General features: G+C 40.3%; 3 protein-coding genes and 1 long non-coding RNA gene across 10 annotated transcripts; 2 read left to right on the top strand and 2 right to left on the bottom strand.

Moving 5' to 3' along the window:
• The first annotated feature begins 1,155 nt into the window (after window positions 1-1,155).
• On the top strand, window positions 1,156-1,946 carry LOC118213832. Its single transcript, XR_004762522.1, has 2 exons — window positions 1,156-1,201; window positions 1,819-1,946. It is a non-coding gene; the product is annotated as an uncharacterized LOC118213832 (long non-coding RNA).
• A 14,366-nt stretch (window positions 1,947-16,312) lies between these two features.
• On the bottom strand, window positions 16,313-41,950 carry LOC118213829. 2 transcript variants are annotated; one of them, XM_035393022.1, is made up of 8 exons: window positions 41,570-41,950; window positions 23,102-23,146; window positions 21,773-22,009; window positions 21,452-21,496; window positions 20,450-20,524; window positions 20,322-20,348; window positions 18,686-18,731; window positions 16,313-17,304 (listed from the first exon to the last, which is right to left on the bottom strand). In XM_035393022.1, exons 1-8 carry the CDS (start codon window positions 41,643-41,645, stop codon window positions 17,211-17,213), a joined length of 645 nt encoding a protein of 214 aa, XP_035248913.1. In that variant the 5' UTR covers window positions 41,646-41,950; the 3' UTR covers window positions 16,313-17,210. The 2 variants fall into 2 exon arrangements, with proteins under 2 accessions (XP_035248913.1, XP_035248914.1); XM_035393023.1 differs by having other exon boundaries at window positions 18,686-18,728; window positions 41,570-41,949.
• On the top strand, window positions 24,821-37,337 carry LOC118213828. Of its 4 annotated transcripts, XM_035393020.1 has the most exons (5): window positions 24,821-25,313; window positions 25,935-26,640; window positions 31,888-34,970; window positions 36,302-36,438; window positions 36,741-37,337. In XM_035393020.1, the coding sequence occupies exons 3-4, from the start codon at window positions 34,148-34,150 to the stop codon at window positions 36,406-36,408; spliced, it is 930 nt and encodes a 309-aa protein (XP_035248911.1). In that variant the 5' UTR covers window positions 24,821-25,313; window positions 25,935-26,640; window positions 31,888-34,147; the 3' UTR covers window positions 36,409-36,438; window positions 36,741-37,337. The 4 variants fall into 4 exon arrangements, 3 of the variants coding, with proteins under 3 accessions (XP_035248911.1, XP_035248910.1, XP_035248909.1); XR_004762521.1 differs by having other exon boundaries at window positions 31,888-36,438; XM_035393019.1 differs by having other exon boundaries at window positions 36,302-37,337.
• Window positions 41,951-45,962: 4,012 nt separating the features above from the next.
• LOC118214576 (TRAF family member-associated NF-kappa-B activator-like) lies at window positions 45,963-54,848 on the bottom strand. Of its 3 annotated transcripts, XM_035394655.1 has the most exons (9): window positions 54,678-54,848; window positions 53,298-53,436; window positions 52,996-53,110; window positions 52,536-52,642; window positions 50,944-51,011; window positions 50,697-50,815; window positions 48,871-48,995; window positions 48,586-48,834; window positions 45,963-46,928 (listed from the first exon to the last, which is right to left on the bottom strand). In XM_035394655.1, exons 2-9 carry the CDS (start codon window positions 53,391-53,393, stop codon window positions 46,758-46,760), a joined length of 1,050 nt encoding a protein of 349 aa, XP_035250546.1. In that variant the 5' UTR covers window positions 53,394-53,436; window positions 54,678-54,848; the 3' UTR covers window positions 45,963-46,757. The 3 variants fall into 3 exon arrangements, with proteins under 3 accessions (XP_035250546.1, XP_035250544.1, XP_035250545.1); XM_035394653.1 differs by having other exon boundaries at window positions 48,586-48,995; window positions 54,678-54,847; XM_035394654.1 differs by lacking the exon at window positions 54,678-54,848 and adding an exon at window positions 54,266-54,671 and having other exon boundaries at window positions 48,586-48,995.
• Window positions 54,849-70,201: the final 15,353 nt, after the last annotated feature.

The raw sequence follows: 70,201 nt of genomic DNA, 5'->3' as shown, positions 1-70,201 counted from the left end.
TTCTGCAAGAGTAACGTCGGTCGGGAACGAGGGGTTACATACATTAGAATAAAAAATTAATATAATAAAGTAGCCGGCTGGACTTAAATGAGTAGTCGGCTGTTTGGCCGGCAGCCGGCGCTTATGGAAAGCTCTGCTAACCTAGAGTTAACGTTAGGTAACAGGCTAGTTTTGCTAGCGACTGAAATAAACACAAACACCAACAAGAAACTCTTATTCTTCCTATGTGTACAAGTTAAGGTAATCCACATATATTTCATTAAATCTCAAACATGTTATTTGGTGAAATGAATAGACTTTTGACTATATACAATACAGACCTGCCAACCTGCACGCATTTTGTGTACCAACCATGCAATTCTTGGTCAAAATAGGCAGGTAAGAAATGCCAGCTGAAACTACGCAAACAATATATATATATTATTGTAATTTAATTACGGAAAACAACCAATTAATACAAAACAATACCGTACATGTATTCGGTATTTAAACTACATCCCTCGGATTGAACCAGATGCTACGACCTTGCGCTTGTGGTTCTGTAACCCCTCCCCGATCCACTCAACATCCACTGATACGCAGCGGTACTTTATTATCCACTGTGCGTAACGCTGCATTGCTGAGGTAAAATGGGAAGTGGGGAGTAATAATCAAGCACAAAAATGTGACCGTAATATTAACATATAAATCTGTAAAACATATTCGGTAACTTTACGAGATGATGCATTTCAAGGGGTGTATCCTAATGAGATAAATTTGCGTAAATAGTTAGCCGTAGTAGTAGCTCGCATGCGATTTAATCTCGTATGAGTAACTGATTGAATAATTTAGCTGCAGTAACTCCAACGCTACGTAGACTCCCTGTTCAAACTTTGAATCGCGCACGCTCTTTTGGAGCAAAGTGACCATTGCAAACGTGTTTGACTATAGACTGCTAACGTAGCAAATAATTTCTATTATTGCAGCCAGTCACCCGACCAGCCTTGCAGTGAGAAAATAATCATGACGTCAGATGACGAGGATACTAACAAGGAGAGAGAGAGCAGCAGACCTACTAAAAAGAAGCGAGTCCATGCCTCCCAGAAGTTCCTCGCAAAATATCAGGAGCAATGGCCGTAGCTCCGCCCCTCAAAACTTCCGCACCATGCATTTTGAACATTGTGCAATTATGATTTTGACATTAGCCACCAAGGAGCTTCAGGTAATAATTTGGCTAAACCTCTAGATACAAAAGCCTACATTTCTAGATAATTTTTCAATTGAATACTATTTTTTTTCATTAGGCCTATATGATGTGTGCCTATATAAGCTGATTCAATTATTTAATTGTTAAATAAAAATGGAAATATGAACAGAAACTTGGTTTTATTCATAATTGATAGTGTTTTACATCACAACATAAGCTTCTTTTTTTTTACATTACAACATAAGTTTCTGTAAATACTTGAAAATGAAAACATGTTACAATATACAAAATAAATTATTTCCATTTTTATTAAATAAGTGAATGCAATTCACTTGTGGTTATCAGTTTGTATAAGCACACATATCATATAATGAAATATTAATCATGAAAAAACTGTTTTAAGCAGGTGTACTCAAACTTTTGACTTGAAAGTATATCATAATATAGCCCAGTGCAGTGCAAGCAATATTTTAGAATCAGGTCAAATTATACAATTTTGCCTGATCACAGTCAAAACTAGAATTATGAAGAAAGGCTTGTGTGTGCGTGCAAAGTGAAGTGGTGCGAAAGCATGTGAACTAAGCATTACACTGACTATTGTTGTACTCAAAATATTTTCCTATGGTTGGCAGGTCTGCAGATTCATTCATCATCTCAGGGCCCCCCTGGCAGCTCCCTAGGGCCCCCTTTTGGGCCCCGCCCCCCCGTTGAGAACCACTGCTCTAAAGGTTCAGCCTGAAACCACGCCACCTATAAATTTTTTTTAAAAAAGGAATATTTCCATGGACACCGGGGGCCTTGGGGGAAAAAAGGTTGAGAACCACTGCTTTAGAGAAACTATAAATGACAGTTTCTGAATAATCTGTTGTCAGTATTGTTTGCATTGTAAAATAGTGGCAGTAAAGCTGATCACAGGTGTTCGGAAGTCGCCATTTTGAAATGTTCCTCTCTCCACTGTGTGCCCTGTTATTTACCCACCCATGTGAAAAAATACCCTTGAAGTATACTACAGCATATTTCAGCTTACCTGCTGTATGAAGTTCATATAATCATACTTCAGGTACGCTGAAGTATGCTGTTTTTTTTCCAAATGGGCATGCATTTATAGATGACCTACTTTTTGCACTTGTCTTCGACTCCTAGCACATTCACTCAGAGGCATAAATTCATAAACGGTTTTGTGTGTGTTGTGTGTGTTTTCAGCACTTACTCTGTGTTGAATTATCTCCTATCACCTCCTTTTCATGAAGCTTCCTTCATCAGGTTTAAAATTAGTCGCCCCTTCAGTGTTCAATACCACATCCTCTCTCAGTTCATCTCTGAGCTCCCGCGGCGACGATCGCTAAAGAGCATGCTCGCTGGGTGGTGAAATGGAGACAGATTTTATTCAGCTGTTAAATATAAAGTTTTCTGTGATTCTCTGTTTGTCAGCTGAACAGAGATATCAGTACCCTTATGCACTCCAAGTTAGTAAACACTCCAAGTCATATTAAAAAATATATTGTCATAAAATCATCAATCAACCAACGGCAAACCAAAAAGTGAAATTAAGAAAACATCAAGGAAGGAAAGCAACAGTTGGTACAAGAGTATCGTCAAAAACCACTTATAACACAAAAGGGGCAGCTATTTTTTTAACTAGTGATAGTTTACCTTATATTTTTATTCAGAGAATAAGTTATCTGTTACTGAGAACAGGTTTGAATATAGTGAGGTTTATTTAAGGATAATAACATTCATGCGGTCACCAGTGCTCTTGGAGACAGAATATGTGTTGCCAGCTTTCTTTCACAAATATGGTAAGGATAATGGTCGAAAACAACGTGAAAACACTAAAAATAACTTAAAATTTCCTTTGAATAATTTAAAACCCCCCAACCACCACCACCCTCCGGAACCCCGACAGCACGTAAGCCCTCTGAAAACCTAGGGAAAACCCTGAAGAGGCTAGCACATGTTTCCTACTATAATTTCCCTTTGATGAACATGTCATTACTCATTATGTGATGTTCTGTGTACGGACCCACACGCAGACCAGGGAAATCCAAAAAACGTTGTCTTTAATCAGTCCGAGGTTCGAAGCCAGGTAGTCAGAGAGAGGACGGTGCCGAATCGAGTTTCCAAAAGAATAGTGAAAAGACAGGCAAAAAATCAAAAACCAGGAGATCAGAATGGCGAAGGTACAAAGGGACAGGCAAAAGAGAAGTCAAGGCAAAGCGAAGGTCAAACCAGAAGCAAACAAAACCAAAAGGGGCAGGCAAACTCGAAGTCGGGCAAAGGGGTGTCGCAGGAATCTCGATAGACAAAGGCTTACTAATAATCGGCACAATGAATACGATCAACGTTCTGACTCTGAGCTGGTGGAAAAGACTGTGTGCTCGAATTTGTGTAATTCTAGTGAGATTCAATTTGGAACATTAATGATACACATAAGTCACATGTTACGTAAATATACATAAGTGGAGGTTTGATACTGCATTCGCTAAAATTGGGAGTCACCTCTCAGATACGTTAGGTCTTCTGCCTGACTGACTGTCTTCTGCCTGGTTGTCTGTCTTGTCTGCCTCCCTGAAAGATTGCTGTACGTACAAAAATCAGTGTTTTTAAGGGCTGAGAGTCTGTGGTCATTGTGGTTATTTCAGTGGGAAACCCAGAAAAGTGCCAAACTCTCGGTGCTGTATAGGTATTGGGCATGCCGCCCCGGCAAGGCGTAACTTGGTGGGATGGCATACCTGCCAGCCCATTGGTTTACCATGATGCTTCACATTTAGGTACCCAGTGCGCATGCTCTGGTGCCAAAAGCCCCACAGTCAAACATGGCAGCCTCCATCAACTGGCCTCAGAGCCCCAAGAGCAGCACCCATAGGAATCCATGGAACCGGCACATCGTTGTGTGACCCCCTGTCATAATCTGTGATTTAAGCTGACGTTTACAACTTGGAGGTTTTTATCCACACACAATTCTGTCTTTAATGGCATTCGATCCACTGAATTCTGCCCCTTTCCAAACAAAATAATTATCTTGTTAACAGCAAGCTAACACTGCTCTCCATGTCATCTGGACGGCGGGGCGGCATGCCCCATACCTATACAGCACCGAGAGTTTGGTACTTTTCAGGGTTCCCTAAAGAAATGGCCACAGTGACCACAGAATCTCTTAAAAACAGCAATTTCTCTACCTTCTGACCCCATTTCAACAGACAGAATTCATGAACAACTTCACACATCCACACAATAAAGCCCCAAAACTTAAGGAATTTTGTATTTTTTCCTTCCTCTTCTTCTTATTTTTCCTGCCTGATTACATCATCAGAAATGCTCCAGGCCCACGAAGAATATATCTCCCCATTGGACATTTAGGTGCATCAGCCAATACAAATATTGCATACATGTGCAAAATGGACACAGAAGTGCACTTGTTTAAGAGAGCAAAAATTTGCTACTCCCGTGTCTTCTTCATTAGTAGCTCACCAGGTGGCACGTCTGCCTGCCACACTAATGGATGAGTGGCAGGCCCGGTTCAAATCCCCCCTCAGACTCAAGCAAGCCTCTCACTCATTACACTGCCTTGCTGGGTAACTAAAAATAAAACATTTAAACTATTGCTTTTGCATCTGCACAATCTTTGTGGGAAACAAATTTATATTTCTGAAATGCAAATAAGTTATACCCTCACTTTAGACAGTTCTGCTATCAACATTTTCACGTTAGCTAGCTTCCTAGCGAGGCGACAGACCGATTGTATAACATTACTACAGACGGCTCTGAAATTAAGCACCAAAATCAGCCTTGCACTTTGGTCCGGTAGGTAACGGTACCGGTCTTGCAGAAACTAGCGCAAGATAATGACTTCTTCACTCATTTTATCTACACCACTGTAGCTACCCTACAACGTCACATTTATAAATTAATGTTTGCTAGCCCTCTATATCCTCTACAGACATAAAATAATTAGTAGCTCTGCTGTGCACAATAGCCCATTAAAAACACTTACATTTAAAAATATGACATAAACTTTCATTTATTTGTCATTCATGGTAAAGGAAAAATTATTGAATCCATGCCTACTTTATGTGTTTCTTTCAGCTAGAATATGTGTTTGCATGCATTTATGTGTATGTATGTCTCTCATGGCCTACATTTATACGAATGACTATTATCACTAACTCAATAACAAACAAATAACAAACAGTACAGAAAGAAATTATATCTGCATAAAACATGTTTTCAACATACAAAAATGCAGTTACACACACATACAGTACAAAACACTGTCTTTAAGTCATTAATTAAAATCTAGGCCTTCCATTAAAAGTATTGATATCAAAATTGCAGCAAGTTACGAGAAACAATATTGGCTATCTTAGCTCGCACAAATGAAACAAGCTGTATTCCAAAGCAACAGGATTCCTGTTAATGAATATTATATCCTAATTCAATCATTCATCTATCCTTTCTAATTGAGCAACATTTTGACTGCCCTTGTTTACAGTGTAGAAGGGTGCCATCGCAGTGTGTTGTTCAGTGAATCACTTCTCATTACATTCGGGCAACGCCCCCTTTTTGAAGGCTGTGCTCAAATCTTGTTATAGGACCCACATAGAGAGTACAAAATTGCATCAACTGTCAGTTGAGACCTTGTGACCTGGTTACAGTCTAGGTGGCAGTGTAGAATAATCTGGTCTTCTAACCTCAAGGTCACAGTTTCGATTCCTGGTTGTGGCACTGCCATTGTACCCTTGAGCAAGGTACTCCAGCTGTATAAATGGATACAATGTAAAAGACTGTTTGTAACTTTAGCTGTACAATTTTAGCTGTACAATTACAAAGTGAAGCTACTCCTGGGAGAGTGTTACGTTTGGCAAGATACTAAAACACGCCATTAGCCAATCTCTGTATAACTTAACCCTCCTGTTATGTTGCGGGTCAAATTGACCCTTTTTAAAGTTTGAAAATCTAGGAAAAATACTTAAAATTATTTTTTCAGTATGAAACTTCTTCTACTGGCCTTAATTAGTGTAATCAACATTTTAAATGAAAATGGTTCATTTCATGTATTTGCAAACCCCCCCTGTATGGGGATTGACCCGGGAACATTTTTGCTGTACCTAAAAAATGAACAGAACAGGAGGGTTAAAATAGTCAATACAAATCAATAAGGTATAAAAAAAAAAAAATCAGAGGATGAGTACTATTAATACACACTATTCTGCGAATCAAGGAATTTACATTACTGAATATTATCGAATAATATATAAAATGTAAGCTGCAAGTATTAACACACATAAGGATAACTATGTTTTGTACTGTCCAAAAACATTTTATTTCCAAATCAAACAAATAGTCATTATAAAACATACATTTATGAACAGTCTCGTAAGAAGAAAAAAATCAGTTTGGATACCTAAAGCTTATTATATCACATTTCTGAAAAAGATTTACATTTGGATCACTGAACAGTTGTAGGAATACACACACAGAACTTCAGAATTTCTAAACCTTGCGTATAATTGCACGGGTGCATGATATGTCAAGGGTGTATGTTAAGTATTAATCAAACCGAAACAACTGTACAAAAATAGTGTTTTGCACAAGAACATAAGGTGTATTAACTGAAAAACATGTTTTAATTTACTAAATTATGTCAATCCACACAGAGCATAGAACACAACTGGTTCAAATTAAAATAAATTTATTTAATTTTGTGACTTAGGAGCTGAAAACAGTCTAAAGTTTTTATTAAGAATCTAATGATCAGCATCATGTGGTCTCATACATCTGAATACAATAATCCTTAAAAGCAGTGATCATTTTGATTGGTTTCTAGTACTTTCAATGAATAAAGTATGTCCTTCATGCACTTTACCTTGTACATGAACTGGAAAGAAAATTTAAACCTACATAAAATAAAGACTGACCAATCATTACAGAGTAATCATTTCATGTCTGTGTCAATCACAAGTCACGAATGACCTTATTCATGCCATATCTCAATCTACAAGATATGCATTGCACTCTAAATCACACATGTGCATTGTACTGATGAAAATTTCAAGAACTCAGCAGTAGCAACACGTGTTTTAAAATTTACAGATTAAGGACGTAGTAAAGCAGCAAAACACAATGTCAGGCTTCATGTAGAAACTGTGCATGTTCTCTCTGTACTGGCCGATGAACAGGATGCAGATCATTATTACAAAATACACCCACAATTCAAGACACAGTGTAGGCCTTTAATTTAAAACAGATTCAAGTGTTTTACAGAGACAAAGAGTGAAAACGTTTAATATAATGGATGCGGTGTGTATTAATGATGTCTGTGTTTATGTAAAGTAGCAACATATAATGCAATTATATGACCCAAATAAACAAAATATTTTAATTTGAAAATGAATAATTCTATTTGTTGTTAGTGCCATACTGTAGCACATCAAAGCACCCAAAATATATGAATCTGTCAGTTTACAAAAAGCTCATAACCTGTATGCTAGAGTATAATAATACGTACTAACAAAGGCTTTAGATACATTACACACCTGTTTTTATTTCATCTTGGTAAGACATTCTATTTGCTTGTTTTTTTGGGGGGTATAATTCATGCCAGGCAAGACTGAAAGACAGTTTGGAGGTACTACAGGCACGCCTGCTCCTCTAATTCAGCCACTTGCAGATGTATGTTCTCACTAACTCTCAAAGCCCGGGTTGCCCAACCCTGTTCCTGGAGATCTATTCCTGTAGGTTTTCACTTCAACCCTAAAAAAGCAGACCTCATTCAACAGCTAGAGATATCCTTGAGCTGCTAATTAGTACAATCAGGTGTGCCAAATTAGGGTTTTAATGAACAGGATGGTAGAATTCCAGGAACAGGGTTATGCAGCTCTGCTCTAAGCCTTGGAGGCGTTCAGGACAACGGACAACGGACAGTGGCAGCCTCGCCTGCTTACATGCACTGCTGATGTGTCGTTTGCCTGGGGTTTTGTAATTTTCAGTAGTTAGGGTTTCCAAATACACACAATGTTACACTAGCAGCACACAGAAAACACATGGCAACCCAAACTGGGTATTGGCAAGACCTTCATATAGGAGTTCAGTTTTGCAGTCATCTACTTTGCTTAACGATGTGTGTCATAGTAATTCAGCACTGGCAGATAAAATTTGTAGGACACTAGGAAATAGTGGACATATATGTTGTTTGCTTGCCTGTGTTTTCATGTGCCAATGTTTAGTTTGTTATTATTGATGTATTTTGCGCTTTTAACATGCTTTTATCTTCTAGCCCACCTCCCCTTCCCTTTAGTGGCTTTTGTTGCTTGCCAGGCCGCCATTGTAAATAAGAATTTGTTCTTAATGACTTGCCTGGTGAAATAAATGTGAAATAAATAAAAAAATGAACATCCACTTATGGCTGAAATACAAGATGTCGCAAGTTCTATATGTGACTGTTGGCGAACCTAGAGGTTGCATAGGTAAGATATGAAAAGAACCTGGACTAAGAGCTATGCTGCTCCTTGTGGACTCCGGATGTTGTAGTGGAAGAATCTACAGGAACAAGCCATTGATGCGACAGTAAACTGACATGAAATGTTCTGAATGGAAAAGGGGTTATGATCAGTCACAGCACTGCTCTAAGAGAATAACTCAACAACATCTGGTCACTTTTTCATGGTTTGTAACAGAATCTTCATACAGCCTCCTGCTTATTTGCAATGCACCGCAAAGTGTTTGCTAGACAGGTAAAAGTTTATAGTTAGCATATCCAGTGAGGTAGCTATAGTGGCTATTGTAGGATTCATGCCAGGTGGGGGAAGGCCTCAGGCTGTTTTTGTTGCTTTATTGTTCCTTTGTTGGATGAGGTCGAAGCACTCAGAGTGGCTGTTGCTCTGTCAGTTAGCTTTTGGCTAGCTTTGCTGCAGTTTAGGCCAGCTTCAGTAAAACTTGTGCTTTCAGGGGTTTAGCACACAGTTGCGTTAAGTTTGACGTGATTTTTCTGTCAAAACGAGCGCGGATTCAGCTGAACCATAACTAAACTGAGGTTAAACCAGATATACTGTCAAGTGACCTTAAAGGCATACTGCACAGGATTTTCTGGCCTGTGTTTACTATCGAAGAAGCCTCCTCCTCAGTCTTCAACCTCCTCACCCCCAAGTACCCGGCCTAGTCACTGACATGCAAATTCATTAGACACTACCGGTAACTTTCTCCCATCAGTTACTCAGACTGACATTACCAACATTGTCCAGTCGGGACCACAAACATGTACAAAATAATTTGATATCCAGACATTCTGTAATGTTCCTCACAGGTCCAACTGAAAACAAGCCAACTCCGCGTCACTTTTCATCCCCTTGGCTAACGTCAGTGGATGCCACAGAGCAAAAGCAATTCCAAGGTTAACGCTGTATTGAACAAGCCCTGTCTTTTTGCTTTGCTGTACATTACATTACATTCATTTGGCAGAAGCTTTTATCCAAAGCGACGTACAAAAAAGTGCATTTCATGATCGTAGACAGCTGCTGAACACGGGTTCAGTAAGGTACAATTACTTATTTTGTACAGCTATTTCTAGCCGAGAACAATGAACACTATTCTGGTCTAACATCTGCAAAGCCAACTAGGCAGAAGAATAAGCTACAGTATTAGGACAAATACAAATTACCAAGAAGTGCAGGGATGGGGCAACATGTAACAAGTGACAGGAAAAAGGGTTTTTTAAAAAAAAATTTTAATTTTTTTATTATACAGCGTGGTGGTGGTTAGTCTAGGTATAGTCTGAAGAGATGAGTCTTCAGGCCACGGCGGAAGATGGATAGTGAGGGGGAGGTTCGGAGAGGGACGGGGAGTTCGTTCCACCACTGGGGAGCTAGGGTGGAGAAGCTCTATAATCCCTTTGGGCGGGTGGGAGGGGTTACAAGGCGCCCTGCTGCCGCAGAGCGGAGTGGTCGAGCAGGCACATAGAATTGAGTCATGTCCTGCAAGTAGATGGGGGCTGTCCTGTTGGCAGCCTTGTAGGCAAGGGTCAGGGCTTTGAACCGGATCCTGGCAGCGACCGGTAGCCAGTGAAGTGATCGCAGCAGAGGAGTGATGTGGGAGAATTTGGGGAGGTTGTAGATGAGTCGGGCAGCGGCATTCGGAATCATCTGTAGTGGCTGTATGGCACAAGCTGGCAGGCTTGCAAGGAGAGAGAGAGTTGCAGTAATCAAGGCGAAAGGTCACCGTAGCCTGGACGAGCAGCTGGGTGGAGTGCGTCGTCAGGTATGGTCGAATCCTTCTGATGTTGTACAGAAGGAATCTGCAGGACCGTGATGTTGCCTTGATGTGCTCCTTGAAGTCCAGTTGGTCATCCAGGATCATCCCCAAGCTCTTGGCAGAGTGAGAGGCAGTCACTGTGGTGCCATCAACCGTGATTGAGAGTTCACGAAGCAAGGAGGTCTTGCACGGGAAGAAGAGCAGCTCAGTTTTGTTGAGGTTGAGCTTCAGATGGTGGCTGGCCATCCAGGTGGAGATGTCAGCCAGGCAGGAAGAGATCTTTTCATTGACCTGTGTGGCCGAGGGGGGGAAAGAAAAGAAGAGTTGTGTGTCATCTGCATAACAATGATAGGAAAAGCCATGTGAATTAATGTGAATTAATGACTGAACCAAGAGATCTGGTGTATCTAGGCCATTGTAATGGCAGCTAGCAACAAACCGAAAATCTAATCCCAAATCACAGGCTCTGTAGCTACACCCACCCCTCCCCACACAGAAAAGAGTATCTCATAAAAAACACGTTTTCAACGTACAAAAATGCCAAGTTACTCAAAAGTATTGATATCAAAATGACGCCAAGTTACGGTACTACAAACAATATAGGCTATCTTGCCTTACCGAAATGATATAAGATGTATTTCAAAGCAATGCTACCCAATATTTCCTAAATTCTTTCTAGTCACTTGGCCCTGTGTGTATAAGCATGCACTATATGGACAGGCCAAACATATGTGTGGATGGCTCTCTCACAGTCAAGATTGATTGAATAGGCGTGTATATGTACAATTTGTATTGGTATGTATGTATTTCGCTGCCCAGCCTTTCTGTTGCGTGAATGATAGTATGTTTCTTGGTATAAGTGTGTGTTCGTAAATGTGAATGTAACATGGAGCGAGGGAAATGTCCCCATGGGGATAAAGAAGTTCTCTATGTATGTATGTTCAATATGTATTTCACATGCAGTATTTATTGTACGTAACAAATATACAATAACTTGCACATGTACTCAAATTCAGTTCAGAAGCAAGTACAAACATGTTTTCTGGAGAAATATGCTTCCTGTAGTCACTCAGCAGCAGTTTTGTCCATTAATTTCAATGTGTTCCATGAGGCAATTCGAAATATTTGACTCTTTCATCTGACACAAAGTTTGCATGAGTATGCAAGTTTTTGATTGGGTGGTGAACTGGTGTAACTTTTTAATAAAAGGAATACATTTGCCGTGATGAAATGCATATGGGTGGCCGTGAGTTTTGGTAAAGAAAATATAAAAGCGTAAGAAAACGTTAGTGTAAAAGAGGGAATTATCTGCCTGAGGACGAGGCGGGATTCAATCCTTCAACCGGAGGTTTACCAGTCTGTGACTTTGTTAGTGCAGCACCATGACATAGCTATGCAATGCGTGAAATAGCATTAGCAAACCTGTCCGTGGTTTTAAAGAACACAGGCCAGTAAACACAGAAGAGCTCCATATGGCTTTGCAATATTGTAGCCGGTTAATAACTGAACGTGCAGACGGTAAGTCATAATTCAGTGTATACGTTCGGTGAACGGCGGGTAGATATGGTGCAAAAGCAATAATTGAGAAGTAGTAGACAATTATTAGTGAGGGTAAAAGCAGGTTAAAGAAACACGTTCCTAGCTGGGCTTGAACCTCGGACCCTGTGTTCCCAAGACTGTAACCTTACCCACTAGGCCACAGGTGGACTAGCTGTTTGTACTGAAAATGTTTCAGAGTAAAAAGGTATGGGTATTTTGCGTGTGTATGTGAGTTTTTCATTGGGTCGTGTAGGTGAAGATTTGGCGGGTGTCGGTAAAATGTCCAATGGGGAGACATGTTATTAGTGGGATAGGCGGCAGGAAAAATAAGAATGAGAAGAAGAAGAAGAAGAAGGAGAAAACGCAAAATCCCCTTAGTTTGGGGCTTTATTGTGTGGACATGTGAAGTTGTTTATGAAATCTGTCTGTTGAAATGGGGTCAGAATGTACAGAATTTAATGTTTTTAAGGGCTGAGTGTCTGTGGCTGTTGTGGTTATTTCTGTGGGGAACCCTGAAAAGTGCCAAACTCTCGGTGCTGTATAGGTATGGGGCATGCCCCCGCCAAGGCGTAACTTGGTGGGATGGCATACCTGCCATCCCAATCACACCAAGAAGTCCCGAACAAATTAGAAATACAGGTAAAGGTGCACAAATTTGGTGAAAGTGCTTAGACAGAGATTTCCAGTGCATCACAGATTAGCATTGTTACTTTATAATATTTTCAAGGTAAAAATCCTTTATAGTATGCCTTTAAGGTCCGCCCAACAGGGGCGATTTAAAAGAAGCGTAATAATGGCCCAGTTCAATTTTCTCATGTCTCTCTGCAAATGGTGAAATTGAAATTTGGTATCATTTTGCCAGTTCCTTCCTATATAAACTAATATTTAACCCTTTGCTAACAGAAGTCAGGAAATTGAACTGAAATTTACCAACAGGCCTACACACGTCATCATTTAATTTTTGATTCTCACAAATATTAAGCCTATTTATGATAGCCAACTTTAAATACAAATTATTGTATCCACAAAGAACTGTGATTTGTAAGTCCTGTAGGCATACTTTTGATATTTTTCTTGTGATTAACATATCCTATGAAAAGACCTACAATGAATTTATCCTACCAATAAGTAGGCCTATCGTCCATTCAGCTAATGCCAGATATAGCTAATATTTCGGTAGTCAAAGAACTCTATTGTTCTCCAAAAAGCAATCAAAACAACTCATGCGGTTGCTTTGGTCAGCATAGGGGCCTACTTCATCATCATGTTGAACCTGGCCTTTGTAGTTTCTACTGAAACAACTTCATGAAGTTTTCAGCGATTTCTTTTTTGATATGTGGACAGTAGTTCAGTTTTGGCAGACATAGTGAAAATATTTCTCCAACAAAATAAATAATTTGCTCTGCTTCGCAATAAACTTGGTAAAAACTACACTGGCCATGTTTTTTGTGATAATAGGTTGTGTTTCCTGAAAATAAAAATGTCGGAGCTACATGTAATAATTTTAGCACACAATTTGAGAGTCGAACACAAGTAGCTATCGTAGGTTTTGGTCTTTTCATAGGATGCTGATAATAAGAAAATACAAAATTTTGACGGCCTTATCCTTTAAAAAATGATAAATGCAGATTTATTTATTTAATTTATTTATTTAAATATTATATATATATTTATTCATTCATGCCAGGTTTAGCCAGATCGCTAATTTACATCAGATATGACACAATTTAAATGTACTTCCACAATACTGCATTTGGTTCACACTTGTATTTGAGTAGTCTGAATAACGCCATACATAGTTTAAGACATTAACGTTTTGAAATATAAAAATGATCAGAGCAGTAGACATCCCCCTTCAATTCAGTCCAGTCCTTTATTGCTACATCCACCTTACGGTACTTGGGAATGTGTTTCAATTTGCTTGCATATAAAAATACAAAACATACATGTTCCTGTAAACAAATTTCCCAAACAAAAAATGATTAATATCTTCCACAGTCCATACAAATCGGCTATAAAAAATGAAACATTGTAACACATGGTCATTAGTGCACTGAAAGCTTGCAGCTTGCTCTGTTGGCACAATCGAACATACGACAGAGCTCTTTGGCACAGTGAGGGGAGGGGAGAGCTGGCTTCACAATGACTAGCACCATTTCGCTTAGTGTAGCTTTTATTTTATCTCAAATCGCCAAACAATAAAAAAGCACAAAAAATACATTATCTAAAACAGGTCCAAAACACTGTGACCAACTTTTTAAAGGGTAAGCACCACATCACTGCATCCCCCAAAGATATTAGACCTGATTTTATTTCGCCCAGGGGCTCTCATTCAATTAAGCTGCAATTGTTGTTAGTATGGCTCCAAATATAACAAATTGATTACTTCTGACAGAAACGCCTGACATCACACCGCTTCTGTGATGACGTGACAGGTGGAAGAAAAACAGCTCTGCTATTATAACTTTAGCTTGAAAAGATGACAGAATAGACAGCACTGAAATATTTGATTCTGAATCAAAAGACATCATCAGATGACTCTCAGTCTGATGAGTCTATAGACGACATGGTAAATGGACTGCATTTATATAGCGCTTTTATCCAAAGCACTTTACAATTGATGCCTCTCATTCACACACACATTCACACACCAACGGTGAAAGGCTGCCATGCAAGGTACCAATCAGCTCATTGGGAGCAAGATATAAGATATAAGATATACTTTTATTGAACCCCGTGGGGTAATTTGTCCTCTGCATTTGACCCATCCTAGTTACTTATGAGCAGTAGGCAGCCACAGTGCAGCGCCCGGGGACCAACTCCAGTTCTGAGGCCAGTGCCTTGGTCAAGGGTACCTGCAGGAGCGCACCTAACGTGCATGTCTTTGAGTATGGGAGGAAACCGGAGTACCCGGAGTAAACCCACGCGAACACGGGGAGAACATGCAAACTCCGCACAGAGACGATCCGGTCGGACCCAAAACCTCCTTCTTGCGAGGCGACAGTGCCAACCACTATGCCACCGTGCCCGCCAAATTAGAGGTTAGGTGTCTTGCTCAGGAACACTTCGACACGCCCAGGGCGGGGGGATCGAACAACCCTCCGACTGCCAGACAACCGCTCTTACCTCCTGAGCTATGTCACCCCCATAAACGCTGATCCTGAGCCAGTGGTGATCGGTGTTGGAGGATTCTTCCCAAACCCAACAACCAGATCACTTTATGGGAATTTCGCTTTTTAGCTATCTTGCTCAGATTAATACGAGAAGTACTGCATTATACTGTATAATACTGATGCCAATTGTGTGCGTCCCTGTCCGTCCAGTACAAGGATATTAAACAATATGGGCAGCATACTAACAATGTTAGGTCTATCAATGGCTTCAGATTGACGGCACTAGCTAATTAGCTTATACATTAGGATATACTCTAATCCACCTGAATCCACCATAAATGTATTTGGCAGACGCTTTTATCCAAAGCGACGTACAAAAGTGCATACCACGCTACTGAAATAATTTTCTAATGTGCATCAAGTTGTAGCAATATAGGCTAATACTTCAATGAAAAAAGGGGCTAGCTATAGCTAATTTGGCAGTATCTCATTTCCTCACTCTATCACGTTACAAAATATGACGTAGGCTAAGTGATTATTCCGAAGATTGTTGAAAAAGGGAGGCGGGGCAAAAAGAGGTGTATTTCATTGTTTCTAATAAAATCTGGTGCGTAGGTCTTCCCTTCAAATTTAACAGCCACTTAAAAGAAGAAAAGAAGAAGAAGCCCAAAGTGGCTTATTATAAGAGAACTTGGAAACATTGGAGGGAGGGGGTCAGGCCGCCTGCAATACAGCTTACAGAAATAAACAACTAACGTAGACTCATGGTGTTCCGAACACAACACAGGAGGCGGCCGCTTTCATGCAAAAGTTGATGTCGCTTCAATGGCAGTTTTTTTCCTGATGAATGATTGTGATTGATTTTTGGCTCTCAGAGACACTAAAACACTTTGATGAGAATTAGATTAGAATAATTACTGAGAAAAGGATAAAGCAACTCCACTACTTCCCTGTGTTCGGAATACCATTTCATCTCCCACCGCAAACTCAGAATAGCATGAGTCTACGTTAAATACAAACAAGATAGCTGCGAGCGCAACAGCTGCGAGCATGCATCCATGTGTGCATGCATCCACGCAGACGCCCTCACACAAACACGTGACCTCTTCTTTGGCTCATCATGACCAACCTTTCCACAAAATCTTGTGCAAATCTGTGAATCCATTCGCCTTTTTGTGATAGGCCACACCCATCACCACGCCCCCTCTTGGTCAATCGGCCTGAAAGTTACTCAGCTCTACCTTTGGTCATGACCAACGTCCATGCCAAATTTCAGCCTCCTGGGGCGAAAACTGTGGCCGCTACGGGTTGGGACACTTTCGTGGACCAAGCGACCGACCGACAGAGCGCTATTGAGCTGCGGTCGCAGCTAAAAATCTTTTTGGGTGGGGGGAAATCGATTTGGGTGGGTGGCCCAAATAAAGTCAAAGGAAGGCACTGTTAGGCATCATTGACACAGTATTCAGTTCACAGCATTACAATTCACATTCATAAAGTGTGTTTGTGCACAAAACCGACCTGTAAGACGGGAAATAGACAGAAACAATTGCGGCAGTTCAGCAGGTCACTCTCAGCATAATTTAAAGGTGCAGTACGCAGGTTTGCAGAAACAAGAAAGAGAGAGCTAGATTTAGGGAAAAAAAACCTTCTATCTCCCCTCAGCTCATAGGCTAGGCCAGAGAGTTGTGTTAAGTCAAACTAGGAGGCATGACAACAAGCTACAACATCAAGATCATGACACAAGCATAATATAAGTGCTGGATAGAGGTAGATGCAACATGACAGTGACACAGGAGGTACATGTGCAATGTGCCATAGGAACGAAGCAGAAGTACAAGTGCTAAGAATGATCCTAGGTTGTTAGTGCCCTGCAGAGTGGTGACAGTTAGCCCAGGTACTGTCTGAACAGATGTATCTTCAGACCACAGCAGAAGACGGACAGTGACTGACAGGTTCGTACAGGGGTGTTGCCGAGAATAATTCCTCCGAAAAGATCAAGTATTCAGATGAGCTGGCCACTAAAAGTACTTAGAATTAGTACTTAAAATCAGGGAGGTCTTCGTTAGTTATTTCAAGTAATAAGTGTACTGGCTAACCGCAAAATATGTGAACTACGGTAGGAACGTTCAACTGTGTTCATCGTCTCTATTAAGAAGATCCATCTCCACGTTATTGTCAGGGGGACGCTCCCCATCCTGTCCTTCCCGACGCCTCTTATGCCTGAGGAGGTAGAGCCAAAATTATATTTCCTGTTGACTGTCAACAAGAGGTCACCTTAATGTGTAAACCTCTTCACACATTGAAATAAAATACTCCAATTGTGCTGGTCTGTGTGAAGGATGAGTAGTTCTGTTCCAGGCTTTCTCTTCCACCATTTACCCTGCTTTAATTAGCCGTTACACCAGGGGTGCACATCTCTGGTCCTGGAGGGTCGGTCAGTGTGCTGATTTTTGTTCAAACCAATTCCCTTAGTTTTAGTTCTTGGATCACTGGATAAACTGCTATACTTGAGCACAATAAAATCTTTAGGATGCACTTGCACTCTGTGACTGTAGCTGGTGCTTATACAAGATATCCATCCATCCACTATCTATACCCACTTAACCTGGTCAGGGTTACGGGGGGTGCTGGAGTCTATCCCAGCATGCACTGGGCGAGAGGCAGGAATACACCCTGGACAGACAGCCAATCTATCGCAGGGCACACACACCATTCACTCAACATTCACTCACACTCATACCTATGGGCAATTTAGAGTCTCCAATTAGCCTACCTGCATGTCTTTGGACTGTGGGAGGACACCGGAGTGCCCGGAGGAAACCCACACGGACACGAGGAGAACATGCAAACTCCCCACAGAAAAGCACCAGGCCAGATTCGAACCCGGGACCTTCTTGCGACAGTGCTACCCACTGCACCACTGTACCGTCCCAGATCAAGATATGAGTGAGCTAACCAAATAATTAAGAGCAGAAGTTGGTAAGAAATCTTGAAACAGATCAGCCCTTGTTGTGCACCCCTGCTTTAAACCAATGCAGTTTTGCTTGCAGAGGAAACAGCAGCCTGTCTCAGTTTTCAGCTGTGCGCAAGCTTATCAGAACATGCAGTCATGTCATTACATGCAAGCAGATTTCCCTCCTTGCCCACCCTGGATTCATGCACAGCATTGGTTACACACCATCAATACAATACAATAAGATCTTATATAGCACTCTTCATGCGTACATCCCAGGGCGCTTTACAAAAATAATAATAATAATAATAATAATAATAAATAAATAACCTAAGAAGTCAAAACTAAGAGGAATAGGCAAATGAGAACAAGTAAGTCTTAAGATACGTTTTAAAAGAACCAATTGTAGCTGCACCTCTGATATGGCTTGGGATTGAATTCCAGAGGCATGGTGCACCTAATCTACACACACAAGTTACCTGTAAATATCCACTATATTTAATTGCCCCATTTTTCCCCAGGCATTGTAGATTCTGCAGGTTCTGTGCCGCCCCCCCCCCAAACAAACAATTTATGTCTGTTTCCATTTTGTGTGCATCTATGAATTCTGCATGGCCTATGAAAATTTTCTTTTTGGAAACAACTTACCGTCTTCGATAAATAACGATGGCAATGACACCAATGACAGCAACTACTGTATGAGGAGAAGAACAATCAATTAATGGACACCTTGGACTGCACACTGATAGCACTGTACACTGCCTGGCCAAAAAAAAGTCACACACTCTAATATTTCGTTGGACCGTCTTTAGCTTTGATTACGGCGCACATTCGTCGTGGCATTGTTTCAACAATCTTATGCAACGTCACAACATTTATTTCCATCCAGAATTGCATTAGCTTGTATTGACGACGGGAGAGTCGAACCACTCCGTAAAGTCTTCTCCAGCACATCCGAAAGACTTCCAATGGGGTTAAGGTCAGGACTCTCTGGTGGCCAATTCATGTGTGAAAATGATTCCTCATGCTCCCAGAACCACTCTTTCACTATTTGAGTTTGATGAAACTTGGCATTGTCGTCCTGGAATATGCCCGTGCCGTCGGGGAAGAAAAAATTCATTGATGGGATAAACTGGTCATTCAGTACATTCAGGTACTCAGCTGACTTCATTTTATTGCCGCATAACGTTGCTGAGCCTAGACCTGACCAATTGAAGCAACCCCAGACTGCCTCCAGAGGCTTGTACAGTGGGCACTGTCCAAAAAACTGTCCAATCCAAACGGTGACTATTCTTTTGGCCAGGCAGTGTATATTCTCTCAGGCCACTGATCTGCTGAGTGAATATGCAGGCACTGTACAGCGCTATTACATTACTGTTTCTTAGCAGATGCTCTTATTAGGGGTGCACCGAAAAGGAATTTTTATGGCCGATTCCAGTGGCCGATTTTTTAAAGCCAAATCAGCCGATTCCGATAGGTGAAAGTTTTTTTTTTTTTAACTTTTTTTTTTCAACAGGTAAGCTAACAAAGAAAAGATTGTTCATGGTTTATTATAATAATGAAGCATTAGGCCAATTGTTACTGTTGTCATAGCACACGATGAAGGAGCTCTGATTCAGCGTGGCTGAATCTTTTCAGCTGCTTCCAGAAGAGTGCGTTTTGACGCTTCACACCGTGATCTGCGCCAGCACGTGATGACGGCAGTCGCGGCAGAAGAGTCGATTTCTCTAGTAAGCTTGTTGAAAGCTGCAGGTATCGCATGCTCATGTTTCTTACATCATAAAACCGGAATACAGATCGGCCAAATTTAAAAAACCCAGCCGGACGATCGTGTGTTCCAGCCGGTTCCGATCCACAGCCGATCAATCGGTGCATCCCCAGCTCTTACGCAGAGTGACTAACAGAAGTGGAGAGCATCAGTAAGACAGAAGTGTGACATCACCTACTGTAAAAGGCTACAGATATTGAGGTGCCAACATTACAGAGTTCAATATCAGTGAGTCAGTGAGTATGGGACTAAGCACTGAAACATAAGCACTGTATATTAGTACAATAACAAACGTGGAAATGCGGGTATGGTACTATTAGCCAATAAGCACTAGCCTCCAATCTCTTTGGTACAATCAACATGTACTGTAATGTAAACCCATGGTTATGATTCTTATTATTTATTGATAAGTGCACAAAGGCATGTTCCCTTTGCCCATTTGTCCTTCACAGCCTGCTAGAGATATGGAGGTTGCAAGTTTGAATGCTGGATATGCAGTAGCAGTAGGAAACTTACCTGAACCACACACAGTTATAGCAATTTCTGGAAGGAAAAAAAACAGAAGAATGGATTAAATCTTTGAGTTCTAAAGAAGATCAGCAGGCAGTTTTTTGCTAGTGCCTATTCCTTTTCTCAGAACTCACTCCAGGGTGGCCAGGCGGATGCAGGCGTGGTCGTGGAGTTGGTGGTAGCATTAATCTGGTTCAAGTCCGGTGCTCCTGTGCAGCCAAGAGGGTAAAAAGCAAATGTTCCATGGCTTTACATTCTGATAGAGGCTACTCAGAACAAGCCTTCCCATTGCAGCAGCATCACCACACAAGCACACACAAACGTACACAGTGAGCTACAGAATGTTTGAGACAAAGATGTATTTTTTGTGTATTGTTTGATCACAAATTTTAGATTTGTATTCAGACAATACACAAGGGTTAAATGCAGATTCTCAGGTTTTATTTTTTTATCTTGGTTTCATCATGTAGTCCCCCCATTTCAGGGCACCATAATGCTTAGGACATATTAATATGTAAATGAAAGTAGTCATGTTTAATACTTTGTCACAAGAGTACAAAGCCAAATAAAATAAAAAAATTAATTAATAAAACCGGTTGTCCCAAACAGCACTTAGGCCTTGAACCCATAGTACACCTGGTTTTGGTTTATCATTTTTGAGAAAATAAATTAGATTTACATCTAACGCAGCCTGCGAATTTGCTCAAAATGCATGTGGAGAACCCTCCTAGTCTAGCGGTGACTTAAGAAAACTACGTAGTCACTATAACCCCCATAAGATTGTGGGGGGGGGGGGGGTTATATCTTGGCCAGTTCCTTTTGGCCTCCACACTTTGCTCGAGCCATCACTCTGATACAAGTTAATCTTGGTCTCATTTGTCCACAAAATCATTTTACAGAACTCTGTGGTCTATTTAAGATCCTTCTCAGCAAACAGTAGCCTGGCCATCCTGTTTTTGCAGATAACTAGTGGTTTGCATCGTGAAGTGTAGCCTCTGTAGTTCTGTGCTTTAATTCGTCTTCAGACAGTAGTCACTAACATACAGTATCCACACCTGCCTCCTGAAGAGTGTTTCTGATCCATTGGACATGTGTTTGGGGTCATTTCTTCATTCCATCTCACAGAAAGCACTTACCAACAGACAGGTTGAGACTGGGAGGCAGATCAAGATCAGCGCAAGCTGCAGAAAGAGGTTATGATTACACACAACTTACATACGATTGCATATGATCACAAAACTACACAGAGGGAAGTTTGATAGCTGTGCAAACTGCATTTCTATTGTGTCCAGTCCTAGACACTTACATTGTATGTGAAATGAAGGAATTTCAAGCAGATTTTGGCTTCGGTTTTGGTTTTTACATGTAATCATCTGCAAGGTATCCGGAACCTTCGTTCCCACTACTCTTCACCACAACAACCACACTCAAACTAGAGCCAGGGCTGGAATACTCACGCATGTTGTCCATGCGGAATGTCCTCCCGACATCCGTATCTTCGAAATGAAGGGGCTGCTCAGTCCGTAGGACAAGGCTTCCATTACTCATCATACAGGGCGCATCTGGCTTTAGGTTTCCCACAGAGCATTCTGGGATTTTTTTTTTTTTCTGCCATAAAGTCTTGTCACATTTAGCCAGTATGATTCTACTCACACCCGTTTTGCAGCCCTCTTCCAAGCAAACTGCACACTGCTCTGTAACATGAAAATGGGAAGATTAATTTACCTGGAACAGGGTTTGTGCATCGATGAGAGAGAAAACAGCAGGGTTCACAGTCGTCATGATAGGACACCCAAGACCAAACAAGTGAGGCGTGTGTAGGACTGTGAACAGCCTTAATAAAGTGTTGGAAACCTGCATTCTCACAATGATGTTCTGCAACTCAGTGAGTGACATTTCACCATTTTTCTTTTTTTCCTTTGATTTTATTGGAGTATCAGGGTCAGATTCATCACTAGAGGCATAAGATCAGGACTGTAGCTGCAGAACGAGCATAGCACGTCCCATATTACGTTTCTGCTACCGCTTATGCATATGTTTCGGTAGGTTTAATAGGAACCCCAAATTCCATAACTTCAGCAAAAACAATGGGTGACCAGGCCCTTTCTTTTTTCTTTCATTCTGATCGGACTTCAGTTGTTTCCATAATGGACCAATAGTTCCGGCTAATAATAGGCTAATTACCGATATCAGCAGTTTCTTTATGAACAGGTTAGCTGGGGAGCCACTTTTTCCGAAGGGACCGACAAATAGCTTATAAATGGCTTTTGCGTGACTTTCATCAAATATGGCCACACTTTCTTAAAGGGTAAAGGTAACACCCTGGATCACTTTTTTCAGCTGTAAACGCTGTTAACGTATTTGTACGCCTACTTTGACATTTTAATCTGTGTCATTTCACCATGTCTGACCTGGCTCATCTGGCCATGGTATCCCAGCAACCAAAGTTTCCTCACTCTTCCAAATTCCGTGAACCTTTCCTTCTGTTCAGTTAGTAATAACTATGCATGCATCAATCAGAAGCCATTTGTACACAGAATCATTTTCCTGAACTCTGTAGGCTCTTTAAGGTCCTTCTTGGCAAACTGCAGCCTGGCCATCCTGTTTTTTGCTAACCATTTTTTTTGCATCGTGCAGTGTAGCCTATGTGGTTCTGTGCTTAAAGGCTTCTGTGGACAGTAGACACTGACATACAGTATCCACACCTGCCTCCTGAAGAGTGTTTCAGATCCGTCAGACATGTGTTTGGGGTCATTTCTTCATTCCATCTCACAGAAAGCACTTACCAGAGGAAGGCTTCAGACTGGCAGGCAGATCACGATCAGCGCAGGCTGCAGAAAGAGGTTATGATTACACACAACTTACATATGATTGCATATGATTGCAAATGATCACAAAACTACACACAGGGAAGTCTGATAGCTGTGCAAACTGCATTTCTACTGTGTCCAGTCCTAGACACCTACATTGTATGTTAAATGAAGGAATTTCAAGCAGATTTTGGCTTTGGTCAAGCTTCTTTTCATGCATCGTACCACAGTTATTGCTACAAAAAATATATATATATACACAGTTGAGGCCAAAAGTTTACATACACCTAGGCTAAAGACTTTCAAACTCAATTTTTCACAATTTCATGTTTCCATACATTTCCTGTGTTAAGTCAATTCGTGTATCTACTTTATTTCTATAAGAAGTAATTTCAAAATAATAGCTAAGAGACAGATTTATTTCAGCTTTTATGTACTATATCAGATTTTCAGTGGATCAAACGTTTACATACACTTTTTTAGTATTTGGTGGCATTATTTTTTAATTGCTTAACTTGAATCAAACGCTTGGGGTAGCCTTCCACAAGCTTCTCACAATACTTTGCTGGAATTTTTGCCCATTCCTGGGTAACTCAGTCAGGTTTATGGGCCTCCTTGCTCGGACATGCTTTTTCAGTTCAGTCCACAAATTTTCTATGGGTTTCTGATCAGGGCTTTGTGATAGCCGCTCCAATACTTTCCCTTTGTTGTCTTTAAGCCATTTTTTAAAATAACTTTGGAGGTATGCTTAGGATCATTGTTCTGCTGGAAGACCAAGTTCCGACTAAGTTTTAACTTTCTAGCTGATGTCTTGAGGTGTTGCTTCAGTATTTCTAGACAATCCTCCTTTGTCATGATGCCATCTATTTTCTGAAGTGCACCAGTCCCTTTAACAGCAAAACACCCCCACAACATGATACTGCCACCCCCATGCTTCACAGTTGGGATGGTGTTCTTCAGAATAAAAGCCTCACCCTTTTCATCCATACATAGCACTGATCATTATGGCCAAACAGTTTAATTTTTGTTTAATCTGACCAAAGAACACTCCTCCAAATGGCTAGGTCTTTGTCCTGGTGATCACCTGCAAACTTAATTCTGTCTTTTTTATGCCGGTCTTCGAGTAGGGGCTCCTTTATCACGCGACAGCCTTTCAGGGCATGGGGATGTAGATACTTTGGTACCTGATGCCTCCAACTCTTTCACCTGTTCCTTGTTGTTGTCTTGGGGTTCAGTTGAACCTTTCGGACCAAAGGTCGTTCAGCCCTGAGAATTAATTTGTGCCTCCTTCCTGAACAATGCAGTGTCTGTGTGGTCCCAAGATTTTTATATTTGCATACAATTGTTTGTACAGATGCTTGTGGTACCGTCAGTTGTTTGGAAATTGCTCAAACGGAGGAACCGGACTTGTGGAGCCGGGGAGCTGGTTTTATCTAAAGGGACCTACAAATTAAGAGTTCATTTTCAAAAACCGATAAACGCCATCCTTTAAAAAAATGAACTGACTGCCGTGAGTTACTGTTTACAGATAGCCCATTCTGAACCCTAAATCCGTTTTGTCACATACGCCGTTATTGTCCATTGAAAATGCATAGGAAGTTTACAGCAGAGACCGTCAAACGCCATTGCTGTTCTTGAACAAAGCCCGATAAATCCGTTCAGCGAATCAGCGCGCAGTATTCAGGTCAGGTGACGCAATATGGCCGCGACTCAGAGATGTGCTTACTGAAAGTGAATTTCGGTGTAACTTTGGCTCAAAGTCAAACTAACTTTTGCAAAGATGGATAATTTCGACCAAACTGAAGAGCCGGTTATGTTATCGCCTCAGGGCGTAAAAAGAAGAGGAAAGCTGAAACTTACTCACGTAACGTAGTGAAAAAAGCGCGTCATAGCGGTCAGGGAAAAGTTCCCTCCATTGCTTGTGAACACAACTCAGGAAAAGTTTGTCAGGCATCTGCACTGTCTACCGAGGGGTTAACCAAGATAAACCGGGTGCTTTATTCCACAACGGATAAAGTAAAACAGGATGCCACTCTGTTGTCTTGCATGGAAATCATGCCAGTTAAACGGCGAAGATCTAAAGTGGATAATCCAAAACAGAAAACAAGGGATCTGACGGTCAAGTACTTCGTTCTGACTGAGACTGGAAAAATACCTGTCTGCAAAGCGTCATTTATGAGCATTTTTTGTAAGTATTGAATATTGCTAAATGTCTATGTTTATGTTGTGGATAATAAGCTGGCTAAATGGTTTTATTCTGTGGGGTATGGATTGGCTGGAGCACTGGTTCTAATGCAGGCTGTAGGCTATAACAGTCATCTCTCCCCCAGAAATGAGTAGCTTCTTGTGGTTAAAGACCTGACATTGTCCCCCTCTTATCCATGTTTAAATTTCATTTCAGATTGCTTTTTATTTCTATACATTGCTTTGGGCTTTCAGTCTGTTAAGAACACACCACCTTGATTATAACATTCCAATTCTTCCTTCACACTACTGACAATTTTCATTTTCAATGTATCTGTGGATTGTTTTTTTCAAATTGCTTATTTTGTTTGAAGTTCATAGACCCAAAGATACATTTTTAATTGATATAAAACTAAGAAACGTTACAAATGTTAATGTTTGAGAATCTGAAAAAAAGCAAATGTTTGGCATTTGGATTTTAAACTTTAAATAATTTTAAACAATTAATAAGCTATCAAAAAAGATGTCAATTATTTTCCTTCAATCCACTAATTGCTCACTGCTCTAACCAAGAGCTTTACAAGAGGGGGCAGTGTGTTAATAAATAATTATTGTTTTTTTCCAGGCATCAAAAAAGATTGCCTCTGCAACATTGCCAAATACTGGATGCAGAATGGGGTGACAATGCCTGAAAACCACGGTGGTGCTCGCAACTCAAATGAAAAGGCAGCCAAGAGACAAGTAGTGAGAGACGACATCAAAACATTTCCCTGCACAGCTGGCCATTGTGCTCGCCGTGCTACACCTGGCGGAAATAACATCCGGAGAATCCGCCCCTTTCTCACCACCTGCTCAACCCAGCTCCTGGTCCAAGCAATGGTACTATCCCGCCTGGACTACTACAACTATCTTCTGGCTGGACTACCGGCATCACTGTCTCTGTCATTTGTTGGTTCTTTGTTTATCTGTACTTGGGTAACAGACTCACTAGTTCCCTTGCTACATTAAACTACCTATTTTGAAACGAAGACGTGCCTGCATTTATTTTTCTACTTACAAAAGTACGGCGGAATAAATTGAACTCTTAAAAATTCCACATTATTGGCGAGCCAGCCCAAATCCGTCGTTCTTGTTGCGTTTTTCAAAAAAAAAAAAAAAAACTGGGGAGGCTGACATTCACGTGTGACACTGGCCTACAGAAGAGACTTTCTTTTTTACGTTGATGCCGAATTCAAGAAAGGATTACAGCAAGAGGAGGACTGTTTTGGAAGCCATTTGCCAACGCTGAAGGAAAAACGGACTTGAAGGCACGGAACGGACCACGTACATATGTGAGTATAAAATATTTATGTATGTAATATTGTAGAGGAATAGTTACGAAAATTGTGTAATGTTTTAAAATACAAGTGGCCAGAATTGATTGTACATGTGTACAGTGTTCTAGATAGGGGCTTGTATAAAGTTACACAGACCTTGGACAATTTCAAGTACGAAAAGTTTGTTTGTCCATTGTACAGGAGTTTAGGAATGGCAGTGAATGGTTGGAAATCGTGGGCCGCTAGGTGGTTGGCCAAACATTGTAAGGAGGATTCTTATAGCGTACCACAGGAAGTGGATGTTGTTGAATATCTTCAGACTGCTTGTGAAGAGCGCAATGAAAATGAGAAATATAAGAAAAGGAGACAGGCTAACTGCGTGATGGCTATGGTCCAAACAATTAAGTCACTGAAAGATAAAGTTGCACAGATTCCTAAATTGCGATGTGAAATTGAAAGTTTGAAGAACAAACTGGAAATAAATGCAAGGGCGTTGGAGGAATCTGTTGCAGAACGCATGGCACAGGCCACAGCACACTTAGAATTTAGTAAGGAAATTTGTCAGACAAGGGAGATACTGAGTAGGCCTACTACTGCGGCAGCATTGGCTAAAACGCAGGAACCGCTACGGGACATGCAGATAGCATTTAAAGACGTATCTAAAGTGTCTGGAGAAAACAAGGATAGGGCCATAGTACAAAAGTTCAGGTTGCTGAAAGAAAAAATGGCAAAGCAAAAACTTGCAAATACCATAATGAAACGGCGAGTGGCAGTGATTTTAAGGACATTAGAGGAGCAGAGTGAGTCCGTATACAGTTCTGATGATGACGAATGGGAAGTCAGACAGACAAACTGCCAAACAGCTCCTTTGTTAGATGTGGATGATGAAAGAAGTGATAATGAAATTTTAGATGAGGAGCCGGGGTTTCATAGGCCTACTGGGGGGACAGAATGTAATGCATCTATTACCAATTCACTTCTTTCTAATTGCCGAAGGTTGGTTTCTAGAAGTTCTACATCACAAAAAGCAACTAAATCAGTCGGGACAAAAAACACTAAAATCGCACCAATAATAACACGCAGAGTTCGTACAAGCGGAACACAAAATCCTGTCAATGGGGCTATCATATATGAATATGCGGATCAACAGGTGGATCGCAATCTTACACTTTCAGAGTTGGCTACACTGCAACAACAACTTCCCACATTTAGGAGTTAGTGACCCGACCGCGGTTGTTGAAAAGGTGCAAACGCTGCAGCGAATACACTCGCTAACTGACAAGGACTGTTGTAAATTATTGCAATCTGTGCTCCCTACATCGGTTACTATTCCGTTAGAATTCATACAGGGTCAGGGAAACCCTGTTGTTTTCCCCAATCATGATGCGAGGTTAAGGCTAATGAGCGAGGCTGTGGGTTATCGCGTTATAGCTGACATGAGAAAATGTACCTAAGAAAGGGCAGCATCACACTGATTTTCTTAGAACATTTGTAATTGTGTACAATCGAAACATAGGTGGAGGGAACAGAGCACTACTGACAGGTGACGATCCAATGTTCTGGAGTTTGGTAATTAATAAATACAAAGATCTCGTCTCTCCTACTTGCCAACATTTATTGTTACAATTGAATAGAGAACTGGGTGCACAGTCAGACAGCACATAGGCAGGGATATCCAAGACTGTTTAACTGTGTGGAATGAGTCGCAACTCTCTTCACTGAGCCCTAAACAGAGCTCTAGAAAAAGGGTTGCTGTGCTAGCATCTAATAAGGGCCAGGCCAAATTTCATTGTTTTAACTGTGGGAAGCCAGGCCACATTCAGAATGAGTGTAGAAGCCCCCGTGTGTGTGCCAATTGCAAGCGCGTTGGCCATTCCAAGCGACAGTGCTGATCAAAAGGAGGAGGGATGGAAGGAAAAGGGCCAAAAACAGCTGCGTGCACAGCAGCCTCAGACAGAACAGCCCCAGATTGAAGGCACTCTCACATACACAGACCTATTGTCTATGATTAAGGCACATGCTGAGCAGAGCAGCCAGAAAGGCTCTGAGAATCCCTTTCACAGTCCAACCCCACATACAGAGTGACTTTCCAAATCAGGGATGCTTAAAAAAATAATAATAATAAAAATTTAAAAGGGGGAGGCTGGGAAGCAAACTGAGAAGGTTCATATGAAGTTATAAACAAACCTGGTGAAACAAATTTGAAATTGGTGATACAAAAGCGGGGTAGGGCAATACAATATTTCTGGTATCATTGGGACCAGTGGAGATTATACAACAAAGCAGAACTTGATACCAATGTCAATGTTTAAATGATTAAAACTGCATAAGGATATACACTCACACTTGGTCTTTCTCTCCCTTACAGAACTAATTGAGATGAGGACGAGGCTCCCGGTATTCTGGAACTGGGGGACAGTACTAAGTGGGATGTTCCTGTCATATTCATAAACGACACACAATGTGTCAAGGACGATACAAGCAGTTGCAGTTGGATTCACCAAATGACATCAGACAGGTGGAAAGACAATGAAGCATTGACAACAGAGGACACATGGAATGTGTCAAGCAAATCTCCATATAGATCACATATGATTCAGAGTGGAAGACAGTTTCCAAGAATACAAGAATTCATTATGACAGTAAAAGCACGTAATTGGACACATTATGATAACACAATAACTAGTTGGGATGAGGGACAGGATAACCAGGGGAGATGGGCCATGGAGCATGAATCTACATATTACCCTGGTCTAACAATGATGCATCTAAATTTATACGGTTAAAAAAAAAAAAAAATAATAAATAATAATAATAATAATAAATAATAATAATACATATATGTATGAAGTTACATTTGAGAATAGACAATGCCAACCTCTAAAGGAATGGGAAGACTCAAGCAGTTGGACTGGAGCAAATGTCCTCCACTGCACCCTATTCCTAGAGAAGGCATCATTTTTGGACCAGAAGAAAAAAAAAAAAAGGGGGTTTTATAATATGATGTAAATATGGTATTCATGCATGCTGTTTATGATTGAGCTAATGTCATTGTCATGTTTGATCAGTATTGTTTACTATTGTTAAGGTTTGAACTGGTAAGGGAATGGCTGAATCAACAGATTATTACACTCATACATGTTATGCAATTGTATCTATTAATTATAATGAACTGTCCACAGAGAGGAAAGTTCACCCTTTAGAGGAAGTGGAGAGGGTGGTGGATCAGTGTCACTGGTTTGTTCTGAGTCACCCCACAGGATTTGCATATGGTATTTTATAAGATGTTAATCACACCCTGGTTTCTGGTTTACATCAACACTGTTCAGATGGGGAACATTCGTTTACCTAGTACTGATGCCAGTATTCTTGGAAACTGTCTTCCACTCTGAAAGCAAACGGTGGCTGTACCACTGCTAATTTAAATTTTCACGCAAGTCCGAGTTTTCGTTCTATTCTTGTCATTTTGCGATTAGCCTATATAGAATTGACGATGAGAAAGTAATCAAACAGCAAATTGTTTACAACGTGTGCATGTTTTCTGCTGTTGTTGCCAGTTATATTGGAAATGTGAATGCATTCTGTCGCTTCGGATGTCAAGACATGAAAGCGAATGTTCGCATAATGAATGTGTTTGAGAGGATATATAAAACAGTTACAATCTGACTATTGGTCTGTTATATCCTATTTGTTGCATAACGGTCCAAGTTCAACTACCAACGACAGTTTTGCTTGACAACGGTAAAATATGCCCAAACGGCTGCAGAAGAATATTTCAATTCCATGTGATTAAATCGATAAAAATCAATAAATACAAAAGTAACCATATATAGTCATTGTTGGTAACCCGTTGTATATAAGTGGAATAAACCCCTCCGGGCTGTCCCGGTTATTAGAAAATAATGTAGGCTACTTCGGTGGTAGTATGGGGTTACAGAAGAAATCATATGACAGATGGACTGACGACAACGTCGCTTTTTCATACGTCAGTGGGCTAATTTGCCTAATCTTCGCGGGACTTTAGACCCCGGTGGAAACGCAGACAACCATTGGCTGAAGGAACCTTTTAGTTCCTGGTAAAGTAGTTCCTGGGACTGAAAGTTCCGGGTAATTTTGGTGGAAACGCGGCTATTGGTACTGCATATCAAAGGGAGACAATTTGACTGGGCAAGGGGGTAGAAGGTCAATTTAACTGGGTGTGGTGGTAAACAATCAATGTTATCTGCAACTGGCCCACTACAATGTGAGACACCTCAGAGGGGTAAACTGTGGCTCCCATGTTTTCCAACATTGCCCATTAATGGGCTGTTTTTGTTGCGATTTCCAGCACTTTACCTACTTGTTTTATGTTAAAGAATGTTAAATATTGTACTTTAGTGGCTTTTTTAAGCTTGTAGGAAAATTCTCCCCATGATTGAGATGGCGTCACATGTTAAATTTAGGGAAGTCCCATCAATGTTGATCAAACTGTTTCCTCCAAACTCTCAATGCTTCATGATAAAAATATATCACACGTATAACTATACATTCATATAATCAATATGTAATCCAATAAATCTATATCAGTAGTTGCAGCAAAGCTTATGGAAACGCAAGAAACCACAGTATCCACTGTAGAAAAAAAGGCAAACGCAGAAGGCTTAAGAAAAATCACACTTACTCACTCAGCAGATAACACTAACCAAGAAACTAATCATATATTGCTAAAATATAATCCAAAAACTAACAAAACGCTATTACCAAATAGAAGTGCTAGAAGACTAATACTTTACAGTGACCCCTGTGTAACCTGAATACAGTAGAAAAGTACAGGAGGCTATAACTCTGTAACTTGTATGCTTAATAGAAAATTACAGAAGGCTGTGACTTGTATGCATAATGGAAAATTACAGAGTAAAGACTGATATTTTTCTATTAGGGTAACTTTCCACAATGACGTTATCACCTAAGAACAAAAAATCATTGTGGTGCCAAGAAGGTCAGGCTGACCCAAGAGCAGGAAATTAAAATCATTGTGGTGCCAAAAAGACCAGATGGCTGGTATTTTTAGAAATGTGTTAAGGGGAGTTGTGGGGTACATTTGTGTATAAAATGTAGGTGAAACTGACAATCGAGGTTCAACTCGGCTGAATTGATCCGGCTTTGTGCACCTGTGCAATAAAGTCTAACCTTTCTGAAGAGCTTGCTGCCGTGGTGTCTTTCCCCTTGTGAAGTTGTTTTCTACAGATTGGCGATTGGACTTTGAATTCTGTCGGTTCCTAGACACGACATTTGGGGGCTCGTCCGGGATTCGAGAAAGGGATCGCTGAAGCTCCCGGCTCCTGGAGACAGAGGCAGAGGGTACTAGCCCCTTAAAAAGCTGACAAGCTAATCAAAAGGTAAGAGTATTTAACTATTTTGTTTCGGATTGGGGCACTGTCCCCTCTGACGTCCTCTCCCTGAACGCCGGGAGTGAAATCCTCTCGTACAACTAACCCGGACACTAACACCGAAAATTGAGGGGAAGGAAGCAGCGAGCTCTTCCGAAATGTACGCAACGAACCGTGAGTGAATTGAGTGTGGTATGAGTGAAAGGACGTCATAAATTGTTTTTTTTGCAAAATGTGTTGGAATCGGAACTAGGAATAATGGTTGAGTATATTAGTTGCAAAATGTGTTGGAACCGGAACTAGGAATAATATTTGAATATATTGTTGCTGCTGAAAGGTTTACACTGATGCTGGTGTTTTGTTGCAAAATGTGTTGGAACCGGAACTAGGAATAATATTTTATATTGTTGCTGCTGAAAGGTTTACACTGATGCTGTTTTTTTTAAAAAAAAGAGGTGCCAGAGACTTGGGAGGAGAGAAACCCAAGAAGGGCCACCTGCAAGAGCTCTGGTAAAAGCGTTTGTTGGAAAAAACACTGTCCTCTGAGGTATAAAGTAAGAGAAAAAATTGTTGGTAAGGTAAAATATTGTTAAAGCTGTGCTTATGCTTAGATTAGATGCTTGTGCTTGCGCGGAAATAACGTTGTATTGAGGCAACGGAGGTAAAAATTGTGATTTATGTGTATGTACAACTATAAAGGAGAAGGGTGAAAATTAAATGATAAAGTAAAATAAGAAAAGAAATGGGAAGTGTGTAGAAGGTGTGAGCGGGGGAAAATAAGTAAAGAAACAAAGGTTAAATATATAATAATATATATAATAAGAAATAAAATAAAAGTATTAGCCTCGGCTGAGAAAAAAGGTTATATAAAGTATTAGCCTCGGTTGAGAATAAAGGTTAAATAGTAAAAATATATAATAAAGTATAAGTAACAAATAAAATAAAAGTATTAGAATAAACATAAAATAATGGAAAAAGAAGAGAAAACGCTGGTTGAAATAATCACGGGAAAATATCCTAAATGTGAACAGGAGATAGAAAATATATCAGAAAAATGGACAAAAAGAACTAAAAGAATGGCGACAAAATGGCCTAAAGAGGGTACGTTTGATAGGGAAATATGCGATCAGATGGGAGGGGTAATAGCAAATTATAGAACAGGAGACAAGTCAGAAAAAAGAAAGCTAAAAAGAGAACAGGAAAAAACAATTTTAGGATGGTTTAGGTCCGCTTCCCTAGAAAAAGATGTAGGAATAAAAAGGGATTGCAGTGAAATAATGACTCCCCCTCCGTATGCCCCACAGTCACCGGGACATACGGTGATAAAAGAGAAAGGCTTATACCCAATATGCCTGGTAACATCTGCAGCGGCAGTGTATCCGGTAGTAAAGGGACAGGTTCAAATAAAAGGGTGGGTAGAACATGAGGAAGGTGAGGAACAGCTCGGGATAGAGAGAGCGCGGCTCGAGCAAGAAAAGGAAAAAATAGATACAAGGGTAGCAGAGCTAAGGGGAGAATATAAGGAAGTGGAGGAATTAGAAGAGCCGTTAAAGGAAAAATATAACCAGTATGATGAATACCATAGCCGGTTAATAAAAAAGGCAAAAGAGATAAGAGACACTGAGAAAAAACAGCGATCGTCTAAAATATGCCAAAAGCCTGAACAGGTGGGGTCAAAAAGGGACGGGGAAACATAAAAAACGCGAAACTGCGGGGTGGGGAAACATTAGATGGGAAAAGCTCCCGTATAACACGTGGGAAGAGCTGAAGCAAAAAATTACCAAGAGAACAGATTCCCGAGATAAACATAAGCTAAGTTTAACAAAAGGCACTACAAATAAAAACCAAATCCCCCAAGCAGAATATAAATTAGAATACAATGAAGGGGAGGAGGAGTTCTCCCCAGCAGAAAAAAGTGAGGCAAGCCAGGCAAGTAATAGCGAGGCAGAAGAGTCAGACGGGGTAGAGGGGCCTGCACAGGTTGGGGGGGGACCTTAGCTGGGCGATATCAAAACGTAAGAGAAAGACCGCCAACCCGGCGTAACCCAGCAGCAGAAGGATATAGCCATAATGCTAAAAAGCCCAATACTATAGCACCATTGTTGATTAGGGAAGGGGGTGTACCCCGATACATTCCCTGGTCCAGCCAAGATATGCATAATGTAATAACCAATCTCCTTGATTTGCAGAATGGAGCGAGCCACTGGATCAGGGTGCTGGAGGAGGAGATGATGGGCCGGATCCTGGCTGTGGGGGACCTGAAGGCTCTCCTGGGAAAGGTTGTGGGGATGGAAACAATGCTGGACATATTTGAGCAGGCTGGCTTTGACAGAAACCATGCGCAGTCTCCAGCAGTGGACGGTGGGCCGTTTGATAACGTGCGTGGGGTTGTTTGGACTGCTCTGCGAGCCCTGTATCCCGCACGACCGGACATAACGACCTTAACGGGACCGCCGTTAAAAGACAATGAACCACCGGCAACATACATCTACACGCAGTTGCGCAGGTGGAGATTGATAACTGAAAGGGACGTACAGGCAGATCCCATAATGACCACCCTCTTCCGCAAAGCCATCCGGGAGGGGATGTCACAGGAAGTGGGGCGCCGCCTCGATGAGGTGGTGGGACTGAACACCATGACACACAGAGAGTTTGTGGATCACGTGGTGCATGCTGTAGAAAGGCAGCGGAAAGAGGGGAAAAAGCTGGAAGATCAAACAAAAGACATTCAAAGGAAGCTACTGCAGTTGCAGCTGGAGGAGCTGAGAGCCAAAGAAAAAAGGGTGAAAGAAATAAAAGAGCTGGATAAAGAAAAAGAGGCGAAAAAAGTGGCATCTGTGAAAATACAGAATATGGACAATGGATTCTTTGACTTTGAAGCCACCCGCCCGCCTGAACCATGGAGCAGCCGGATGGTGCCCCAGCCGACGGTGGTCTACGACTTCTCCGGCATCCCTCACCCAGTGGCCATGCAAGGTAATATGAAAGGGGGGGGCCCACAACCGGGTGGGAATCAAAGGGGGGGAGGGCCAGGGAATGGTGGTCAAAATAATCAGTGGAAAGGGCAGCAGAATCAGAATAACAACATGCAAAATAGAAATTGGAACCAACAGAGTTTTCCTAATCAACAGAGACAGGGCCCCATAATTTGCTATGGATGTGGTCAGGAGGGGCACATAAAAAGATGGTGTCCAAACACCCAAGGGATGTACCCAGGTAACCAGGGGACCTGGGTACCTAATCAGGCTCAACAATTGCAGGGTTACCCCAACTTGGCCCCACCTCCCCAGGCTAGGCCCCCATATCAGAGTGGGGGACCTGTAAATTACCAAGGTGCCCAATAGGGGTGCCCAGAGAACCCAGGCAGAGTAGGGCAGCATGTAATGATAACAAACGGGCCAGAACAAGAACCTATAATAAATGTACAAATCGGAGGAAAAATTGTCCCTATGATGATAGATACTGGAGCAACATGTACATGCATTAGGAAAGAATATGTCTCACATCTGCCACTGTCGGGAGAAGTTATTCAAACAGTAGGGTTCTCTGGGAAAACAATGTTAAGCCCGACCACAAAACCGGTATTAATAAAAATAGGCGCAAAAGAAGCAAAATTAGAGGTAGTAGTATGCAAAAATTCCCCCGTAAGAGATGCAATTCTGGCCTTAGGACTAGAATTAAACTGTGAAGGAGGGGGCATAGATTTAACAAGAATGTACTATATGAGAAGTGAAAACCTCCACATGGCAAATGTATATTGGGTAGGGGATATTAAGACGCAAGTAAAAGACCAAGTGTGGAGCACTTGGCAAAAATATGTTGAGGCTCAGATCCTGCAGGCAACTGAGCCAGAATATGACTTACATTGTACTATGAGGTTTGATCCCTACCAGGACCTAGATCTAGAAAGAGAGTGGAGTAAGGGAAAAGGAGAAAGACAATATTTGGTGTCAACTGCGCTCCTGATAGGACAGGAAGGAGCAGCATTAAACATAGCAAGAACCCCATGGATTGAGCAGTGGTTTCAGGACGAACGTGCGGCCCCACACATAACGTTAAAAGTCAATCCAGGGTACAAAGCTAAGGACTTAGGTCCTATGGTTAAGAGAGCAGAAGAGCTCCAGTTCAGGCCAACAGAAAATTCTTTAATTTGGTGCACAGCAGATCAAAAAATGATCAAAATTATGGTAAGTGCTCAGATGTGGGGAAAGCCCCAATTGGTGAGGGTACCGTGGGAAGAGGGTACAAAACGAGAAATCTCAAAAGTGTGGTGTTGCAATATGTTGATGACTTATTAATATGTGCAGATACAAAAGAGCAGTGCATAAGCGACAGCATGAAACTGCTGGAGAAACTGGCAAAGGTGGGACACAAGGTGTCCAGAAGAAGCTGCAGCTCTGCTCTCAGGAGGTGAAGTACTTGGGAAGAGTAATCACGGCTGGCGGTAAGAGAATGTCAAATAAACAGTTGGAGACAATAATGAAAGTTCCGCTACCACAGACAGTGGGACAAATGATGACATTCTTAGGAATGACGGGTTTAAGCATGGATTGGGTGGAAGGGTATTGTGAAAATACGCAACCACTAAGAAAGATAATGAAGGAGGTTAGGCAGGAAAAACTGTCGAATAAAGGGCGATGGGGAAGTTGGCTGGCAAAAATAGGACTTGCAGTGGGGATAACACTGATAGTGGTATCTGGTGTTGCTGTCTTGTATCCTCTCTCTCTTGAGATCCTCTCTCCACAGGGCTATAGGCATCCAATTGATGTCATACAGGGTGACTAACACAGGATCCAGGCGCCAGACGGGTGATTCCAGTTTCCGGCGGATGCTGTCACAGCCCAGGGAGACGGGGAGAGCGGAGGGATGGCGGACGCTGTCACAGCCCAGGGAGACGGGGAGAGCGGAGGGATGGCGGATGCTGTCACAGTCCAGGGAGACGGGGAGAGCGGAGGGACTGCGGGCGCTGACACCAGTCCAGGGAGCAACAGCACCAACAGTGCCCCTACGGGTCCAGTACGAGAATCGCAGGCCGGCTTTCCAGTGGAGTGACGCGCAGACCGCATACTCTGGTTGGAAGATATACCAGGAGCCCACCAACTACGAGGACTGCGGCAAATCATCGTGCTACGAATCAACGTGTTAAGAAACTGTGTATGATAACTTTGTTGGGTCACTTAGAATAATATATACAGCTTTGATATGTATAATCAAATTTTGCGACTGGAGAGAGTGTTGGAGGAACCATGGGAACAACGTTACATTGAGGAATCTGATACATTTGGATGCTGCTATGGCAGCAGGGGATGCGCAGGCACCCAACGTAATATACATGGGGTGGTGCACACCCGACGCTGTCTGACGCTGAGAATAGGAATAAAGCGAGGGGAGTTTTTCGGGGCCATGAGGTTTGACCCCGAAAGGGGGGAAATGTAGGAAAAGTTTGAGACTCCCCATGATTGAGATTGCGTCACATGTTAAATTTAGGGAAGTCCCATCAATGTTGATCAAACTGTTTCCTCCAAACTCTCAATGCTTCATGATAAAAATATATCACACGTATAACTATACACTCATATAATCAATATGTAATCCAATAAATCTATATCAGTAGTTGCAGCAAAGCTTATGGAAACGCAAGAAACCACAGTATCCACTGTAGAAAAAAAGGCAAGCGCAGAAGGCTTGTAGCAGCCAATAATGTAATAACTGCCAATAACGTAATAACTGCCAATAACGTAATAATTTTTCCGTTCTTAATGTAATAAAAGCCGATAATGTAATAACTGACCAATAATGTAATTAAATTTCTGAACCAATAACGTAATAACTTATTACATTATGTGCAAAAAGTTATTAGATTATTGACTGGTTATTACATTATTAGCTGGGTTAATAAAAATCATTAAAAATGTAATAATAGGAGCTGATAATGTAATAATATACTTGTATCACTATGTATAAGTTTTATTTATTATCAAGTGTCAGACTTCCATAACACTTAGGCCTACCCTTACTGTTGCTTCTTTCAAATAGCTGCTCAAAAACCAGGCCAATCCTGACCCCTGAATCTTAGTCCTAACTCTGAGAAAACACACACACACACACACACCTACTCTCTCTCTCTCTAGGAATTAATTGTTTGTGTAACTTGATGGTTGGACTTATCTCCAGCCCTGCCTTATACTCCTTTGCCATTTGAGTACCAAATTAAGTGGGAGCACACATGTTTGCAAACACAGACAATTACTCTTATGTTGTATAATATGAAATCTATACCTCTTTGAAGATGCTGTGTTCTCAAATAAAAAAGACCACCACTTCTTTCCATGAAAAATATAATCTTTAATCAAGTGTATTTAAATAACTTCTTCAACCAAACTGGCACTATTATCCCTTGTGCTCAACTTTCAACCTCTTAATGCAAAATTCTAAACTGTAAAATATAGTATATAACATGACCTACAAAGATAACTTTGGTAACACATCTTTCAGTTTTATCATAATAATAAAGGATGGTTTACCGTCCCTTTTTTTAAAGAACTAAACATTCTCTTGATACACAATACATTTACAGTATCTTTGAATTCTGTCGGTTCCTAGACACGACAAGCTCTGAAACATGAAATGTGGATCTGCTTTTAACGAAAAATGACTGGTGGAGTTATCTGCTTTTGACAAAAAACTCTAAATTTGAAATAAAACAATTTTTAAATAAAGTTTAATTTTTTAAGTTACCTGTATTTTGTGGCGTTGTTTTTACTTGATCAAAACAACCCAAGTACAGTTTGATTGATATTACCGGGAATGCACAATAAAAAAACGATTTATGAAAATTACTAAAAATGGACATATCTGTTTTTGCAAATGAACTATTCAAATAGCCTATAAATAGCTATTGCGTGACTTCTAGGGTAAACGTCCCTATTAAGCCCACCAAATCCGCTTTTCAGACATTTTTCATGTATACTGCCCCAATTTAAGTGAGAACATTTTAGTTATAATGAAAGTCTAATCTCTCATTTGAAGTGTCAATAATTCATTTATACCAATTTCTAATGTTTTTATTGTTTAATTTGTCAAAATATGTCAAAAGTTTGGCATGGGCTTAATGGGTACCTAACGTACCCTTTAAGCCCATGGGTGTTCCAAATAAGCCCACTTCATGATTTGTTGATAAATAAATATATATTTAAAAAATCCTAACAATACAAACTTGTTCTATTCAAATCTGTAATCTCTTAGCTCTCAATAACTATTTTCATTTTGTCTCCACTCCTATCCTATGGCCTGTAAATGGCATTTGAAATAGGCATGACCAGCCTTTTTGCTGTGTTGTCAACACAGAAAAAGTTAAACTTACAACATGTCTTCTTTGGAATGTAGCCAAAAAAATATTTACGAACAAAATCAAAACTATAGTGGAAATTACTCTTCAATACTTCATTTTTCAATATGTGTTGTCATTTTGTCTGTATCTCTATCCTATGGTGTGCTGTTGGCATTTGAAATTGGCCAAAATTTCTGGTTCAGTCAGCTGGTTGAAAGTGCAGGTGTTTTTATGAAGATTTCTGAAGACCGACTGACTGAATGAAAAACAATTTCAAGTTCAATACTAATGTTCTAAGGATAGTAAATGAGTCAATTTCAGGATTTACAATTAAACAATAAATGTTTAAATGTTAAACAGATTTAGGATAGTAGTTTGAAAACATTGTAAAAACATATTTTAAAACCATTCAGTTCATTGTGGAGTAACATTAAAACATACAGTTCATTATGAGGAGACATCAGTCATAACATATTGAAGCTCATGTATCATTAGCCTATAACTTAAACAAAATAAACAATAAAGATGTCAACATTTCTGCAATTTCTACTTTCTCCTAGACTAAACGTAGGCCTATGCTCTTTGAGGTGATTGTATCGTTTTAGTAAGGCTATCATTTGCACCATGCTCCATCTTAGTAGTGTAACATAACAGGTTATAGGGTGGTCTAAGCTTTATTTTATTTGTTTGCTTCAATCTTTAGCCCACGTTGTGGTTGTCTTTGTCTTACGCTAGCAAGTCGTTCATGGCTTTCATCTTATTTTTGTAGATTTTCAATGACCTCATGATTGCGCAAATAGGTCCAAAATGGTCCAGATCCCTACAGCCCTGCTTTGCAGAGGATGAACTTGCGCTTCTATCATGCGTGGGCATGAACTGTAGTTCTTTCGTGTTTTAGTCATCTTAAACTAAAACTCATCTGAAAAGTAAAGATTAAAAAATTATTGCTAATGTTAAGATAGAACACAGGCCTATCCAGAATGAATTGACGTATGCAATATCACTGATATTTAAACATGGGTATTAATTATCTGAATTATGGAGCTGATTCATCAGGTGAGGTCAAAATTAGGGAGGAAAATGGTTCAGAGGTCAAAAGGGAGAAAATCCCCATTGAAACACAGTAAAGTGGGCTTAATGGGAACAGGTGGGCTTAAAGGGAACATCAGTGAATTTATGGTTAAAGACAGAATATTTTATTCTACTCACATGACATTAAAAAAACAACTGTATGAAATAAATCTATATGGTGCACTAACATAATATGAAAAGTATAAATTGATCATGTAGAGAAGTAATTAGCTATACTCATTTACATCCACCTCAGTCAGTGTGATTTTTTTGCTAGAGTCCCCTTTAAGCCCCCCAGGTAAAAATGTTAATTAAAAAATAAATAAAGATAAACATACACATTTATTGTCTATTTAACAGTATAATAATATAAACTGCATACAAAAATATAAACTATACATGCTTATCATGCTTTATGTCATTGCAATGAACCATACTATGTAGCTACTGTATTGATGCAGCATGTGGTCTGTTTGCTAGTGTGCTAAAACTCATATTTTGATTTCAAAAGACACAATATTTCTAATTCAGGTAATATTCTAACATATGTCTCATTCAAAACACTAATCACTTAAATTTTGATAACAAGTGAGTACTTTCCAAAAACAGGAGTAGAAATATACAAAAAATGTTATTTTCTGAGGGTACCAAAATCACCTAAGTTTTTTTGCAACTTCTTCTGGGATCAGCAGGCACATGCCACACATGCTTCGATAACTCAATATCGACAAATGTGATTGACTTACAATAAAAAGTGTCATTTACGTAACAAGCAGCTTCATTCGAAAAAACATCACACAGCAAAAAATGATGTAGTTTTTTTTCGATTTGACTCTGAAGTTGCAAGTGGGCTTATATGGTACGTGGGCTTAATAGGGACGTTTACTCTGTCAAATATGGCCACACCGTACTTCGATTAAACATTTTCATCGGCTCATCCTGCCGCGTCCCAATCGTGATATCCGTTAGGCAGAATTTCAAAATTTAGGTTTCTAGCCCCGGAAATTTTTATGCTAATCTCTGCCTAGTACACTGAATATTTCACTGAATAATAATAATAATCATCATAATCATAATAATAAACTATTTTCATCGATTTAATCGATGTTTGCGTTTTAGTTTCAGGTGCTATTTCTTGCACGCAAAAGGAATTAAAATCCAGAAACACACTCACCGTCATCTCGATATGTCTCAACGAAGACAAGCAGAAGAAGTCCACACTGAAATATTTGTGGTCTCCACATGTTCATGAGAATACGCTGTCGAAAAAGTAAAAATGTAGTAACCGTCCAGCAGTTTCGGAGAAGCAGTTAATATCGAACCATCTTTGAATGAAGTTGTCCAGAAAGTTACTCGGGCCGGGTACTCAGGCAGGCATTGCCTTTCTGCCTGAAGCTCTTAACAGTTACTCGAGGTGTTCAAGAGGCTCTAAGGAGTTACGGTGAAGCCACACTACGCGGTGACGGCCGCCTGTCGCCGCGCCGCGTGCCAACAATCGGCTGTTTGTGGGCATGTCACCTATTTTTGACAGACAGTTGTGTTCGTGAAATGTTGACCGGGTTTAATATCGTGTTCCATATTCATTGTCCTGTCTGAATAAAAATCATTTTTGCAGTAACCTAGATCTGAAAGATGTTAGTCAGCTGCCTAGCTAGGCTGTTTAATGTCTAGCTAGTGAGTAACAACCAACAACAAAAACATTGTCTGGCTAATTAGCCAGATAATGCCTTCAAAGTTATATCTGAACCTAGCTATCTTAGCTAGCTAGGTGGCTGGTAGAAACGAACAACTAGCAACTAATACATTAGGAAGATTTTTTTTGTTTGTTATTGTTTGTTGTTACTAACTATAGCTAGACATTAGACAGCCTAGCTAGTGTGGGAAATAAATATAGATGTACTCAAAAAACACAAGGCCATTGTATGGGGAAAGATATGTAGTTAGAGAGCACAGGCCCAGTGTATATGGGAAAGGAATGTATTAATGAGCACCAGCTGTCTCCTCCCTAACTTATCATCCGGCTAGCAAAGGAGGAAAGATACAGGTGGACCAAGGTCGACCTTGGCAATAAGATTAACAACCGGCAGCAGGGAAGCGCTTCATACTAAAATAGGTGCGATAAGAACAAACACATAATACACACACAATTTCTGCCCTGCTAATTAAGCTGTATAAAGGCGCATTTGTGAAACTAACGGAAGCTTCTGCCTTTTCTGGAAAATGTGTTGTCAGAATAGGTGATTTATGATAGAAGGGGGAGGGAGATTCAAGCGGGAGACGAGCACTATCATTTTTAAAATAAGGAAGGAAGGGGCTGATAAATAATGGTGTCCGAGAATTGGGTGTCAGATAAAAATAATGATGTCAACAGCATTACGTAATTAACAAAAATTAAGTAGGAAGTACTAGATTTAAGCTACACAACAGGAGGAGTTGGCCCGAGGGGAGGGAGAGTGTGTTTTGGGAATGCTTGGAGAATGATCTGATGTATTGTCTTTACTTATGAGTGACTGTTAATTGTACTGAACTGCGCAGATCAGCCCGGGTTATTGTATGTAATCTTTGATTTACTAACAATAAACCCAGTTGCATCAGACTCTGAGAAGTGTGCATCTTTTGAAGAAGCATTCAACAGTGTGGAGGAGAGCGACCTCGGCGTTCCTGGCCCAGGCCGGGGCCCGTTTTTCCTGCCCACACTAGGCAGCTTATTAACATTTTTCAGAGCAAGGTTACTGCAAAATGATTTTATTCTAGACTGGACCGTGCAACGCTAAGTTTGTGTGTGTGTGTGTGTGTGTGCGTGCGTGCGTGCGAGAGAGAGAGAGAGAGAGTTTTGTTGTCTAAAATCCATCCTCCCTGTTTCACTTCAGAGACCAGTGATAGGTAAGATACGGGGGCCCCTATACACGTGCTTACACGTAGGGTGAGTTCTCTGTCTATGCATATTAGTTTAGTGGTGGTGTCGCTCCCTATATTTATGACCGCTGGTCATAGTTAGGTTAGTTAAATAGGTTTTGTTTTCTGTATCATTTAGTTCGTTATATTATAAATTCGTAGTTAGGGTATTTTTGTTATTTTCGGCACCACTCTTTTTATTTTTGACTGGTCTTGGTTGTGTGTCTCTGGCGTGTTTTTGTGTTTGAAAACTTGTGTAAATACTGTAAAATAGAGCTACTTGTAAATAATCCTACCTCTATCACAGTAAAAACCCCATTAACCGTAGTCCGCCTTGTGTGTCTCTTATTTTTCTCACAAGTGTGCTTATATGTTCAATTACATCTCCTGGTGCCAAACATCATTTGTAAATAACTCAGCAAATGCACTTATCCAGAATGCTAAAACGGCATCCATTTCTTTGTTCCTTTACATAGTTTCCATTTATACAGGTGAATATATATCAAAGCAAGTCAGGTTAAGTACCTTCATCAGGGATACAATGGCAGTGTCCAACCTGGGAATGAGTCCTCTGGGTTACAAGCCCAGTTCTCTAACCACTATACAACGCTGCACCCTAGAATACCATTTCCTTTGATTTTGGAGTATGAAGCCTGTAAAAACTGCACCATCGTATTGCAAAATTTATCAAGCAAGCAAAATGAATTATGGAAACTGCTACAAAGTGAGGTCATCTGAAGATGAATTCCATGTGGACGGACCTGGACCTGAAAGGGAAAGTGACTTCAGGAGGCTTCAGCAATGACATGTTATACATTGATCTGGTAATGTTGGTCCTGTATTCTAATCTTAGGCAGTTCCTTTTGGCTCTGTCCACAAGAACTTTTTCCAGAACTCTGCAGGCTCTTTTAGGTACTTCTAAGCAATCTATAACCTGGCCATCCAGTTTTTGCAGCTAACTAGTGGTTTGTACCTTGCAGTGTAGCCTCTGTAGTTCTGTCTGTGTAGTCTCCTGCGAATAGTAGTCACTGACACATCCACGCCTGCCTCCTGAATATCTGTCAGACAGCTATTTGGGGGTTTTTCTTTTCATTTTAGAGAATTCTTTGCTCATGAACTGAAGAGATTTGAATTAGCCTACCAGACCCTTTGTGACTACTGCAATCACTAGTGCATTACGTTAACGTTCACTGAATTAAATCACTTGCCTGTATTTAACATTACAATGTGGCTAACTTATCTAAACTTCGCTAAATTGGCTAGCAAAGTCAATGTTAATACACTCACCTTTATATGTGTTCTTAGATTTGTGTTTGACGTCTTTGCAGTACAGAGTGTATTTACTCTCGGCTTGCATAGCTCACAAGTAAAAACGTAGGTTTTGTCGGTGGAGCTAGTCAGTGTCATGTATTTGCTTAAGTATAGCCATGGTGATTCTTCCTCAGGCTCAGATTTGGGACATTAATCCATGATGCCACTGTCGCTGTGTGAGCACTGAGCAACGCCCGCCCGTTTGCACTACACAAAGGTCAAGTGTGTGGTGGTGGCTGCCTGACGAATGCATTGCCTGGGCATGCCTTCACAGCCGTCAGGATGAAAGAAAAAGGGGGCGGGGCTGGTCAAGGGGGGTTCAACTGCAGTAGAGAAGCAAGGGTAAAATAAAAATAAAAAATCATTCCTCTCCTTTTATGACCCAAATTTATTTGTAGTTTCAGTAGTTAACTACACAAAAAATGGCAAAAAGTTATTTAACTACTTGAATCACTATGTAAATATGAATTGAACTACCAGCAAGCTACTGCAAAATGTAGTTAAACTACTAGTTTAATTACATGTAGTTCACTACTCCCAAACACTGGTCACCATGACCCTCTAGCAATACAAACACAGGCCTTCTGATACATGCATGCCAAAACTGTAGACACAAAACTGAAGTCATAAAATAACCAGCTTGAGTTGTGATACCAGCTCATCGACTAAGCGCAAGCATTGCCATTCTGTAACTGTGGGGTTGCAAGGTGCTCTTTCTACAAGGCTAAGGTGACACACGTGTTGCCTGGCACTGAAACACGTCATTTCACAGGCTTTTGAGAACGACTACATTTGTTTGAAAAGCTGTTGACACACATACCCTTTCATCAAATGTTGTTTGTAGGCAAGATACTAAAACACACCATTAGCCAATCTCTGTATAACTTAAAATAGTCAATACAAATCAATAAGGTAAAAAAAAAAAAACCAGAGGATGAGTACTATTAATACACACTATTCTGCGAATTAAGGAATTTACATTCTTGAATATTATTGAATAATACATAAAATGTAAGCTGCAAGTATTATCATATATAAGGATAACTATGTTTTGTACTGTCCAAAATTATTTCATTTCCAAATCAAACAAATAGTCATTATAAAACATACATTCATGAACAGTCTTGTAAGAAGAAAAAAATCAATTTGGATACCTAAAGCTTATTATATCACATTTCTGAAAAAGATTTACATTTGGATTACTGCACAGTTGCAGGAATACAAACACAAAAATTCAGAATTTCTAAACCTTGCATATAAATGCATGGGTGCATGATATGTCAAGGGTGTATGCAAAGTATTAATCAAACTGAAACAACTGTACAAAAATAGTGTTTTGCACAAGAACATAAGGTGCATTCACTGAAAAACATGTTTTAATTTACTGAATTATGTCAATCCACACAGAGCATAGAACACAACTGGTTCAAATTAAAATACATTTATTTAATTTTTTGACTTAGGAGCTGAAAACAGTCTAAAGTTTTTATTAAGAATCTAATGATCAGCATCACGTGGTCTCATACATCCGAATACAATAATCCTTAAAAGCAGTGATAATTTTGATTGGTTTCTAGTACTTTCAATGAACAAAGTGTGTCATTCATGCACTTTACCTTGTACATGAACTGGAAAGAAAATTTAAACCTACATAAAATAAAGACTGACCAACACATTACAGAGTAATCATATCATGTCTGTGTCAATCACAAGTCACGAATGACCTTATTCATGCCATATCTCAATCTATAAGATATGCATCGCACTCTAAATCACACGTGCATTGTACTGATTAAAATTTCAAGAACTCAGCAGTAGCAACACGTGTTCTAAAATTTACAGATTAAGGATGTAGTAAAGCAGCAAAACACAATGTCAGGCTTCATGTAGAAACTGTGCATGTTATCTGTGTACTGACTGATGAACAGGATGCAGATCATTATTACAAAATACACCCACAATTCAAGCCACAATGTAGGCCTTTAATTTAAAACAGAGACAAGCGTTGTACAGAGACAAAATAATTACACTGTCAAAGGGAGAGCTGCTTGCTTAAGTCCTGATGCATTCAATGCAGGTAAATGGGATACAGAGCAAGCTACAAAGCCATGAACCCTGTATGTCCTGATGGAGTGGTCCAGCGCCCTTTGTGTCCATTAGTGTCCATTGCTGGTTGGACTCTGAAAGTGTGAATTGAGGTGGCTGTAGATTTCGGCAAAAGGAACGAGGGCATTGCAGAACTCGCATTTTCCGTGGTTCGGGTCCCGTGGGGGGGCCTCGCAGGCCCCCTGCGCCGTAGACTCACAAAGATCAAGCCTCCAGCGTAGCTGCATGGGAGAGAGAGATCTCACGTTATATTTCATCCCTTATACTCTCCCTACCGTTTCCACTCGCCCATTCATACTGCAACAGCAGCGTCCCCCCGTGGAGCTGAACAATCCCAGAATCCCACAGTCCCAGAATCAAGAGTCTCTCCATTACTCTGTGGTGCATTTGCCTCTACTTTAAGTGGTGTGATGCTTATGTAAGAGGCTTTGACATATGTATATGACATAGCCTACATGTAGCCTACATTTCACAAGGAGCATCCCAAAATTGAAAAAAAGTAAGTTTCAGAAAATGAACTGTGCATCTGATTTTTCAGAGCATACTCTAATATGTTACTTCCTCTCATCGTATGATGCTTCCCATAGATGACAATTACGTCTATTGCCTATCGCACTATTCTATTTTGTGCATATGTTTCATTCATTGTTGAGTATTTGTCCATCTCTTTGAGGAAACACATTCAGTGACCACTTTTACACTTTTCGAAACAACAGTGTATTTGCAGACATTCCCACATTGAGGCTTATAGAGCCATGCTGAAATAAATATATGGAAACAACGGTGGCCAAACTGCTGCCAGATTCTCTCCACCTACACATAGGTATTTGTGGAACAATGTGGACTGAAGTACACCACTTCAAGTCAACCTTAATCATTTAACAATGCAGATAAGGTCAAAACGACTCAAACCTTTTTTATGTCAAAATTAATTAATTTACTTCAGCATTTTAGCAGACTAATCTGGATTAAACATAGAAAATCTTATCTTGCACTTAAAAACTGCTTCACACCATTAGAAACAATGTAGCACACACACCGCAACTGATGTGCTAGTGTTTGTTTAATCAACTGATTATTTGATCATTGTTTTGCCATTATTTATTTTGGAATATAGTTCATTAATGCAGTCCTGTATTTCAAGCAAGCGCAATTGCTCTTCCTTAGCACTGATGTGGCCCAAAGCTGAATAATTGCTACTTTTTGACAGTTGTTAACTTTTTTAAATGTACAACAAATGAGATGCACAATGTAAAATGATCGGGACAACTGAGATTGCTTTAGATATAGTGTGTCAATACCATTTCTCAGGCTAAGTTTCACAACTTCATTAATGTATTCATTTATTTATTAACCTATTATTAGCTTAATTTAACTTAATTATTTTCTTAACTTCACCAATACAGCAGCAATACATCCTGAATCTTTTGAAATTGTAAGAATAATTTACTTGAATGCAGTTTTTTTTTCAGATAAACATACTTTTGTGTAGCTACCACAAAAAACAGTACCAAGTGAGCAGTAAACTAAATGACATAATATAAATTGTGGCTCCCATGAGCTTGTCAGGACCTCCATAAGCTATCAATAAAACTGCAGGAACAAGTTTAAGACTGAACAATCAAAATATTGTTAAAATGGTAAGGCCCAAAATATAACGATTTTGCACATTGGAATTCTACACTGATGTTAAATGAGTGGAGTCTGGTGGGGTGCTGATTTGTGATTGTAAGGGTTATAAAGTGGAAGACTACTGTATCCCCGAGTGTACAGTATATTCTGCTTTTCATTATATGGCTGAGATTCGCTGTTGCTGCTTTTAAACTGTGAATGGATTCCAAATAAGGTAAACGGGACAGGAATTTGTTTGGGGCTTACCTGCTGGGGTCCGCGTATACCCTCGTGGGGGAGGTTGGTGGAGGCGGAGCCCGCGTGGGGCATTGGTAAGGGGATGGCCTTCCCCAGAGACATTTCCTCCGTCACCATGGAGATGCTGGTGACCGCGCCCGCGGGGTTCCCCACAGCGCTGTTCAGGAACTCGCGCTCGCCGTCAGCAGACGGCGGGAACCGCACGCTCAGCTCCATTAGGGAGTCCGCGAAAAAGCGCCCGTCCTCGGGGTTCGCACCGCCGGGCGGCCGGGACACGGGGGCCAGCTCCCCGCCCTCTTCGTCCTCCTCCTCCTCCTCCTCTTCCCTCGACCCGACGGCTGTAGAGAAGGACCCCAGGGGCCCCTCGGACCGCTCCGCAGACACGTCTGTGCACTGAATGGGTATGGAGAACTGCAGCTCTGCGCGACACACACGACCTGGACTTTACATCGGCCTTTTGCCATAAAGAAGAGTGGGGGCTTCTACAGACACTTTGGCCCCCATTTATCAATCTAACGTAGAAACCAGCGCAGATCCGAGCGCAGAAATCATCTTACGACTGGGTTCACGTGTGATTCAAGAAACGTTCGTATCTCGCCAATCACAGCGTAAGAATGAACGGGCGTTGATAAATGTGGCGGCTTAAAACAATCATCATTTAAATATCACGCCCCTATAATTTCCTAAAAATTATTTTTATTTTGGGACTGTAATGCACCAATAAACTGTTCAGAGTGAACCCCACTTTAACTACTGACCACTGGGAAGGGCTCCTAAACCAAACTTTCATCCTTCTCAGAAGAAACAGTTTAGTAAATATAAGATGGATTGTGTGTTTGAGTCTGTATGTCAGTTCATGAAAGTAGCCTAAACCAATGTTCTGGTTTGTGGAAAGCAAATAGGAAACCTTCTTACATGGTTTCAATGCTAATTAAGCGAAATTAAGCAAAAAATCTTCAAAAACTAGGTGGTTTCGTATAACCATCAGGGGTCTCCTGGTGTTCGATGTGAATTTAGTGCCACTACACTTTATCTGAAAAAACATTAAGACCATTAAAAACAAAGACATTTTCCCAAACTATGTGTTGTGGTATAACCAACAGGAGACCCCTGGTGGTTGAACTAAATTTTATAGTACTATACTGTATAAGAGTGAAGTTATTGAATATTTTTCCCAATAAAAATTCCCCAAAATTATGCGCATGCACATTTTCCCAAACTAAGTGTTGTAGTATAACCAACAGGAGACCCCTGGTGGTTGAACTGAATTTGATAGTACTACACTGTACCAGAGTGGAGTTATTGAATATTTTTGTAGCATCTCTTTTCGGTGTTGCACTTTTTAGACGGTCCCTGCGCACCCGTCTCACAGCCGGCTGTACATAGAGACCCATGTTATTTGTCCAGCTTGGAGGACGGCTCGTTTTGGCTAAAATTAGGTTGTAGCTCATTGTCTACATTACTACGGTACTAAACAGGCAACAATTCCCCGACTCAGTCAAATTTACTATGCTGCATCGCAAGTCCACGCTGACATGAAAACTTGCGTAAACGAGTTGAGACTTGACCAGAGATTTGATCGTAGCCTCCGCTCACGTCCAAATTGATAAATGCCGAGCTTTGCGTGGAAATGACCCTACGCCCAGTTTTCTGTCATACGTTCGTTCCGTAAATGAGGGCCTTTGTCTGGTTAATGGAAGGTAACTCTCAGAATTACACTTCATTTCTCAATGTAGAGTGCAGGTTAACTTTAAGAGGCATCGTTATTTATTCAAGAGCATTATTTCCAGTTAACTGTTATTCTGAATTCCATCTGAAAAGTCTTACAGAAAACTAAAAACCAACATTTGTTTTCACCCTTTGTTTTCACCATGTGTAAATGCTTCAGTTAGACTTATATGTGAGTTACATTGTCATAGTATGTTAAAGGTACACTGCCAATGCTCAAATGCACTTTTTTTTCATTAAAGCTAGGTCCCTATTCTCTTTATTTTAGTTCAACTGCTGCTTAAATTCACCTGATCAATCTAATGACTTTATCCAAAATAGACTTCTTGACCAGCACAAAGCATCACCAAAACATTGAAAGACATCAACGATCAGTATGCAAATCGTATTACCGTTTGCTATATTGTCTCTCCGAGACATCTTCCTCAACTGGTTCGTCTGTTTCCGTGTCAACGCCTGGATCAACTGGAAATGTCCCTGAAGTTCCCAAAACACATCAAGAACATCTTTACTGTGAAAGACAAAATAGTAGAATATTAGAAAACAAGTTGTGTTTCCGAGGATAATTTCAGCAATAAAGCTAGTAGATTGGATCTCGAGAAAAATTTAACTGTTTTGCGTGCTGAGAAGGAAACGTACTTCCCAACACTACTGGTCCTGGGTAGTCTGCATGGAGGCATCTCTGCAGTATCCATGTTCTCTCTCATCTGAACCAGAACATACATTACATTACATTATAGGCATTTAGCAGACGCTCTTATCCAGAGCGACGTACAACAAGTGCATAGGTTTCATGATGTAGAGGCAGTAGAACTCAGTTTACAGTACAAATTCAAACAATGAATAGACCAATAATGAAGACCCTTGTTGTGTGAAACAAATGCATAATATAATGATATGATAAAAAGGCGATGAGAAAAAAAAACTGAGCGTACAAAACAAAGGTCAATGATAAAACCAGGAAGTGTTTCACATGTAGTTGCAACCATTCTTAAAAGGACTGCCATCGTGTCTCAGCATGTTGTGAAATAATATCTCTAATTTTCTCAATAAAGTTTTGTTTCAGCGAGTGTACACACTGCACACATTCATAAACATGCACACACATTCAAGGAAGCCCTAACCGCCAAACACAAAGACAACACCACATAGAAGTTCATAGATACTATTCAACTGAAACTGAAATTAAATTAATAAATATTCACCGATCATTTACGATTACATAAATAATATTTTCTGGCCCTAACATATTCAGCAGTCCTGGTAAGTGGACGATGCTACGCTACACCGAAGTGGTAATGATAGATTCTTGTACATCAAGATTCTCACTTTAGACTAACAGCAGTCAGAGATAAATAATAATGAAGGAAAACAATGATCATAGTTGCTCGCATGATTAGTGAACACTACCACTTCAAGTGTGAAGAGAAGACTAGTTAAAGAATAGTTTGTATGCTTCTGTGAGCATTGTTGACAAACGTGAACTTTACTTTGACTCAAATTTTACATTGCATTCTCTTTGTTTATCCAGAGCAACATAGAAAGATGACTTAGAGGTTAAGAGTTGGTGAAATGAATATGTTCTGTGTCAAAATCAAGAATTCTGCAAAATTATATCCGTGCAAACACAGTAGAGGTCGAGAGTGGAAGTGTGTTCAGTACTACCATTTTTTTGGGATAAAAGCGTCTGCCAAATGAATGTAATGTAAAATTAACAATGGCATCACACAGTCTGAATAGTAAACATGAGCATAGTTGGGCACGTGTGTAAGCGTAGTATCTTCACACTCAGGTTTGTGATCGATCAGGCATAAAATAAAGCAAGTGAAAGATTCCGATATGTAATAAGGACAACTGAAAGAATGTCCTCATTACATAAACAAGACACAACCAGAACATGTCAGCTATATGTTCAGGGAAATAAAATGAGTCAGCTTGCACCACACAATGCTGGAATCGAACACTTGAGTATTACACTTCCCCAAATTTTGTAAAATTTTTGCGTGAGAAATTACAGGAACCACATGAGAAATGTTTGTGCCTTACAAGCACAGACTTCATTACTAGTCACCTCATCCTTTCTTTATGTCTACTATGATTCTAATAAGCCTGAATGGTACCTATATCACTGCGCCGTTAAAATAATATGATGTAAATGAGAAACATCGATTACAGACATAATTTTTACAAATTTTGTACAGACATATACAATTATACAAGAAACATCATACCAGAAACATTTGGTGGCTGCACAATAGGTCCTCTGTGTGATGATCACAGGATGACAAGGATTCCACTTCCTGTTTCTGAAGAGCAGGGTACTTCTGGGATACCTCATCTGGGAAAGAGCGTCACAAACAATCACCCATAAAAATGAACAGACTTCATGATGTGTATTCTAAAATGTATTCCAGCAGAGAAATGTGGGCTCTCTAACATATAAAACATTCATTAGGCAATTCAATTTTAATTTGGTTGTGTGTCTAAAAAACTAGTGCCTTATAGCACCTTGTACCATGTTTAAAGGATCTTAAGTCTTCTAACACCTATATAAAATGATCAATAAATCATTTGAGAGAAAAAAACAATCAGCATGGAGCTTCACCTTCATTGCATCAACAATAATAGGAACAAGAGTAATTTCTGGAATTTGACTTCTAGAAATAAATTCAACTGCTAAATATCACAAACCTGAAGCAAGTTTTGTTGCTGCCGAACTCAGCAGAGCTTTAAGTTCAGTAATCAATTTATTTTGGTCTTCTATTTGTTGCTCCAGCTGTTGGGTGTAGCTTTGGTAGTATTCTGTCTGCAAAATCAAGAATTCTGCTAAATTATTGCCATGCGAGCACATAGAAGAGGTCAAGCCTGGAAGTGTGTTCAGTGCTACCGTTGTTATTGCTTAAAGCTGGGACTCAAGGCTACAAATGAACTGCCACAGTTTTTTGATTAAATACTACCCCCACCCCACTCCAAATGCACAGAAGACTGCATACCTTCTGCTGGAGCTCCCTTTTAGCACTGTCCTTCTCAATAGAGGCTTGCCTGTAAGCTTCAAATGCTTTTTTGAGCTGGTCCCCAATATTCTCCATACTTTCTTCTTACGAACCATTACTGATGCAGCAGTCATGGACCCTGTGCTCACAGATGGCAACAATATTTACAGTAGCAAGCACAATTAAACGGACAAGTAACCTACACAGTCTCTGCGTTTCGGAGGTCGAGTAATAATACTCAATCCAGGAAGAGAAAATGTATGTACTCAGGGCGCATGTGAATGAAGTTATGTATGAAAAACAAGCGATCGATATTTAGCATCGAAACAAATATTATTGATGGGATTTAACAGCATGTACAAGTTCATTTATGGGCATGTTTATATGCAGCTGGTAATCTGTGGACTGTTACGTTAAAAGGTAAAGAATATGATACTCAGTTAATCCCAGAGCCAATAAACACGTGTAGAAGCAGGCTATTCGTGACTGGTTAAGTAGGTTTCAATAAAACCAGTTTTAGAGAAATTCCACACAGACAACCTATATACAATGTCCTGAAAAAGTATAATTTAATGAAAAATTAACGTATTTAAACTGAACGGGAAACTACTGTAAAGATTATTTTGTAGCCTACTTTAACGCCGGTGGGGATTCATTTGATTTGAGTAGTGAATGAGAGACAAATTCAACATAACCTGTTCACGACATGAGACAAAGAAGTACACGTGCAAACAGTCTTCAAACAGTAAAAATATAGCCTAGAGAAATACAGCAAATGGATGCAATCTGAAGTAGATTTAGAGGTGACAGGTTAAACAACAGACAAATTTAGCCCATTACAGTGCAATCATATATATATATATATATATATATATATATATATATATATCAGAAATTAGCATCTAAAAATCGTTTCATGTGTAATACGATGTAATAATTATTAATCGATTTACGATCAATTACAATACCTTCCGGCAATCTTTGGAGGTAAACTTTCATCTGAACGGTATGCTTTCAGTACGACTGCCCAATTCATACCTCGTTCATTTACGTACAATACCGATAGACTGCAACATTTCAACAAAGCCACCGTAGTAGCTATTTACAATTGAGCTAACACCTATTGAGTCAATCAAAATCTGTGTGTCAGGTCAATACAGTTAATACAGTCCTTTCTCTGAATGTACTGCAACTGTAAAATCTTACAACTTTGAATTTAACAGGACTTCCCCTATAACGGGGCAAACGATAAAACGGGCTTTAAGTTCCTTATCTGAAGCACATGTGTTAAATTATAAATTCATTACCGACTGCATTTATTGGCTACCGGCAGAAAAACACTTAGCCTATCCCAAAACAGAAACAGCTGAAAAATATTACCTTAGCTTAATTAGGAAATCCTCAACAAGATCTACATTTATTCACATCTCTCCAAGGCTGCTGGTTTTTACTCTTCAAATGCAGCTTCCCTATTTAACAACGGTCAGGCAGGAGAGGAAACCAAGTATTCTAGTTTCCCCGAATTTACTACAGGGCCGTAAAGTCCGGGGAACTTCCCGAGGGGAATCCCCCAGCGCCTTTAACTTCCGTTTTTACTGTACCCTGGCCTATCAACGTCTTTTGCTTGCTAATTGCATGAGATAAAAATGGAGAAAGCAAAGGCTGTGCAACCTTTGTCTATTGTTTGTGAACAATTTAAAAGTGGTTTGAAGGTCCTAGGGCCTTTTCTCTAGGACAGGGGTAACCCCGGTCCTGGAGAGCCACAGGGTCTGCTGGTTTTTGTTTTCACTGGGCACTTAAAGGAGTAACATGGTGGTTGAACGTGACACTTCCCAGTTGTCTTTAGGCAACAACAAAACAAATGTGCATAATTTTTTTTTTATTATTCAGTCATTTCAATGTATTTTTCTAAGCCTAAATTTCCCACTATAAACGTTCATCCGAACCGTCTGGGCGTGGTAATGAGAACTGTCAGTTAGCTATGATTGACAGACCGTGCCCCGTTACCATAGCTACCCCCATGATACGCGCTCTTTTTGGCAGACTGAATTTTCACAAGCTAGCTAGCTCAGTAGTATATCAAGTATCGATAGATAGCTAAAGTAAGGACGTTGACTTATATCCAATTATAATTTTTGCTATCTAGCTAGCCAAGTTAAGATAAAAGCACAACTATAACGTCCTCATAAAAGCAAACTAGCTAGCTAACGTTATCGATAACATTGCCTTATGAAAGCAAACTACCTAACTAACTAACGTTAGCTAGCTAGCTAAATGAATATAACCAGAAATAATCTAATAGTCCTTAAAAGGCACTCTAATTTAAGTGAACCTAACGTTAGTCAAATATTTGCATTGTCTTGCCTGTAAACCAACGGTGTGTCCTGTCAGATTTCTTTACGGGGCGTGGAAAGGGGAGTGGTTACTGTATTCCTGACGCACCAAGTTGACAACTTTCTCAACCGGTTGAAAACAGGACGATAAACTTAAAACGCATATTTCTCCAAAAATACAGAACGGACACATTTAATACTTTACTCATTGTGTTTCTTCAATGCCTCTTGTGCAAATAGCACATAAAACTGAGAAAAAAAGTGTGAAAATCACCACGTACTCCTTTAATTGATCATTTGAAGAAGCTGATTACTCAGTTAACTCACCTCACCTGGTTTCTTTTGTCTAAAGGGTTGTTGTATTTAAGGTGAAAACAAAAACCAGCAGACCCTGCGGCTCCCCAGGACCAGGGTTGGCCACCCCTGCTCTAGGACCTATTGAACTTGAAATAATTTGTCATCTGTAATTTGTTTAAAAAGCTATTTAAATACCTAATTTGAAATATTCATATAAAATTGCATGAGATAAAAATGCACAAAGCAAATGCTGTGCATCATGTGTCCATTGTTTGTCAACAATTTACAAGTGGTTTGAAGGTCATAGGTCATATTCTCTAGGAGCTATTGAACTTGAAATAATTTGTCATATGTAATTTGTTCAAAAAGCTATTTAAATACCTAATTTGAAATATTCATATAAAATTGCATGAGATAAGAATGCACAAAGCAAATGCTGTGGATCCTGTGTCCATTGTCTGTGAACAATTTAAATGTGGTTTGAAGGTCCTAGGACCTAGGTCCTTTTGGCTAGGAGCTTGTCATGGTTCTGCGTTTCTGTCTCTGTTTTTCCTTGTTGGGCCGCCAGATGGCGGCACTTCAGTTTTGTGTTTCAGTTCATTCTCCCTCCCTGTGTTTGTGTGTGTTCCGCCTGCTTGTATTTCTGATTTGCCTGTGTACCGCTCAGAGACTGTAAAAAATATGGACAAAGCTACTGTGACGTCACCCATTGCCTCTCCGTGGGTCTGTAAAACACGTTTTGAAGCTCAATGGCGGGCGCGGCCATGTTCTCGATTTGGAGCCAAAACCATAGAGTTAAGCGGTCTTGTGATTTTTACAATGTGATTGACAGTCCGGTGCGGAAAAGCCCATCAACCTGAACGAACTTGAGGCTAGCTGACTGTCTGCCGTTATGTTTTAAAATATATGATCAAATGTTTACGGAGTTTAATTTCCATCCTTCACTGTACTGTGTCATGTAATCACGTTATATGTATGACATTAATAATACAATTATGTTCAGTTATCTTCAATTTATGTTTCTCGGCAAAACGAATATGTTTAGCTAGCATATCAGCTTACCAGTGAGCTAGGTAAGCTATCCGTGGTTAGCTCACACATTAGCAATATAAACTACAGGGGAAGAACATCGACTGCACTGATGGTCAGTCAATCAGAGATGTGTAGACTACTGCCGGTGATTTGACTAGGCTCATTTTCATATAACTGTCTGGTAGACCTGCTGTTAACCAAGCAAGTTATCGTCGTAGGTTTTCGCCACAGTAGTTAATGAGCCATTAACTGCTACTACTCCATCGCCGTTTGTGCTGTTTACTTGCTGGGTGACGCTAGCTGACCGATCGTTCACTTTTTACCGAATAGAAATTAACACTGTCAGCGGTGATTAACAAATATACCAAGTATTTTAATAACTGATCTACAGGCGTGTAAATATGACAACGCACTTTGAAGAGTTCGTGCAGCATAGCCCAGGTAGACATTTACGGAATGTACACGACTGACAAGCCGTCAAACACGTTTGACAGATGGAATATTTGCCGGTTAGGGTTAGCTAGCTAGTCAAATGGCTTGGTAGCCGAAGTTGCGAACTGTTTTAGCATAGGCTACTGGACTACCACATATAGCAAATAAGCGTTAGCTGATTACGCTTTCTGCCAACTAATTATTTGGTTAAGTGGGCTAAAGGAAATAGTAAAAATGACTCGGCTACCGCAAAACTTCAGAGGAGGATTATTTTATGGTCGTCTAGTGCAGCTGTAAATAGCACACGCTATAATGAAACCACTACAAAATGGGATGCCTGTATTTTCTGACTTCGCACAGGTGGACCGTGGTCGGAGCCGCAATGTCAAGGCCAAGAGACGCCACCTCCCACCCCAGTGACCACAGATTGTAGCCCCTACTGTAGCTCAGTCCTACGCAGTAATCCGGAAGTGACGCAAGCTGTACCTCATTGGTCCAGAACAAATATTGGCACTGTGCCCAAATGACGCAATAAATCATGAAATCGACCCATGGACAGTCATAAGACGAATAAAATACACCTATTATGACTATTTGTTCTTGTGAGAAAAAATTATTGACTTTGTATTTTGATCGCATTTGTACCGTAGACTTACATGGAAACCGGATATGAAAACACCTATACTGGAGCCATCCGTAGTGGCGCTAGTGAGCAACCAGGAACTACAACACCAGGAAATGAGCTTCAAAAACGAAGTCTGGTTTTGGCCGCTTGGTACCGCTCTGTGTTCTGTGGTTTTTTTTTGGTTTTTGAGTTTGTGGTTTTGCCCCTCGTGGCCCCTTTGTTTGTTCCTGAGTTTTGTATTAAATTCTTTGTGTAATTTACCCTTTTAGTTTTGTGAGGTTTTTCACACTGCGTTTGGGTCCATTTCCCAGAAAACATTGACAGAGCTGTCATCGGTAATTTGTTCAAAAATCTATTCCAATACCTAATTGGAAATTCATATAAAATTGCAAGAGAAAAATGCACAAAGCAAAGGCTGTGCATCCTGTGTCCATTTGTTTGAATTTCCTACACTGTAAGAAATGATACACATATCTACTCAATAAAATTATGGCAACAGATTACAAGTAATATTATTAAATAACTTTGTTTGGTATTGAGTTAATATCAATTAAATGAAACCTTTTAAAGTTACCCATTCAATATGAGTAAATGCAAATGGAAAACAAAATAATTAAAACTTAAACAAAAATATTGAGTTGATATGAAAGAAACCAAGTTTATAAATAGTACTAACAAAAATTAATTTCATTATACACATGTGAAACCTAACTGAGTAACAATCATCTATCTTAATTTGGTGCATTTATTTGAATTCATTCAATACAGTTAATTTAAGTATTTCTAACTTAACTCAAGAATTAATGATGAACAACTCTTCACTTCATTATTATGGCAAGCAGTGTGGCTGACATGACAGAACCAAAACTAGCCTTCCAACCGTTTATTGGCACTTAATAAGGGAGAGACTTGATTTACATGGGGAACGTCACTGAAGTCATGAAACACAACGCGCGTCTCACTCACGGTATAACAATAAAAGAACGGATTACACGGAAGCCTAATATAAAAAGAACACTAAACGACACCTACACATAATGAAACTCAAAAATAATAAACAGTCTCTTTTAGAGCAGTTGCAAGGCATGCTGGGAAACCAAACCAGGAAGTAAATGCAGTGTCGCTCTGACGCTACATTATTACACAAAAAAGCACCCCGTGTTGTCTTATCCCAAAACATAAGGACAAAGTACAGTTTAAAGTAAAAAATGACCCTAATTCTACAAAATGGCCTCCACCTGTATACTGTAATCACATAAAATTACAAAAATAGTCATACGTGTTACTTGCAAATATTGAGAATCTTGAGTTCTTTAATGAAAAATGGAGACAATTTAAACAAAGGAGATTAATCCATTGTACCCTTGCCAAAAGCATTACAAGGGTGGCAATATTGTTTTGGCTCAAAATAGTTTGAATGACACAAGCAGGCACAATTAGGGTACAATAAGACTGTTGCTTGTAGAAGCTCCCTCCTTCAAGATAAGAATTGCCATTGTGAGCTGTTCCTTTTGTCTAGGAGCTATTTGTAGGTGCCATGGCCTACAAAAGACAGTCAACTACAAAGCCCATATGTCTACCTCAGAGTGACTCACGTAACCACGCCCCCTTTCCGCACCTCTCCTGTAAAGCCGGGCACCCACCGCACGCGTATCGACCGCGAGCGCACTACGCGCGTATTACGCGCGTAACTGAAGCGTAGTTGAAGTACTGTTATTACAACGGCAGCGGGCGACGTCGTCTCCACCAGATGCGAACGCGTCGCGTACCGGCTGCGAAGCTCGCGCGACACAAGCGAACTGAAGCGTAGTTTTTCGCTTCTGTTCTATTTTTTCGGCTTGTCGCGCGTCACGGTGGCCTGTTTATACACAGAAATATTCTCTAAAATGCTAGGTATACATGCTCTGATTTATATTTCATTCTTATATTACTGGGGGTATGTGTCTAGTTACCTCCCAGATATTTTATAAGCAGCTAAAAAAATACAAGCCTTTTCATTTTGTAAAAATAAATAAATAAATAACTGGAACCTGGGGAAAAGGCAAACTTAGTTTCGCTGTCTTATTTTGCGGAGGGGGTGGGGTAAATTTGAAAATACACCACAGAAAGACGTAGCCTATTGAATGACGTAGAAGTGAATGCACCGAGCAGCGGTTTGTTAGCTCGAGTGTTGGAAGGTAGTTTTTAACCAACCATTGCCTATTTGACTTCTCCGATGTCTTCGTTCGCCGTGCTTTCAAAAAGGGCTTGTTAATAAAAATCAGATAATCCACAGAGCTTTAAAAAAAATCAGATTATTTAGTGGTCTTGCCGATGAAAATGCACCTATTTTATAAATGAAGTTGTAAGCAAGCCTTTATTGCACGTGTACTTCAAAGCTTCCGGTGTTCATGGCGTTGTGGTGTTCATATCCCTTCAAGATTAAACTGTTACTGTCTTTTTCATGATTAGCTGATTTTACTAAATCTGATCCTATAAATGTTTTGACGTGAATGACAAGACAACACGGGAATTCCCAATGGTTGATTACGGATTATTTATTATTATTATGATCATTACATATTCTTCATGAAATTGGCACGCTTGTTAACCAAGCAAATAAATTAATACAGTTTGAGATTGATTGTTATGCAGGCTACGTTGCGATTTAAGTTTATGGTAATTCTTGAAAGCGTTTACTTTCTCACGTATTTACGAGTTAACGAAATATTACCAAAATAACAAACTGAAAAAGGTCTCTCACCAAAGTATTCACTTAACCCATAATCAACAGTCGTGAACAAACGTGAAATACATGATGTAATCCCACTGCAGACTGCGAGAGCTACTAGGAATATAGAGCTTTAAGCAAGCCTTTGCGTGACACAAACGGAACCAGTGGAGACACGCTACGCGCCGCGTTGTGCTGCTTCGCCGTGCTGCTTACGCAACGCTTATGCGACGCGTGCGGTGGGTGCCCGGCGTAAGCCATCCACCGCGCTGCGTTAGTTTAACCTCATAAAAAACACGTTTTCAACGTACAAAAATGCCAAGTTACTCATACATACAAGACCAGTCCAGGCCTGTTTGTAGTACCATAACTTGGCGTCATTTTGATATCAATACTTTTAATGGCAGGCCTGGACTGGTCTTGTATGTGTGAGTAACTTGGCATTTTTGTACATTGAAAACGTGTTTTTTATGAGATATCATTTCTTTTTGCAAAGCGTTTTATTATGAGAGTGAGAAATGTGAAGTGACCCCGTAAGAAACGGTTGTGGATTATGGCTATGCTTGTGTGAATTTGTACAATCTGATGAGCGTGTACTGTTTAGCAGTTTCTGTTAGCTATATATATATAACAGTGGCTGTGACAAAGGGCGTAAGTGTAAACACAACAGAAACGCAGGGGAAATATGGCCAGTGTATGTACTCACGGATTTGACGGCCATCCAACCAGCCTTGATTGAGAAAAGAATCAGCAAGCCCGTAGAATTAGATCTGCCTAGGTCGCAACTTGTGTACCCTGCTGTCCTGCTCCGTTGTCTGTTATTTCGTGGAGATGCACTTTTAGTGTTTGTAAGGTTTATAAGGCATTTTGATAGGCTTATCTGAAGGTGGGAATCCTGTTCGCTGTTTTGCTAAGCTAGAACCGGAAAACTTGATAGTGGAGAATAGGAGCAGACGCATATGTCCCAGCAGGCTTTGCATATGAGAAAACAACAACAGTGTGAAAGAAATTTGGATGAAATGATGAAATTGCGTAGTTGAAACATTATGTTTTTAGCAGAATGGGCATGTATGTGAAGGTTAACATGATCACAGAGTATAGTGCGAAGTAAATGGAGTGACCATGAGTGAGCTCATTTTCCTTATCGAACGGTATGTATAACAGTCGCTATAAAGTGCTAGCTATTAAAGTGGATGGTTAAGTAACGTGTGAAATCTATTGCACTGATGTGTTTTTCTCATGTTCAGTACTAGGAGTTATAATTATGAGTGAATCATGATTTCAAATGTAATGTTTTATTGGGGAGTTGCAGGACGTACATACGTAGTAATTGTTTGTATGTGGCTAGATGGAGAACAGGGCGAGGTAACCTGAATGTAGAAACGTGGCGTTTGCTGATAAGAAGGTTTTGTACGGTAGCCAAGTGAAGAAATGTAGTTAGTAGAAATGGCACAGCGGTGACCTGGTGTAACTTTTTAATAAAATGAATACATTTGCCGTCATGAAATGCATATGGGTAGCCGTGAGTGAGTTTTGGTAAAGCAAATATAAGCGTAAGAAAGCGTTAGTGTAAAAGAGGAAATTATCTGCCTGAGGGCGAGGCGGGATTCAAGCCTTCAACCGGAGGTTTACCAGTCTGTGACTTTGTTAGGGCAGCACCATGACATAGCTACGCAATGCGTGAAATATCATTAGCAAACCTGTCCGTGGTTTTAAAGAAGAACACAGGCGAGTAAGCACAGAAGTGCTCCCATTGAATCCATATGGCTTTGCAATATTGTAGCCGGTTAATAACTGAACGTGCAGACGGTATGTCATAATGCAGTGTATACGTTCGGTGAACGGCGGGTAGCAAAAGCAATAATTGAGAAGTAGTAGACAATTATTAGTGAGGGTAAAAGCAGGTTAAAGAAACGCGCTCTTAGCTGGGCTTGAACCTACGACCCTGTGTTCCCAAGACTGTAACCTTGCCCAGTAGGCCACAGGCAGACTAGGTAGTTGTACTGAAAATGTTTCAGAGTAAAAAGGTATGGGTATTTTGCGTGTGTATGCAAGTTTTTGATTGGCTCGTGTAGGTGAAGATTTGGCTGGTGTCGGTAAAATGTCCAATGGGGAGACATGTTATTAGTGGGATAGGCGGCAGGAAAAATAAGAATGAGAAGAAGAAGAAGAAGAAAGAGAAGAAGAAGAAGAAGGAGAAAACGCAAAATCCCCTTAGTTTGGGACTTTATTGTGTGGACATGTGAAGTTGTTTATGAAATCTGTCTGTTGAAATGGGGTCAGAATGTACTGCTGTAATGCTGATCTCTATCAAACATCTATAGGTAGCTATTCAGTTACCCTATATCTGTTTGGTACGCTTCATACGCCATTGCTTCTCACTAGCTTTGTCTATATTCAAAAACCCCTCCATTCATACTCCATCTTGTTCATTTGTTCTCTGTGAACACGTGTCCGCGGTACACAACCCCCACCTAGGAGAACATCCAACACTCGTCACTCACATACTCACATGCACACACAACACCTACACACACATGCACTCATAGTTTGTTATACATCATCATAGAGAAATGTGCTTTGCCTTTTCGGTACTTTGTGTTTAATAAACTATTATATTTACACGGTTGTCTGTATTTATATTACACTTGTGTTGAATTGAGTCAGCCGCTGCTAATCCAAAGAACTTAATGAATACCTTCACCCCTTAGCTAATCCATTTATATTAATTTAGTATTAGCTGAATTATATTATGATTTGGTTAAGATTGACTATAATGTGTAATTTTAATAATTAATTTAATTATTAATTTGAATTGCCAATTTATAATTTGTATAATTATTATGAGACTGATTATTACATGCTGGCGCCACCTGTGAGGATATTGATGTATACCTTCTACAGTTTGGTGCCCCACTATGAGAAGTAGCGGCATGTCCCCTACATTTTGGTGCCCTGTGTGAGGATATAGAAATATAATCCTGACGTAAGGCTATATTGTCATTTCCCTGACAATTCTGACTTCGACAACCGTTCTGTTGGGTTTTTTTTTTTACTAGTTCCAAGTTGTCTTGAACACAGCATAACTTCACTATAGTGACTTACACAATGTACTAATGTGTTCTCAGCCTTTATTTGCAATTCTATGAGGCTGTATGATGTAGTTAACACAAGCCAATAGCACTAAACCATAATTAGGCCAGTGGATCCCATTACTTCATAGAATTTGTAAAAATTTAATCCAGATTTCATATTTTGCCTGCAATGACTAGTCAGGTCAAGATTTCGTATGTGGGTTCCAAAGTCAGGATTGTTGAAGCATGAAATCTTGACATCGGAAGTCTCATTTACGCTCTCTGGAATATTACCATGCGGAATGATGCACAGACGTATGAAATCCGTAATTCTTGTAGGAATAATCCTGTCCCTTCATTCTTTTAAAAAGAATGTGATAGAAAACCTGGTGCCATTGTCTGGACTGCTGACCATACTGCCACTCAAGCCAGCAGGACCAGGACCGTTGAAATGAATGGGAAAGTTAGATGATATATGAAACTTGAATGTATCTGGCACTGTTTGTAAGTTTGTGTTTACATTTGTTACCTTTACGTGTGTTTCTTCGTTCCGGTTGTCAGTGGTTCTAATTGATTGTTTCCGTATCCGGTTACTTAGCTTGAGAAAGCTGCTGTTTACCGCCTACCAGCGGAGACTAGCTCTTCGAACTCATGGTTGGTGAGTTTGGTGATTGCTTCGTTTGACTTTGCGTATTTGACCCTATCTTTGTTTGACTTTGATTCCCATCTAGCCCTTCTGGTTTGTTTGCTGATTTGATCTTGTGTATGACTATTGACTCGTTTTGCCTTAGCCGTTCTAGTTTGTTTGTCCCGTGATTTTGTATTTCTTACCATTTGCTGTCGTATTCGATTCGGATTCTCGTCTAGCCCCTCTCTTTTGTTTGCTGATTGGATTTCGTGTTTGACAGTATGCTGGTTCTTGACTTCGACCGTATAGTGTTCTGGCTAGTTAGTGTGTTCCTAGCTGGACTAAAAATCCTTCCATCAGGACATCAGTTTGTTATTTTGCTTTGTTCTTTTTGCTTTATTGTTTTTGAAGCTACTCTGGGTGGAGATCTAATGCTCCGTAGGGGGTACGCTATTCGGGCTTTTAGTTTCCAACTATCAGCTAACTGTCCGAAGTTCTGCATTCTAAGTCGCCCCGTACCCAGGCAGTAACCTTTCCAAGACTAGATAGCATTCAGTTAGATTTGGATAGGCAGATAGGAACCGGAGTTACCGATCGGTTCGCAGTACATTTCCCTACCCATTTCCCTTATTCGCCCTGTTATGGTCTGACCCTAGACCAGGTCGTAACAGGCACCCAGACAAAGTGAGAAGCTGAGTGACGTGCCGAGACTGAAAGTATTTAGCCGAAAGGATTTATATCGGCGTAACATAACAGCTACCGGTCTGACATTATCTGTCGGGCTCACAGAGGTGATCCAGAATCTCAAGTGTGGGTCCGAGTGGATGCTTGGAGCTGGAGCTACATGCCTTCTAATTTGTCAAAAATCACACCTTCACTGGGGCGCTGCTGATTTGCAGGGGGTTTGTGTTTTCCAAATCAGCCGTGCCCATGTTTCAAACATGGTTGATTTGCAGATGCTCCAAACATTTTGGTGGAGCCCCTAGCGGAAAGCTTTTAGTTCAGCGTTAAGTAAGAGCTACTGGTCTGGATCTGAGATAATTTGCAGGGCTCACAGAGTCAATCCGGAATCCCACGTTCTGGGACAAATGGATGTTCGGAGCGCAAGCTACATGCCTTCAAACTTTCCAAAAATCACACTTTCACGAGGCCTGATATGAAGTCAGGATTTCATAAAACAAGACCATATCAGAATTTCATAAAACAACCATACAGAGTTAGGATTTCATATAAAATTCTTGGTATGAAGTCAGGATTCCTGAGGAAAAAACATACTTTATTGAAATATGACAAACTCTAGCCTGCAAATGGAAAAAACATACTTTATTGAAGCATGCAAACTTTTGTCTTCCAATGGAAAAAAAACAATGCAACGACACGATTCTAACATCCTCATCATTTTTTGTTCTCAACAAAACAAATAATAAAGCAAAAACATCAGACCAAGCATTTTATATGATGCTGTCTTCGGCTTGGTCAGTTTTCTCCTTAAAAAGCAATTATTAAAGAAAACAATAAAATCAAACAAAACTTTAACTTGATATTATTGTCTTATTCCTCGCCACAGTCTGTACTCTCCTCTTCATTCCTGGGGTCTGGGAACATTTCTTTGCATCGGAGAAGATACAAATATTATTACACAGTATACTGTAATACACAGAAGCATAAATGCACAACACAACCACAGGCATGGCAGAGTACAACTTAGGTCATTCCTCACGAATTCCTTATTATTATGAGTGCCTTTCAGATATGTCACCCAATATTCCCTGCACGTCGTAAGTCAGCTCTTGAGAGGTATTCACTGTCGCAGTTTTCCAGTGATGCTCTTGAAAGTGTATATGGTGAGCTTGTTGTCCTCGCATTTCTGCAACAGGGCTGGAGTGGCATACAGGGTGTTGTTATTGAAACCATAAGTTTTTTTTCATGTAGTATAAACAAAGGAAGTAGCAGACCTACCATTCCTGTTGTTATGGACCCACCTAATTAATTTTTTAATTCCGCCTCAGCTGTACCTGCCTGTAGGGCCAGTGGGGAGCACCCCAATTCCCTTCCTGGCATCACACTGGTTGCCCTGAAACATCTCGAACTTGCACCTGCTAGGGTTCTTACTAGAACTAATGAATGGGAACATAACAGTCCAATGCTCAGATCTCTTCACTGACTGCCTGTGAAATCTACAGTTGAGTATAAGATTCTGCTGTTAACGTATAACCCTCTTAGAGGGTGACATTGTTTATTACTCTCCTCCAAGATTACCCAGCATGCATTGGGCAAGAGGCAGGAATACACAGGGCACACACCAGTCACTCACCATTTACTCACACACTCATACCTATGGGCAATTTAGAGTCTCCAATGAACTCACCTGCATGTCTTTGGACTGTGGGAGGAAACCCGTGCGGACACGGGGAGAACATGAACACTCCACACAGAAAGGCCCAGGTGGAATTCAAACTCAGGACCTTATTGCTGTGAGGCAAGTGAGCTTATTTCATGTGTTTTGTCATTGTCATTTTTGTGGGGTTTTGAACATTTTGACAAATGGCTCTATGAGTGACCAAGCAATGAGTTATTCATCTCATAAAAAAAGGAAAGCAGTTCTGATTTTATCTGTTGAGATTTGGGTGTTTGCTGTAATGTGCAAATTAGTGCATATTTACTAAGCTATTTTTTAGACATAAAAAAGTCATAATATAAAAAAGACAGTGGGGAGCACTGTTGCCTCACAGCAAGAAAGTCCTGGGTTCGAAACCCGGCCTCGGCCTTTCTGTGTGGAGTTTGCATGTTCTCCCCGTGTCTGTGTGGGTTTCCTCCTTGTACTCCAGTTTCCTCCCACAGTCCAAAGACATACAGGTAGGCTAATTGGAGACTCTAAAATTGCTCACAGGTATGAGTGTGTGAGTGAATGGTGTGTGTCCTGTGATAGATCAGCGGCCTGTGCAGGGGGTATTCCTGCCTGTCACCCAATGCACACTGGGATAGGCTCTAGCACCCCCCGCAACCCTGCCCAGCTGGGATAGATAATGGATGGATAATATTTTTTAAATCCTTTTTTAAGCCTCCCATTGGATGGATTCATCTGTCAGTAACTGTTAAGCACTCTCCCTCGCTCATCTCTTAGGTCCCTATGATTAGGGGCTGATTGCACCTGTAGTGCCCCTCCTTTCAAAAGGGCTCAGTGGAGAGTGGAGAGTGACTCTACTGGCTGGCAGCATTCCCTTTTGATTGGTCCCTCTTCCCCTTTAGTGTTTTTGTCTTTTGTTTCCTTTTTCTTTTGGGGAGGGAGGTCTGGTAGTCTAGTTATCGTGGCTTTATGGTTGTAGTTGAGTTTTTTTTCTCTGTTTTGTTAGTTTAGGGAGGAGTCCTGGGTCAGACGGCCCACCACGCGGTTGGCCCAGGCTTCTCCTTCCTTTTGTTCTTTTTGGCCAGACCTCCCTGCTGTTAATGCTTCATCATTTGTGGGTATTTTTGTGTTTTGTTAAATACATTCCTTTGCTTGCTTATTCTAACTCGGTGTGGCGTCCTTTTAATGTGTTTCTGCCTCATGGTGGAGCCAGTGGTTTCTGAGGCCGTTACAGTAACCCACAAAGCAGTGAAAACGACATCATATTATTTGCCCTGCAACCAAATGTCCTCACTAAGATGGTGGAAAAACTTTACCTTTTTCTTTATTATTTAAGAGTTTGAGGTGTTTCCAGGGACACTGGCACCACCTAGTGGGGAAATACAGTATTTGTTTGTCACAGCTGCTGGAACCCTGTTTTGTTTGTTCATTTTTATTATTATTAGCGGTCTCAATATCATAGTATTGATGTATGAGTAACCTGCACCTCTAATGGATAACGTGAGCACTGAATAGTGTTGTCAGATGAAAGGGTAATCAGCGCCTCAAGGTGATGGTCAGAAATTGGATCAAAGTCTTCTTTCATTCCATATTCAAGGTGTCTTCTCCAGATGGTTCCACAGCTGACAGCTGCTCTCTGTGCAGACCGTACCTGTGTATCCATTTAAGAGAGATTATTTTAAAACTCCAGTGCTTAATTTGAGCATCTTAATCTGGCTGTGGCTCACCAGATGCTGAGGTGTGATCTGTGAAGTTTGGCAGAATGTACCTGTACTGGCAGCACTGTGTGGGCAAGGAAACGGTGTAGGGCGATGCATGCCTCAACGACACTGACCGCTTCGTCAGCATGGAATTCCAGCGGCCGGCTCAGAACTCTACATCCGACAGCAAAGATGCCAAATTAATTTTCTGTAACGCACTCGGCCCAAGAATGGCGGTAGTTATAGATCTTTCGACCCTCACCTAGGTTGGTACCTGCAAGTGTAAATTCCGAACATTACTAAATCATCGCAATGCAGATATTGTTGCATTATTTGGGTGCCACATGCCTTAACTGCCTACTTGCTCTGTTGAGGGACAGCATGCACTGTTAGCAAGCAACCTAAAATTACACTCAGTCAAAATTACCAGGTTATAAATTATATAAATTACAAGAATAAAGTATAATTCGCAAAAATTAATAACTTTTGTTGGTGAGAGCATGAGATTTATTCCGTTTTTGGGTGGTTTTTGTACTTTCTGTATGCCGCTATTATCAAGACACTGCCGAGTTCTTCTCTGGTTTCCAATTTTTACACCTTGTAGTGGGCGATCTGATTGGTCCAGCTTCTTGACATATGCGGACATATGTATTGTTCACGTGAAACTTACCAGTTACCGATGACCACCCGATTGCAAACTCCAAGTATATACTACTTGGTCACTTGCTGTTTTTTCCAACCTAAGACAGACCAAATGTAGCATGATTTTCCACTCTAATTTGCATCTTTTATAATTGTGAATTGGGTGGAGACAGGCCAAAAGCTGGAGTAGCTGTACACTAAGTATCTTGCAAACATAACACATTTTACTCTTCATTTACCAAGTGTTTGGAGGACATTGTGTTTATATATATGCACTTTTATAAAATAATTTTATAGGGAGCTGTTGAAAGTGTAATGACTTGCTGAAGGTGAGCTCCCGTAACTCAGTAATACAGGCTGCAGGAGAAATAAGGCTGCTGGAACTGTTGATATATACTGTTCATACAGAACATTTAAGCTACAGTCTTTTACCAAGAGTATCAAAATAACATGTTTTCTATTTTCTATAAAGCACGGTTTTCAATCATAATAATTCACACACACACACACACACACACACATATATATATATATATATATATATATACTTGTTCTACAGCGTATGCTATAAACTGTAATGAGGATTATATGACCATATATAAAAACCCTTCATTTTAAAAATTCCTCTAGGGCTCATGTAGCCCTAGAGGAAGGAATAAATATCGGCTAGCTTCAGGGTTTCAATATTGTGGCCATTTCATGGCCAATTCTTTTTATTTTTATACCAGGTACCAGTGCATTCTAACTGAAATATAAGTCCAATAACTCAAATGTTCTGAGCATTATGTTTTAGATCATACAAAGTCCCACACAGTCACTTAAGAGTAACAGGTTTTCAATTTTGAAAAAAAAAAACTTCATTAATTGTACAGCAAACAGGAGCAGATATAAGTCATTAAGATCATTCATACTGAAGCCATTATAGTGCAAGACTACAAACTCCCTGGTGCAGATAGCTTCCTATAAAGGAACATAGAGATTACAGCATTGGTTATACTCACTACATTAAGAGTCAGGTAGAAACTATGTTTTACTTGGAGTAATAGAATTCTACAGCAAAGTCCTTAATCGGAAGACCTTGAGG

This window comes from Anguilla anguilla, chromosome 15, assembly GCF_013347855.1.
Source record: "Anguilla anguilla isolate fAngAng1 chromosome 15, fAngAng1.pri, whole genome shotgun sequence".
Taxonomy (NCBI): Eukaryota; Metazoa; Chordata; class Actinopteri; order Anguilliformes; family Anguillidae; genus Anguilla; species Anguilla anguilla.
This window is presented reverse-complemented; position numbering and strand designations above follow the sequence as displayed.

Excerpts from the sequence above, each read along its gene's own strand:
- LOC118213828 (XM_035393018.1), top strand. The coding sequence starts at position 34,148 with ATGCATAATGTAATAACCAATCTCCTTGATTTGCAGAATGGAGCGAGC.
- LOC118213829 (XM_035393022.1), bottom strand. The coding sequence starts at position 41,645 with ATGAACATGTGGAGACCACAAATATTTCAGTGTGGACTTCTTCTGCTT. Across the intron at positions 23,147-41,569 it reads TGAGACATATCGAGATGACG|CCTGCGCTGATCGTGATCTG; the intron begins GTGAGTGTGTTT and ends CTCTTTCTGCAG. Across the intron at positions 20,525-21,451 it reads CAGTCTCAACCTGTCTGTTG|GAGCACCGGACTTGAACCAG; the intron begins GTAAGTGCTTTC and ends TTGGCTGCACAG.
- LOC118214576 (XM_035394653.1), bottom strand. The coding sequence starts at position 53,393 with ATGGAGAATATTGGGGACCAGCTCAAAAAAGCATTTGAAGCTTACAGG. Across the intron at positions 53,111-53,297 it reads AAAGGGAGCTCCAGCAGAAG|ACAGAATACTACCAAAGCTA; the intron begins GTATGCAGTCTT and ends TTGATTTTGCAG. Across the intron at positions 48,996-50,696 it reads GAGAGACAATATAGCAAACG|AGCTGCAGTTCTCCATACCC; the intron begins GTAATACGATTT and ends TGTGTCGCGCAG.